Source organism: Copadichromis virginalis, unplaced genomic scaffold, assembly GCF_057382275.1.
Source record: "Copadichromis virginalis isolate Kocher_CV1m ecotype Utaka unplaced genomic scaffold, C_Virginalis_male_GT1.1 unmapped_scaffold_1, whole genome shotgun sequence".
NCBI classification, from domain to species: domain Eukaryota; kingdom Metazoa; phylum Chordata; class Actinopteri; order Cichliformes; family Cichlidae; genus Copadichromis; species Copadichromis virginalis.
Window position 1 is genome coordinate 4,043,988 of NW_028188589.1, and position 69,584 is coordinate 4,113,571.

Below are 69,584 nucleotides of genomic sequence, written 5' to 3' on the forward strand. Positions count from 1 at the left end.
TTTCAGAGTAAAGACTGAAGTGACAAATGGAAGCATGTTTAAAAAACACAATGTGAGAGACGTTGAGGTCCTTAGAAGTTACCCTGGGTTTTTCTGTCACCCTGCTAGATGTTACACACCTTGTTATTGGACTGATTTCTACTGCTGGACTACTCCTGCGGAGAGTAACAATACTCTTACTAATTAGCTCCCTTTCACAGCTTTGGGGATATTTATTTTTGTGTTTGCAGCGCTGTGAGCCAGAACAGCGAGAGAAAAATCTGCAACAGCGACGAGCCGAATGCTTACGTGAATCGCAGCAGCTGCACATGTGCTACGCTGAATTAGAGGATATCTTTGCTCTGGATTTCTATTTCTACTTTTTCATTTCTATATGATTCTTCTTGCATCTAAACAAAGATGATTCAATTTGCTAAATGTTGATGGCTCTTCGTGCTCAGGTGTAAATGAGGCGTAATATTTGCTCTTGGTTTGGTTCTCCTGTACAGAACCTTGCAGTACAACAGAAACCTAAAAACATTATTTGTAGTTGTTATTCTTAGTTGTTCTGCTGCCTAAATACCACAGGGTCTGATTATGAAGTTATTGAGCTGCACATACGTTACGACCTGCTTAAGTTCGAGGTCACAGCGTCTGTAGAGCAGCTGGAACATAATGAAGTCTACAAGGTTAAAGTTTTCTCTTCAGTTATTGTTCTTTCTGCTGCTTGGTTTGATGGATCTGAGAGCTTTTGTTTTTATTATTGTTATTATAATTATCATTAATATTTTACTCTCTAGAAGCTTTAAAATAGTGTTTGTGTTTGAAAAAATTGATTTAAGAATTGAACAGAAACATCTGTCCTTCTTGTGGGGATAGGTTAATTGGATAATCCAAATTGTCACTAGGGTCACAGGGTCTTACATAAAATTAGTGATGCAGCTGTGCACTGAGCACCTTTCCAATGTTCCTTCCTCAGATGAGTCCAGCTGCTGAACACATTAACATCTGTATGTAAATGTAGCCGAGAACCAACCTGAGCACTGCTGGGAAAATACAAAGGCAACCATCAAAGTGCTGTATTATCTTATTTATGTTGAATGTTGACTTAGATCCACACCACGATTTATGAAACTATAGAACTAAAATAACAACAATCGTCTGCTTCTTTAAAATTTCTTTCATTACATCAAACCAGTGAAAACTGAAAAAAACAAAGAGCTGTTAGCATGTTTAGACCAACTTTGAGACAGAGACTGTAAAGTTCTGCACTTTAAATCCTGCCTGTGTTCCTGCAAATGATTCACACTGAAAGTATCTTAGTTTAGTATTGAGTGAGCCACAAAGCAGCCTGATAGCTTTAAAACAGTAAAAGTAAATGAAATTGACAGTTTCAGTGTAGCTGGATCTATTATTGGGGGGTCATGACCCCCGTAACCCCGCCTGGTCCTGAGGTCAAATCCACCATCTTTGTTTCAGTGCTTCATGTTCTCCCGTGTTTGTGTGCGTCCTCTCCGGTACTCCGGCTTCCTCCCACAGTCCAAACACATGCAGTTAGTGGGGTCAGGTTAGCTGTGAGTGGTTGTGTCTCTGTGTTATTCCACCTTAATAAATGACTTCCTGTTAGCATGAAGTGCTTCTGTAGGACTGATGTCATTTTCATGGTTGGATCATTTAAATGAAGCTGGACTCAGATGCAGTAAATAAGCTGATTGATCATTAATGAATAAAGCTGGTCAAACACATCACGTGGACACATGTGATTGTGTGTTGTAGTATTGATCCCAATGCTGGTATCAGTCCTGGATCAATAACACTGGATGGATGCGTTCAGCATGGAGCCCTGAGCTGTGTTACAGACAAACATGGAAACTGACAGGTCTGTGTCATTCACAGTCTGTGATACTTCTAAACAACAGAGGCTGACCCAAGTGCCTCAGAGCCAGGCACGCTCACATCACAGCTCTCTAAATAAGCCAGTTTCAAAATAAGAGCTGAAAGCTGTGTTTGCTTGTGTTAGCTTATTATTGTGGAGACTAACATTCAGTGATCATGTGTTCAGACTCATAATGATTACTCTCAGAAATCCTGATCTTTGTATTTACTGTGTGTTGGATCAATAACTGAGATTCATGGTATCACACAGCTGTGCTGCTGCTGATGTCAGCACATCTGGAACAATACGAGGTATCTGCTACCAGACTGAGCAGGACGTGAGACCTGTGGACTGTTTAAAGCTGTCCCTCCACAGCTCACTCAGACCTGATCCACACCTCAGTGATATTCTCTGACTTCCTCAGTAGAGACAGAAACCATTCAGATCTGGGACATCAGCTGACTGATGATGTCACACAGACTGTGTTTTTCAGGAACAGTGATTCTGATGTGAGCCTGCTAGCTGACAGCAGACCTGATGAAAGCACATGTTCACATCTGTGAGGACAGACTGGACTCTTTGACTGCACCTTGGTTCTCCTCAGAGGTCTGTACAGGAGCATGTCCACCCCCACTGAAGATCTCAGTCACTGTGAAACATAGAAAGCTGCTTGTGTGGCCTCTGCCTCACATGTAGATACAGCTACAGGTTTCTCTGTCAGTCAGACTGAAACAGTGTCCTGATGCTGCATCATTCAGCTCTGTGCCCCAGTCAGCATCACTGGGAGCTACCAGTGTTTCTGCCCTTTTCCTGTAACACTACACTCAGCACAGGCTCAGCTGGTATCCAGTGTTGGACTTTGGCTTCAGCTGCTGTGATAGATCCTCTAACATAGATCAGCTCTGCTACATGTTGTTAGATAAGTGCAGCTGCTGTCATGTCCTGATGTTTCTCTGGCTCAGCAGCTTCTCCATCAGAGGTTCACATGGAGCTGATCCAGTATCTCCAGTAACTGTGTTCTGTGCCTCACTGGTTCATCCTTCTGTCTGTGTGACGTCAGTCAGATGTTGAAGTTAAACTCTGTAATCTTCACTGTGTCACAGAGTTCAGTGAGTCCCGTTATTCACAGTATCAATCAGATCATCAGAGAACAGCTGATCAGCAATCAGTGGTGCAAACATCAACTGATTGAATCCATGAATCTGAAAACGTGTTTGTGAGTGAAATCAGAATCAAAATCAGAATACTTTATTAATCCCGAAGGAAATTAGTGTTACAGCAGGCAGCACGCTAATGGCGCATGCGCACTTACAAAGGAACCTTCTGACCAACTTTACAGAAACATCACATTAGGGAGACATGTCAGAGAGGTAGGCTGATAGGAAAAAAACAACGAAAATACATAACATGAGGTAAGAGGAGGAGAGAAAAAAAACTCCACTCAGACTGAGCTCCTAGTGGGAGAACATTTTGATAACAGAAAAAAAAACCTCAGCACAAAAATCACATGACTATCAATATGTGGGATTCTTACTCTTTATCTGAATAAGTACGCGGGACCACTGTGTGCAGTAAGACCATCTCTTTCTTTACTTCCTGTCATGCCAACACTGGCATGCATTGCCAGTGCGTAACACGTAATTACACAATCAAACAATGAACACATACTGCCCATACAACAAATGTACCAGAGACAATTATGAATACACCACATCTCCCCTTTTAAACAAAAACAGAATATTACTTTTCTCAGGACAGAACTTCCAACCAGACTACCTCTTGATTCTTTTTTTTCTCTTTTTCCAAGCCATACAAGAACATCTGGCAAACAATCTGCATTGCATTTTTAACCTTGAGTTTTTCTTTTTTTTTTTGACAACTCTCTTTAGATTTATTTTACTGTGTTCTACAAAACCATTATGACACAGTTATATAACAACCCTTTTTTTTTTCTTACAGATCTAACTTTTTAGGTTTAACTATTGGCCTCCCCGACTTGGTTCTGACCACATCAGTGTTAACAGGTGTAGCAGGGATCACACAGGTTGCTTGAGGCTTCTGCAACACAGGCACATTAGCAGGTTCATGCACAGGTGAACTTAAAGGAATCAAATGCACACGATTACGCCTCACAGTCCCTTGTGGTAACTCCACTGTGTATGATCGGGGTGTAGAGTGATTTTGGATAACGGTGCCTGTAGTTTTGGCATCAGTCACCCAAACTTGCTCTCCTGGGGACAGGCTGCATAAGGGTTTTGCGCGGTGGCGCCTGTTGAAGTTTGCCATGTCCATCATCCTCTTCTCCCTTTCCTTTTGAGCGAGCAGTGCGTCGTCCGGCAGTGTGGGCTCCAGCTGCGATGGAAGCATCGGCAGTGTGGTTCGGAGACGTCTGCCCATTAAAAGCTCTGCAGGGCTGTATCCGGACTGCAGTGGTGTAGCTCTATAGGCAAGAAGAGCTAGATAAGGATCAGCTGCTTTTTTCAGAAGATTTTTCACAGTCTGCACAGCACGTTCTGCTTCTCCATTACTTTGCGGAAACTTGGGACTGCTTGTGATGTGTTTAAAGCCGTATGCTGCTGCAAAGTCTGTAAAGATTTGACCTGAATACTGTGGCCCATTATCAGACATGAGGACCTCTGGGATGCCATGACGGGCAAAGAAAGATTTCAGGTGAGTAATGACGTCGTTTGATTTTGTCCTGTTTAACAAAGCAATCTCAACAAATCTAGAGTGATAGTCAACAGCAAGAAGGTAAGTTTTCCCTCCCAGCTCGAAAAGATCTGTGCCCACCCTCTGCCATGGGCGGGCAGGGTATTCTGTTGGCATGAGTGGCTCACTGTTATTGTGTCTTTCTTGCACACACGTTCTGCACTTGAGCACCATCTCAGAGATTTGTTGACTCAGCCCGGGCCACCACACTGTTTGGCGTGCACGAGCTTTACATTTTACAACACCTTGGTGTCCTTCGTGTAGTTTTTCCAGCACCTCGTTTCTCATTGCTGAGGGAATGACAAGCCGTGTGTCTTTTAACAAAAGGCCGTCTTCAACAGTGAGCGTGGCTCGGTCAGGCCAGTAATTTCGCAGTAAAGGCTCTTGTTTTGCATGTTCTGGCCAGCCTTCGGTGCACATGTCCATGACGCGAGCACACACACTGTCGCTTTTCAGTTGCTCCTTCAGTGTTTGCATATATGATGAACTGACAGGCATGTTTGCTACAATACTGTCCACATATATGTCTGTGCTTTCCATTAGCTCTTTGTCTGGCAGGTTCATTGGTTTTTTCAGAGGTGAGCGGGACAAAGTATCTGCTGTCCAGAGCGATTTCCCGGGGGCGTACTGCACAGTGTACGAGTAACGCATGAGTCTCATTCTGAATCGCTGGATCCTGGGTGGCAAGAGATCCAGAGCTTGTCCTCCCAGTAAGGAAACGAGAGGTTTGTGGTCCGTTTCAAGACAAAAATGTTTACCAATCAGGAAATCACGAAAACGCTCACACGCCCATGTAGATGCCAGTGCCTCTTTTTCCACTTGTGCGTATCGTTGTTCTGTAGGAGAAAGGGACCTCGATGCATACGCCACTGGTCGCCATCCTTCTTCCCACAGCTGCAAAAGAACACCTCCGAGACCATAGGATGAAGCATCTGCTGATACTTTAATGTCTCTGTTGGGGTCATACATTGCGAGCACTGGGGGTGAGGTCAGGGCATCACGTAATGTTTTGAAAGCTCTCGCTTGGTCAGTTCCCCAATACCATGCGTTCTTTTTGGAAAGAAGATCTCGCAGGGCTTTGTCTTTTTCAGCTAAATGGGGGATGAACTTGCCCACTTGATTCACCATGCCCAGAAAACTACGCAACTCTGACACATTAGTTGGCTCTGTCATTTCTGTAATTGCCTCCGTTTTCTTCGGGTCAGGACTGATTCCTGCATCCTCTATGATGTGACCCAAGAAAGCAACCTTGCTCTGGGAGAGCTCGCATTTTTCAACATTCAGCGTTATGCCTGCTTTTTCCAGTCTTTGCAGTGTAGCATGGAGACGGGAATCATGCTCCTGATGGTTACGTCCCCACACCAACACATCATCAATGTGACACACCACTCCTTCGAGACCCTCGATGACCTCCGCCATCATGTGCTGGAAGTGTTCGGGCGCTGAGTTGATCCCAAACGGTAGGCGGTTAAAGTGGAACCGCCCAAAGGGTGTGATGAAGGTGGTGAGTTTGGCAGACTCATCGGACAGGGGAATCTGCCAGAAGCCCATGTTGGCAACCAGTTTGCTAAACACTTTGGCTCCTGCGAGCATTCCGAGACTTTGTTCAACCGATGGCAGCACATATTTTTCCCTGCACACATACTCATTTAGTCCGGTAAAGTCTACGCAAAGTCTTAGCCTAGGGCTGTTTTTCTTTGGAACAACAACCATGCCGGCACACCAATCCGTTGGTTCCTCAACTCGGGTAATGACACCAAGCTCTTCCATTCGTTGGAGTTCCTCCTTTACCCTTCCCATTAGAGGCAGAGGAAGCCTTCGCGGAGTTTTGAGAGAGTACGGCACAGCGTTCGGTTTGAGTTTAATGTGGTAGGCCTGCTGCACTTTCCCTAGACCATTGCAAAGTTTAGGGTAAGTAGTCTTCAGAGTGTCCATTGAAACCGCGTCAATTCGCACCAGCAGGCCAAGAGCTGTAATGGCGGGCAGGCCTAGCAGTGGAGTGCTCAGGTTTCTTACAACATAGACCTTCTCTGTTGTCTGTTTCGCTCCGTAGTTTAGCTGTAGCTTTGTAAAACCTGCAACGTCCAGTGGTGTTTTTCCAGGGCCTAACAAAGGTTTTTCTGGCTGCTGGAGAACTGGTCTGTGTTCGTTAGCAAAAATCTTTGATAAGTCCGAGTCAGCTATTACAGTCACATCTGCTCCAGTATCCAATTTGAAAGTGATTTTTGCATCTTTCACTTGTATGATGGCTGTCCACGCCTGGCCGTCACTGGAAACTGAGCCTAGGAAGAAACCTTGCTCCTCTTCCTCCTCAATACTTTGCACTGTTTTGCTTTGTCTGCAGACTCGCTGGTAGTGACCTTTTTTTCCACATAAATGACATTTTGCATCATTTGCTGGGCACTCAGGTTTCGGATGTGGAGAGCCTCCGCACTTGTAGCATTTATTACTTTGTCTCTTCCTATATTGCTGTTGTGTTTTGACAGTTTTATTTTTGAACATGTTGAACTTTGTTTTGTCGTGCTTTTGTATCACTCTGTCAACTGTTTTCGCATTTACTTGCATTACATTTGTTTCACTTCTCAAAGCCGACTGTTGCTTTTTGATTTCTTCTGACTGCCTGGCCATATTTATAGCTTTATCCAAGTCCAAGTCTTTTTCCATCTGCATGCGCTCAGACAGCCTCGTGTCGGCCAAGCCCACTACTATTCTGTCTCTTATCAGCTCATCGTGGAGCGGTCCGTAGTTACAGTGCTCCGCTAATGCATGCAAAGCAGTCACGAATGCATCAACAGTCTCATTCGGCTCTTGTTTGCGCATATTAAAACGTGCGCGCTCATAAACAACATTTTTCCTGACAATGAAAAAGTTGTGGAAGCTATCTCTCACTTTAGTATAGTCCCGTTGGTCTACATCACTTAACTTTAGTCCTCTCAGGACGTCATCCGCTTCGTCTCCCATACAATATATGAGAGTGTTCACTTGATTTTCCACCGAGCTCGCAGACAGATTACTTGCCTGACGGAATCTCTCGAAGCGACGGACCCATCTTGTCCATTCGTGTGGTTTGGAAAAATCAAAGGGCTCCGGTGGTTGGATGCTAAACGTAGCGTTGGGAGTGCTAGCCGCGGTGCTAACTCCTGCCCTCGGACGATCGTCTACGCCGTCATTCTGCATTTTGTTTCCACCTTCCCCTTACACTGGCAGATGTATGGAGTCTTACAAGTCACACAGCACTTCTGACACCATGTAGGATTCTTACTCTTTATCTGAATAAGTACGCGGGACCACTGTGTGCAGTAAGACCATCTCTTTCTTTACTTCCTGTCATGCCAACTCCCGGCATGCATTGCCAGTGCGTAACACGTAATTACACAATCAAACAATGAACACATACTGCCCATACAACAAATGTACCAGAGACAATTATGAATACACCACACAATACACCATAGAAACACAAGACAAGCAACAGGGGCAGGTAAAGGGTAAGAGAGAGCCAGTGTAGACAGCGCATCCGGTCCTGCAGCATCTGTGCTGGTCCAGTCGACCGCCATCTTCCCCGGTAGGGCACAAGCATCGAAGGCGTTTGGAAAGGGAGGGGGGATCAGTGTGTGCATATCAGTGTATGTGTGTGTGTGTGTGTGTGTGTGTGTGTGTGTCTAGAGTTCAGCTGAGACAGTGTCCTTCGCCCCGCCAGGCAAAGTAAACAGTCTTCCAGCCAACCCAGGTGGCCTTGCATGGAATGGGGGGGAACAGTCTAAACACAGTCGTTATCAGGGTGTTTTGTTCAGCTCCAGCCTTGAGGCCGCAGCTGGCGCCAAAGGGGTATCCGCATGAAGTGATGGTGGTTTTTACTTTAGTGTGAACAACTCATATGAATTTCAAAGCTGTTCTAACAGTCCAACACTGGTCTCTCAATCTCCCGTTGGAGAGCCGTGAGCTTTCTATGATGTTATCCAAACTTATGTTCCGTGATGTTGTCATTCTTTTTGCTCAAAGAGCCGATTCTGAGAACTCACGACCGCAGTGCACTTCCCCAAGATGTGGTCGAATTTGCGCTCAAAGGTGTTATTCGAGCTAGCTAGATGCAATCCAGTTTTTCACTCAGAGGTCTTGTTCTGAGTATTTACAGCAGCTGTAGCCTCTCCAAGATCTTCTCCGTGCTGCACTCAATGAGCCCATTTTAAGAAACTCACGCCTCGTTCCATCATTTCAATCCCAGCGGGCAGCCTTGTGGGGGTTCCGCTTTCTTAATTCTTCGATAAGCCAGGGCCAAGCCAGCTCCGATCAGCAAGAACCCTGTTACAATGGTTCTGAATAGGTAGATATCTTCAGCAGTCAGGCTCACCCGAGCCCAGACTTCTCGTTGACAAGGGGTGTCAATTGCATTCAGAGACCAGTTGAACAAATCCATAATTCCTATTTTAGGTTTTAGAGAACAGACTGTGAGAGAGTGTTCCAGGGAAAAGTAAGTAAAAACACAAGACAAGACAAGGACATAAGAAGCTAAGCAGGGAAGTTAAGGGCAGGAGAGGAGAAAAGTGCGACCGTCTTAGCTGAGAACCAAGAGACAAAAAAAAAAAAAAGAGACAGACATGTACAGACTGAACTATCTGTTCAACAGTCAGAGTGTTTATCTAACAGGAGACACTCTTTACACTCCACTCAGCACAGGGACACCGAGGAACCTCGGTAGACTGTAAACCCAGGATAAAGAGTTTGAGTGAATGTGGTGTTGAAGGTGTGGAGGTGGATCAGAGTGTCAGAGGAGACTCTGTAGAAGGACAGAGTGCCAGCAGGACAGTCCACATACACTGCTGCTCTGTTAGAGACAGAGGAGGAGGAGGAGGAGGAGGAGATGGATGTTTGTCTTTTATTATGCCAGACATAGCAAGGACCATCATCAGAGAACTCAAGACTCCAGGACTGATCATTGAGTCCAAAAACAAAATCGTTACTGTCTCCTTTCCTTCTGATGCTTCTGTAACTCACTGATATACAAATGTCTCCTCTCCACTCGACCTCCCAGTAACAGCGACCAGTCAGACCATTTCTACACAGCAGCTGAGGATGAAAACCAAATCTGTCTGGATGATCAGGATATGACTGAACCTCCTCCACATGTGTCACCTTTGTGTTGTTGTCAGACAGTTGGAGGTTTGTGTGCACTGTGTTTGTGTCGATTGTGAGTTGACAGGAATCTGATGGAGAGAACAAACACAATCCAGCTGCAGTTATTGATCCATCATCTGTTCATTGATTGACACTTTGATGATGACTCCTGACATGATGAAGATGGTTGAATGTGTGCTGCTTTGTTTTCATGAATCCCATTAAAAACACACTTACACTTCCTCAGACCTGGTCTCAACCATCGGACTCCAGCAGGCTCCACCCTGAAAGGAGGAGGGGGGTCAGAGCAGCACAGTCAGCATGCACACATGGACATTACATGGCTCTCATACACACACTGTTACACACTGATAAAGAAACAGGCCAATATTCTCACAATTTCACTTGAATCCGTATGTAGATCAAACTGCTCATGACTGATCCTGGATCTGTCAGCACACTCCATTGAATGAAATATGTCTTGATGAATGCTCAATCATCCAGGTAAATAGATCCCAAAAGGCTGATTCTGTTCATCTTGACGTAACATTTTCAGTAACAGTTGAGTAACGAGTAACAGTTTTGTCACTCATCCAAAGTGACTTCTTCAGTCTCAGCTGACTGCAGGTTTCCCAATCTTATAAACAGTACATTTGCACAATAACTGAAACCAACCCAATGAATGAACAATGGACTGTGAGGTCAGTTCCTTGATAATTAATATAAAAATTGTCATGACCATTGATCAACAACTACTGAACAAAGCACACTGATTAATTCAATTCAATTTATTTATATAGCGCCAAATCACAACAAAAGTCACCTCAAGGCGCTTCATAGATACAGAGAAAAACCCAACAATCATATGACCCCCTATGAGCAAGCCCTTTAGCATCAGTGGGAAGGAAAAACTCCCTTTTAACAGGAAGAAACCTCAGACAGAACCAGGCTAAGGGAGGGGCGGGGCCATCTGCAGTGATTGGTTGGGGTGAGAGAAGGAAGAAAGGATAAAAACATGCTGTGAAAGAGAGACAGAGATAATAACAGGTATGACTCAATTCAGAGAGGTCTGTTAATACATAGTAAGTGAGAAAGGTGACTGGAAAGGAAAAACTCAATGCATCATGGGAATCCCCGGCAGCCTACGTCTATTGCAGCATAACGAAGGGAGGATTCAGGGTCACCTGGTCCAGCCCTAACTATATGCTTTAGCAAAAAGGAAAGTTTGAAGCCTAATCTTACAAGTAGAGACAGCGTCTGTCTCCCGAATCCAAACTGGAAGCTGGTTCCACAGAAGAGGGGCCTGAAAACTGAAGACTCTTCCTGCCATTCTACTTTTAAATACTCTAGGAACAACAAGTAGGCCTGCAGTGTGAGAGCGAAGTGCTCTAATAGGGTGATATGGTACTACAAGGTCATTAAGATAAGATGGGGCCTGATTATTTAAGACCTTGTATGTGAGGAGCAGGATTTTGAATTCAATTCTGGATTTAACAGGAAGCCAATGAAGGGAAGCCAAAACAGGAGAAATCTGCTCTCTCTTTCTAGTCCCTGTCAGGACTCTTGCTGCAGAATTTTGGATTAACTGAAGGCTTTTCAGGGAGTCTTTAGGACTTCCTGATAATAATGAATTACAGTAGTCCAGCCTGGAAGTAATAAATGCATGAACTAGTTTTTCAGCGTCACTCTGAGACAGGATATTTCTAACTTTAGAGATGTTGCACAAATGGAAGAACGCAGTCTTTCATACACTCAACAAAAATATAAACGCAACACTTTTGTTTTTGCTCCCATTCCCCATGGGATGGACGTAGAGACCTAAAATTCATTCCAGATACACAATATAACCATCCCTCCCAAACAGTGGTCACAAATCAGTCCAAATGTGTGGTAGTGGGCACATCTGCCATATTGAGATAATCCATCCCACCTCACAGGTGTGCCACATCAGGATGCTGATCTGACATCATGAGTAGTGCACAGGTGTACCTCAGACTGCCCACAACAAAAGGCCACCCTGGAATGTGCAGTTTTGTCTCACAGCAAAATGCCACAGATGCCACAAGCAATGAGGGAGCGTGCAATTGGCATGCTGACAGCAGGAATGTCAACCAGATCTGTCGCCCGTGCATTGAATGTTCATTTCTCAACCATAAGCCGTCTCCACAGGCGTTTCAGAGAATATGGCAGCACATCCAACCGGCCTCACAACCGCAGACCTCGTGTAACCACACCAGCCCAGGACCTCCACATCCAGCAGGTTCACCTCCAAGATCGTCTGAGACCAGCCACCCAGACAGCTGCTGGAACAATTGGTTTGCACAACCAAACAATTTCTGCACAAACTGTCAGAAACCGTCTCAGGGACGCTCAACTGCATGCCCGTCGTCCTCATCGGGGTCTTGACCTGACTCCAGCTCGTCGCCGTAACAGACTTGTGTGGGCAAATGCTCACATTCGATGGCGTCTGGCACGTTGGAGAGGTGTGCGCTTCACAGATGAATCATGGTTCACATTGTTCAGGGCAGATGGCAGCTGAGAATGTCCCAGTTCTTGCATGGCCAGCATACTCACCGGACATGTCACCCATTGAGCATGTTCGGGATGTGCTTGACCGGCGTATACGACAGCGTGTACCAGTTCCCACGAACATCCAACAACCTCGCACAGCCATTGAAGTGGAGTGGACCAACATTCCACAGGCCACAATTGACAATCTGATAGACTCCATGCGACGATGTGTTGCACTGCATGAGGCAAATGGTGGTCACACCAGATACTGACCGGTTCTGGGTCCCCAGACCCCCAATAGCGCAAAAAACTGCACATTCCAGGGTGGCCTTTTGTTGTGGGCAGTCTGAGGTACACCTGTGCACTACTCATGATGTCAGATCAGCATCCTGATGTGGCACACCTGTGAGGTGGGATGGATTATCTCAATATAGCAGATGTGCCCACTACCACACATTTGGACTGATTTGTGACCACTGTTTGGGAGGGATGGTTATATTGTGTATCTGGAATGAATTTTAGGTCTCTACGTCCATCCCATGGGGAATGGGAGCAGTAACAAAGGTGTTGCGTTTATATTTTTGTTGAGTGTATTTGCTTAATATGTGCGTTGAAGGACATGTCCTGGTCAAAAATGACTCCAAGGTTCCTCACAGTGTTACTGGAGGCCAAGGTAATGCCATCCAGAGTAAGAATCTGGTTAGATACCATATTTCCAAGATTTTCAGGGCCGAGTACAATAACCTCAGTTTGATCTGAATTAAGAAGCAGAAAGTTAGCGGCCATCCAGGTCTTTATGTCTTTAAGACATTCCTGCAGTTTAACTCATTGGTGTGTGTTATATGGCTTCATGGACAGATAGAGCTGGGTGTCATCAGCATAGCAGTGTAAATGTATGCTGTGTCTTCTATTGATGCTGCCTAAGGGAAGCATGTATAATGTAAACAGAATTGGTCCTAGCACTGAACCCTGTGGAACTCCATAATTAACCTCAGTGTGTGAAGAGGACTCTCCATTTACATGAACAAACTGGAGTCTATTAGATAGATATGATACAAACCACTGCAGCACAGTACCTGTAATACCTACAGCATGTTCTAATCGCTCTAATAGGACATTATGGTCGACAGTATCGGATGCTGCACTAAGGTCTAGAAGGACAAGCACAGAGATGAGTCCACTGTCAGAGGCCATAAGAAGATCATTTGTAACCTTCACTAAAGCTGTTTCTGTGCTGTGATGAGCTCTGAAACCTGACTGAAACTCTTCAAATAAGCCATTCCTCTGCAGATGATCAGTTAGCTGTTTGATAACTACTCTTGATATGATATGAAAGGAAGGTTGGAGATTGGCCTATAATTAGCTAACACTGCTGGGTCTCGAGATGCTTTTTGAGTAAAGGTTTAACTACAGCCAGCTTGAAGGCCTGTGGTACATAGCTGATTATTAGAGATAGGTTGATCATATTTAAGATTGAAGAATTAATTAATGGCAGGACTTTGAGCAGTTTTGTAGGAATGGGGTCTAGAAGACGTGTTGATGGCTTGGAGGAGGTAATTATTGAAGTTAACTCAGAAAGATCAATTGGAGAAAAAGAGTCTAACTTAACATCAATGGTACTAAGAGTAGCTGTAGATAATATTACATCTGTGGGATGATTATTGGTAATTTTTTCTCTAATGATTAAAATTTTATTTGTGAAGATGTTCATGAAATCATTACTAGTTAACGTTAAAGGGATGGTTGGCTCAACAGAGCTCTGACTGTTTGTCAGCCTGGCTACAGAGCTGAAGAGAAACCTGGGGTTGTTCTTGTTTTCGTCAATCAGTGACAAATAGTAAGATGTTCTGGCTTTGCGGAGGGCTTTCTTATAAAGCAACAAACTATTTCTCCAGGGTAAATGATGATCTTCTAAATTTGTGACATGCCATTTCCTCTCCAGATTACGAGTCATCTGCTTTAGGCCACGTGTTTGAGAATTATACCACGGAGTCAGGTACTTCTGATTTGAGACCTTAGTTTTCACTGGAGCTACAGTATCCAGAGTTGTACGTAGTGAGGAGGTAAAATTATTATTAACAAGATGATCGACCTCTGTTGGAGTAGCGTTCAGATAGCTGCTCTGCTCTGTGTTGGTACAGGGCATTGAAGATGATAACAGTGGGTGGATTATATTCTTAAACTTAGTTACAGCACTTTCAGAAAGACATCTACTTTGATAAAGTCCACTCGCCACTGCTGTGTAATCAATTATTGTAAATGTAAATGTTGTCAGGAAATGATCAGACAGGAAAGGGTTTTCAGGAAACACTGTTAAATGTTCAGTTTCTATGCCATATGTTAAAACAAGATCTAGATTGTGATTAAAGTGGTGGGTGGGTTCTTTTACATTTTGAGAGAAGCCAATTGAGTCTAATAACAGATTAAATGCCATGTTGAGGCCTTCATTTTTAGCATCTACATGGATGTTAAAATCACCCACAATAATTATTTTATCTGAGCTGAGAACTAAATCAGACTTAGAAATCAGAGAGAAACTCTGTGTAAGGCCCAGGTGGACGGTAGATGATAAAAAGTAAGGCTGGTTTCTGAGTTTTACAGCTGGGGTGGAGAAGGCTAAGCATCAGGCTTTCAAATGAATTAAAAGTCTGTCTTGGTCTTTTGTTAATGTGAGGCTGGTGTGAAAAATTGCTGCCAAAAGCATGGATAAGTTTCTCAAGGTCCTTGCGTGGTATGTGATGCTTGGCCTTGGAGATTTGACGCAGTTGGTAGATAGATATTAACTAGATATTTAACTAGAGAGGATACTGGTTTGTCGAACTTAAAGGAGCTGTCAAAAATATACCAAAGTTGTTAACAGTGCGAGGAAGAAAGGCGGCAAGGGGTCCAAGAGTGTCAGCAAATTGGCCCCGGGGAATACGGTTTTCAAACAACACGATTTCCATTTTCTTGTCATTTAATAAACAGCGTACTGACGGTGAAATATCATTATTCAGCTGAAAGTACATTTTTATATCATCAGCATAATAGTGAAAGGAGATATTATGCTTTTTGAAGATAGAGTCTAGGGGTAGCTTATACAATGAAAACAACATAGGGCCCAACACAGTTCCCTGGGGCACACCACACACTGTTCCAAAAAATAGTAATGCCAAAGTATTTTACTGTGTAGTTTACAGTTGTGTACTGTTTTTCTAGAATATCATTACATTTACATAAGTAGACTGTGATCTGACACGTCAAATGTAAAATAACATAACATCACTGTAAATGTAATAAAACACAATTTACTTGTTTGTTAAATATATTTTGTTGTACATATGCATATTTAGATCGTAAAAATACATCCAGGAATGTCTCCCATCATGCCTTGGGACATGTGCTGCTGTTTAGATGTTATTGTTCTATTGTTTATGGTTACGTTACTTTTAACTGTTATCTCGAATGTTGTGTTTACGCCGTGGTGCAGCATCACTGACAGTTGTTGTTTTGTAGAGAGAGTGCTGTACCATGAGTGACTTCTGTTGTGCTGTTGTTGAACCTTGAGGCACATTGTAGCACACTCAATAAGGAGCTCCCCCTATCAGCTTGGGGTTAAATAACAAGCTCAATCTCTCTCTGTGAGCTTATTTGTTAAGATTTCTCTGCATGCCACAATGTAAAACATTGCACGGACACGCTGTGCTAATTATATATTTTGAAAAAGAAATTTAGAGGTAGGAATTGCAATTAATATAAATAACATGACGCTAAGCATCGGCCAATGAATGTGAACTAACAACAAGGTCGCGGGTATGGCTGCGACCGTAGGAAAAAACCCCTAATATGAAGGTATTTTACTGTGCATTTTACAGTAATGTTCTGTTCTTCTAGAATATCATTAAAGTTACGTAAATAGACTTTGACTTCACATTTTGAATGTAAATTAACGTTAAATCACTGTAATGTAATACAACATAACTGTCATGATTATTAAATGTATCTGTCTGTACATATGCATATTTAGATTGTTAAAATACATTCACAAATGTATCATGATTTCACAAATATCTGTCCGTTATTTGAAAGATCGAATTCAAATGTAATGCTATGGAAAAGTATATAACATGATCCCTATAAGCTTGTGTTACATCAGATAAGTATTATTATCGCTGCTAGTTAGGCCGTTCGTGGCTCAAGAGTTAGCAGTTCGCCTTGTGATCAGAGAGTGTTCGAGCCCCGGCTCGGACACTCTCCGTCGTTGTGTCCGTGGTCAGGACTCTTCACCTACCGCCTACTAGTGATGGCCAAAGGGGCCAATGGTGCAATATGGCAGCCTCGCCTCTGTCAGTCTGTCCCAGGGCATGCAATCAATTATTATTCAAATCAACTGTTAACTGTATATTTCTGTACATTTACGTATTATGATTCATATTTCCACATTCAGTGACCTTGTTTATAGGTAATTTCATTGTTTGATTGCGTAAAAATGTACCTAATTTAATGTCTAAAAGCACTTGGAAAAGGCAGAATCCCATGTCAAATTAGCGCAACAAACTCTATTTTCATTACTGAAAATAACCATATTTTTATGGGACAGTTATTTTCTGTTATTTCACGGTCGTATTATGGCACCCCAGCTGCCGGAAGATTACCATTGTTTTACGATGTTTTTTGTAACAGTGCAGTAGAAGGAAGCAAGAAAAGATGAGCAGCCACCAATGGTGACGGAGTATGACCTATTCGAAAGATACCATCTAAACCAGTTAAAGGCACTACCCCTTATGCCAAGTGTATCTTCAAGCCTCGTTAAGAGCATATTATGGTCCACCATATCAAAAGAAGAAGCCAAGTCCAATAGAACTAAATCTGTAGAGCACCGAGTCGGCAAATAAAAAAAGGTCATTAAGGACTCTCAGCAGCGCTGATTCAGTGCTAGGGCATGGTTTAAAGCCAGACTGGAATATATTGCAGATATTATTTGCATCCAAATAGGCCTGCATCTGCAAGAGGACTATCTTCTCCAATGTTTTGACAAGAATGGAAGTTTGGAAATCGGCCTACAATTTGCAAGGTCCTTAATATCAAGGTTACTTTTTTTAGGATGGGCTGTAATACCGCTTGAAGCCAGCCAGAAGACAGTGATAAATTCATTAAGGATAAGATACTGCCCAATTACATCAAAACCATCCTTGACAAAGTGAGATGGGAGGATATCAAATGATTTTTCAGTTGATCAATTATTTGCTTAAGAGTGGGAATTAACACCAGCACAAACTGATGAAAAGTTGATGGGCACCCTAAGACTACGTCCACACTAGCCCAGACAGATTTTAAAATACCGTTTTTGTCTGAAAATGCTCCACGTCCCCACCAGCGTTTTCAGTCGTTTTCACAGAGTTGTGCGTCCACATTGAAATGGCCAAAAAAATTACGTTCCAGTACTGCGCATGTGTGAAATCCAAGATTTGACCTGCCTCATTTCTGTCTGCCGTTTATTTACTTTGCGGCTCATTGAAATGTCGCGGCAAAAGGTCGAGGAAGCACCCCAAGTTTTTTTAATGGACTAACAATGAGGTGGAGTTGTTGCTGCAAGTAACACAAATGTACAAAGTTGCCAAAGCAAGTGAGAATTAAATAATTTGAAGAAAATCTTTCCAGAGCATGTCAGAATTGAGAGCAAACAAAACAACTGCTGTATAATGCCCTTCGCTATCTTTGTTTAATTGGTCGCATGATTGCATCATATGACTAAAATGTGTCATCGTTTAAGAAAGTCTCCGTTTTCACTGTCCACACTGTGATGCAAATGCGTCTTCAAATGTATTCATTTTCGAGAGCGTTTTCAAAACACTGCGTTTCTCTTTTGGCAAAACGCCGTCTCAGTGTGGGCGGGAGGCCAAAACGGAGAGAAAACGATGCACTTTCGTTTGAAACCGCATTAGTGTGGACATAGCCTAAGATAGGGGCAGGGCTCCTCACTAAGTAGTGTATGGCTTTTAAAGATCTAATTTTGTCTGCGAAGTAATTTAAAAATTCTATACAGAGGGCTGGAGGGGACGCCCACAGGACTTCGGGACAGGGATTGACCAATGAATTAAATATTTTAAATAACATTCGGGGGATGTGAATGGCAACAATAATATCCAATAGAAAAGCCGCTTTAGCCATTTTAGCAGCATTTTGAAATTCCAAGGGGCTCATACGTAGTATATCAAGGGAAAACTGGAGCCTATCTTTCTTCCATCTCCTCTCAGCTTGGCGGCAAGCCTGACGTAAGACACATTTAGTGTCATTTGACCAAATTTGGGAGTGAGTTCTGGGACGTTTCCCTTTAACTGGGGCAACAGCATCAAGGATATGAGAGCATGTGGATATCAAAGAATTTGTGTAATCATCAGCCGTAAGAGATATAGAACAATCAGTAACAGATAATGCAGAGTAAATAAATGTTACAGAGAATTTAGCAACAGTTTCTGGGTTGATTATACGCGCCAGGTGTCGGGGGCAATCTGAATGCTGATTTAATTTGCATCACATGGAAAATTGTCAGAAATCCCAGTATTGTCAATATTCTTAATGCAAAATTCCAGGCCACATGAAATAAAGAAGTCAAGAGTATGGAATTTATAATGGGTAGGTACATTTGCCCACTGAGACAGGCTAAAAGAATCCATAAGAGCGAGAAAATCCTTGGCTAACAGATCATTTTTGGAGCAGATATGAATATTAAAATCACCAGTAATAAGAGCACAGTCGTAGTTTAACAGAGATCCTAAAAGATCAGAACTTCAAAACTGGGCTAGGTAAGGGAGGGCAGTTGCCGCACTCTAAATTTATGTTTAATGACCTCTACCTCTACCATTTGCCCTGGGTGAAAAAAAAAATCCTGATTGAGGTTATTATAATTCATGCATGAAAGGGTTAATGTTCCTGCAACTAGACTCCTTGGAGACCCCTACATAAATGTCCATGTACTATCCAGTTAGACTACTGTGTCTGTCCCTGAAAATGTTCCTGCATGTGTGATTGTTTATGTATCATCTGCAGGAAACAAACAGGAAGTGAGTGAAAGACACAGGAAATGTTTCCAGCTCTTCCTCCTCTATCAGACATTCTCTCCATACCTGAGAGTGTCCAGTCTCCAGCCTGGATCCGTCAGTCCAGACGACAGCAGCTTAATTCCTGAATCACCTGGATGATTGTAGCTCAGGTCCAGCTCTCTCAGATGGGAGGGGTTGAAGCTCAGAGCTGAGGCCAGAGAAGTACAACTTTCCTCTGTGATCAGACAGCCTGACAGACTGCAGACACACAAAACAACAATCCATCTGTCAACAATCATTTTCTCTTTGTCACAATAACATCTATCCATTTACATCCATTCAATGTAACTTTATTTAAAAATGACAATTCCCAACAGACAACAACAGTCATCTGAAGCTGTTTAACAGTGTAAGGTAACAGCCTCCAATATTAGAGAGAAAGCCCCAAACATCAGACAATCCACTGTGAGCAGCACTTGGTGATGGTGGGAAGAAGAACTCCCTTTGACACAAAGATCCTCCCAGTGAAAACAGGCTCCAGGAGGAGCATCTACCATGACTGGTTGCAGGGTGAGGGGAAAGAGAAGAGATAAGCTCAGAGAGACAAGAACAAAACACAAACTAAGGGGAGAGAAGACAAAAGTTAAGCACATGCAGTAGTGACATCAGGAGTGAAAAGAGGGGAGAAGAAAGCAGAGCATCATGGGAAGTCCACCAACAGCCTGAGCCTATAGCAGCGTAACTAAGGGATGGTTCGGGGTCACCCGATCCAGCTCCAACTTTAAGCTTTATCAAAAAGGAAAGTTAAAGGATGATCTTCAAAGTAGAGAGGGTGTCGGTCTCCTGAACTCACACTGGGAGCTGCTTCCACACCAAGTCCAGCATAGCCAGGCATTCTTTGTGTTAGCTGGTTTGACAAAATGAGCTAACACAAAGAAAGCTGGTTTCATATACTAAAGATAAAAAGCGTAGACAAGCAAAGCAGAAGAAGGTTTTGGAATCCAAGGTAAAACACACAGAAGGAGATAATCTTAAAAAAAAAAAAACATACTACACTCTACATTCAGCATTAGACTGTCTACTGACAAAAGATACAATAACTAAAATTAGATTTGCTAGGCAAAGGGTCTATGAACATGGTGACAAACCTGGGAAATACTTAGAATACCTGACTGAGAAGAAATTAGACTTTTAGAACATCACTTCAATTAAAGATGTAAATGGAAAACAGTTTTTTGACAACAGCAGTAGTAATATTATATTTAGAAAGTTCTATGCATCACAGATTCAGACAAATACAGCAGACCCATTGGATGTATTTTTCACCCCTCTTAACCTTCCCAAGTTGTCTGAAGACCAGAACCTCAAACTGGACTCTCCTATATCAAAACAGGAGGTATTAGATGCCATTACATAGCTGAAGGTTGGCAACATAGTGGGACCGGACTGCCAATTTTTATAAAGAATTTGGAGAAATTTTAGCTGGCCCCCTGTTGAACAATTACAATGACTCTTTTAACCCCTTCAAGACCTACCTTAAAACCAAGACCGCCAGAGCTTATCTTTCTATTTTTACGTGCTGCAGTGCTTTTTTTGGGAGCATTTCCAGTTGCTATACATCAGTACATCAAAACTGGATTGAGTTACTTTATAACAATCCCTGCTCCGCAGTTTTCACAAATGGGGTGCGGTACTCCAGATACTGAAGGGAACCAGACAAGGCTGTCCCTCTTTGCATAGAGCCACTGGCAGAGGCAGTACAAGCTCAGGCAGACACAAATGGTCTGTCCATAGGACAAAGATAGCATGAGATTACTCTGAATGCTGATGATTTACCTGTTGTGTTGACTCGGCCGAAAATGTCAATCCCCTCTCTGGTTGAAACTATTAACCTTTTAAGACCTACCATAGAACCAAGTCCGCCAGAGCTTATATTATACTTTTACATGCTGTAGTGCCATTTTTGGGAGAATTTCAAGTTGCTATTCATCAATACAACCATTATAGCCCAAATTTTAATAATATGTAGCCATTAAGTGAATGGTAATTACATAAATTGCAAAAAAGTGCAATAAACTACAAAAAATTGAAAATCATTTTTGTATTTTTAATATATATATTTCTAGTTAGAGAAATTTAAGAGGCTTATCCCTCAAAACTGTAAATACAAAAATGTTGCACAAAATAGTTTCCCACCACAGGAAATCTGTTTTGAGTGTCTTCCCAGTTTTATTTTTGAATAAAAAATAATAATTACAAATTTGCAAAAAACAGCATGTGCATTAAAATAAACTATTTCCAGCAGTGCAATTTGAGTTCTAAGCATCCCAGAAACAATACAGAAATTCATAAAATCCAACATAACTTTTAAAAACACCAGTATAGGCTTATAAGGCCTCGAAGGTAAAAGAAAACCAAAACATTTCAGCGAAAATTATGTCACTTCCGGTTTTGGGCACGTAATGGCGGATATAAGGAGGTATCAGCTGAGCCCATATGGGTATAGTTGCCAATTGGGTACAACAGCACGCTCCTGTCTGGTTGGATATTGAGAGCTCTATGTCCAATTTCCGTTTGAAAAATTTGCTTTTTGTGGGAAAAGTTAAGACCTTAAAGATGTTCTGTAACAACCCACTCACATTATCTACTTTCAGAGTTTGGCGAATGATTCAAAAACTAGAAGGAAGGTCTCACTTAACATCTCTTTTTACTCCCTCATCTGATTATCCTCCTTTTTTGACTGGGACCACTGACCCTGGCTTTCGGAACTGTGCTGCGAATCGTATTTCTATCTTTTCTGACTTAATTGACAGGGCCAACCTTATATCTTTTGTCCAGCTAATTAATAAATAAAACATTGATAGGCGCGAATTCTTTAGATATTTACAAGTAAGGGACCATAACCAAAGAGCTACAAAAATACTTAATAAACAAACGGTCTTTAACTATGAAAAGCAGATATTTCAGCCAAATCTTAGAACGTCTATGAAAATTTGTTGTGGCCTGTTAAAAGAATTTGGGCTCAAGGACACAACTTATTTAAAGAGGACTTGAGAAAAGGAATTACATATAGAGATTAGTGACGAGGCATGGAATGAAGTCTGAGAGAATGCTAAATCTCTGAGTGTCTGTAATAAAGTAAACTGTGCCCTAAATGTAAAATAGAAATGGGCAACCTCATGCACTGTCTATGGTCCTGCCGGAAAATGCAACAATTTTGGTTTGTCATAAAGCAGGGGTGGCCAACTCCAGGCCTCAAGAGCCGGCATCCTGCAGGTTTTTGATCTCACCCTGGATAAACACACTTGAATCAAATGATTAGTTCATTACCAGGCCTCTGGAGAACTTCAAGACATGTTGAGGAGATCATTTAGCCATTTGAATCAGCTGTGTTGGATCAAGGACACATCTAAAACCTAAAGGACACCGGCTGTCGAGGCCTGGAGTTGGCCACCCCTGTCATAAAGTGTGAACTGGATAAGATCTTCACCACTGACACTGAATGCAATCCATTGCGCATGCTACTTGGATTGGCAAATGACAAAATCGGGTGGTAGTTTGGAACGCAGCTCTATGTACTGTTAATGTTCTTTGCAAGAAAAGGTGTCCTTTTGAACTAGATCAAGAACACGGCCCCATCTAAGACTAAATTGCACCGGACAGTACTGAAATATGTGTCACTAATTTGCTAAAATGCAAGTTACATAGTAGGGACAAAAAGTTTCATAAAATATGGGGCCCATTTATGCCGGTTTGGATATTTCTGCTATTTTCTTACAGGCCCTGGTATAATACAAGCACGTCACTGCTATTTTACATACGTGTATCGTTAATTGTATCTCATAATCAAAGTGTCTGGATTTTCTATTCATTTATCTGTATTCTTGAGCCAGGTTGTTTGCTTTGTCTGCTTTGTTCTGTTCTGTTGGTTTTGTTTTGTTTAATGATGGTGTCCGTGTAAAGTATAAAACTCAATAAATACATGGAAGAAAAAAAAACGTACCAATACTAATGAGACCTGAAGGGACATCTTCCATGGAGGAAGCAGAGTCTGGTGATGAGGGGAATGATTCATCTCCGGGGGCGACTATGTGGACCATGCTTGGTCCACATAGTCGCCATTTTCAGTGGATGATGTTCAAGATGTTTATATTAAGTTACTGTTTATACAGTGATTAGGATCGGGTTTGAAATGATCATCAGTGGACAAACGTAAATCCTGACCTGAGAGTTTCCATTTTACAGTGTAGACTCTTGACTCCAGCAGACAGAAACTTCACTGAAACCTCCAGATCACAGTTACTCAGGTCCAGCTGTCTCAGACTACATGAGTGGGAGCTGAGAACTGAGAACAGAGCGTCATAGCCTCTCTCTGAGAACTTGCAGTGACTAAGTCTGAAAATGAAAGATAAACATTAAACAAACATTGTTGCTGAAGTGAACTGAGGGTGCACTGAATAGTTATTACATGTAACAATACTTAATTCTGTCTTTTCAGGAATCATTCATACCTTACTAAGATACAAGAAAAAATTAGGTTTATTAGCTAAAATACACTGCTAAAAAAAAGAAAAATATACACTTATCAAGATGGTATTCAGTACAGTGGTGGCTCAATTCTGGTAGTTTATGGCAAATGCAAATTGGATTTCACATGCCAGGCAGTGAGGGGCGGGCCCACTAAAGGATATCAGGCCCTCATACCACCATGATGAAGTCTTTTTTATGATTGTTTGCTCAGACTCATTAACACCAGTAGTCTGGTGGAAGTTATTTTGTAGCTCTGGTAATGCTCATTCTTGTTTGTAGAAAAGAGAAGATCAGTTTAAGCTGGTTTTGTCCAAATAAAATTAGCAGGTGCCTTGCCCAAAACAGGGATGGTTTTATGGGTGGAAACCAGTTATATTTTTCCCCTCCTTTCTGACTTTGTTAGTCCCGCTGATTGCTTAAGGATGGTCTACAGCCCTGTCCAACTCCCTGTCTCCCAGAATCTCCTACATGCTCTTGAGAATGTGCTGGGAGACACAGTAAACCTTCTGTCAATGCCACATATTGATGTGTCATCCTGGATGAGTTGGACCAACAGTGCAATGTCCGTGGTGTCCGGGTAGCCTTAGGCTACCAGTATTGACATGGACCCTAATAAACAAATAAAAACAAAAGTCAGAAAGGGTGTGTGTGTGTGTGTGTGTGTGTGTGTGTGTGTGTGTGTGTGTGTGTGTGTGTGTGTGTGTGTGTGTGTGTGTGTGTGTGTGTGTTTGGAGGGGGAGGCACCAGAAAATCCCCTCCTGCTTTGGGTGTTATTTCATTGCTGCCCATCTAAGGTATATGTTAGTAGCATAGTATATTCTTATTGGTTAAATCTGCCAACTGATGAAAACACAATATCCTTTGATCTGACCTCAAAGTATTCACTCTACAGTGTGGAGCCCTAAATCCAGCAGTCAGTAGCTTTACTGCTGAATCATGCAAGTTGTTGTTACTCAGGTCCAGCTCTATCAGACTGGAAGATTGGGAGCTGAGAATTGAGGACAGAGCTTCATCGCTTCTCTCTGAGAGGTTACAGAGATGCAGTCTGTGGAAAAAGAAGACATTTAAGAGTCTTTTTTGTCATATATTAAAGAGATGTTGCAACATGCTGTAAATTTGTCACACTAACAATGAAAAATATTCGAATACAACAACAAATCAAAAAAGATTACCTTGATTTTCTTAGAATTGTAATTGACTGTGTTTATTCTTAAAGAGTTCTGAATATTACTTAAACTTACCTGAGCATTTCCAGTGTACACCATGGACTCTCCACTGCAGCAGAGAGAAGCTTCATTCCTGAAGCTTGCAGGTCATTGAAACTCAGGTCTAGTTCTCTCAGACTTGAGGAGTGGCAGCTGAGAACTAAGGACAGAGCTTCACAGCCTCTCTCTGAGAGATCAGGAATACTCAGTCTAGAAAAAGAAAAGAAAAATATATTTTTCATGTTGCACCTCTTACAATTAAATCAAATGTCTGACCTGCTGGCAGAGGCTTACAGTGCTCTTTGTCATTTTCCCAATTTAAATAGCTACGATAATTCAAAATAATTCTTACTAGTGATGGTAATTTTGATTCGTTTTACTGAATCGAGTTTTAATAAGTCACTCACCAAAGTGAATCGGGTTTTTTGAGTCATTTGCATCACTGAGTCAGTTGACCAGAGAGTGCTAAAAATGTAGTTTCACTCAAACTTAATTTGCTTCTCTTTTCATGTATATCCTACTGCTAAGATGAGTGATTCTAAAAGAAAACAACTATTTTATGAAAAAAAAAAAAGTAGCAAAAAAAATTTCTAAAGGGAACATTTTTTTGTTTATTTTTGTATTATTTTTATATTATTAGAATTTTCCCTAAATGTGTCAAATATCTATTTTCTCATCTAAATGTCCACTAAGCTGTTAGCCAGGGGGTGGTAATGTGCCTTAACATTGGTTACCAACCAAGAAGAAGAAGAAGAAGCTGTGAACCAGGAGGGAGCGGGTGAGCGCGTGAGGGATTCGTTCGCGCTATGATTCAGCACAGGAAAGGAGGGGGTGAGTAGCTCAAATGTGCTGTTAGCATGTTAGCAAAGCGATGCTACTGTCTAGCTATTCTAGCTATTGTCTTGATGTGAGCTCCTACTCAGGGTTTTTTCTTCCAGTTCAGAGCAGAAATGTTTTTGTTAAGATACTGGATGTTGTGTTTTTCTCCACAATTTTTATTATAAGCTAAATATATCTCTACTAATGAAATTAGTTTGCTAACAGCAACAGGGACAAGTGAGTGAGTCAGTTGGGCTTTTGAATCATGATTCATGAGTCAGTAAAGTGATTCTCGAGTAGTGAACGATTCGTTCATGATTCGCGCATCACTAATTCTTACTGAATTCTTACTGCTCACATACTGGACCTTACTGCAGCCTCTCACAGTTCATCCATTTCATGTGCTCCTCACATACAAGGTCTTAAACAATCAGGGTCCATCTATTCAATTCAATTCAATTTTATTTATAGAAATCACAACAAATGTCACCTCAAGGCGCTTCATAGATACAGAGAAAAACCAGTGGCGACAGTGGGAAGGAAAAACTCCCTTTTAACAGGAAGAAACCTCCGGCAGAACCAGGCTCAGGGAGGGGCGGCCATCTGCTGCGACTGGTTGGGGTGAGAGAAGGAAAACAGGATAAAGATCTTAATGATCTTAAGTTCCATTTCACCCCATTCCCACATAGCAAAATTGGTATGGCCCAGATCTGGCCCACACAATGTTCTTACACATGGCCCACATACCACAAAGAATGACGGCCCTGTGGTGTACCAGTTCGGGTTTGCCAGAGGTGGCCCACACATGGGCGAGCACAAGGCCAGTTGCAGACCTGCTGGTGGTCCTTTGCTGGCCCATGTGTGGATTACCTCTGGCACACCCGATCTGGGCCACCAAAGGGCCGTCAATCTTTTTACTCTCCCAGATTACTCAAAGTGCTCTATACAAATCACCCTATTGGGTGTCACATTCACCCAAACACACTTTCACTAAACTAAGTACTTCCTAATTACATTCTAGTGACGAGATTTCCGGCTCTTTCGGCTCGGCTCACTAAAAAGAGCCAGCTCTTTCAGCTCCCAACTGGCTCTTCAGATTGTTTTGTTGATTTGTTTATTATTAACAATAATACAAAATTATTCACAAAAGGAATTACTGATGTAAAAACAAAGTGGTTTTATTTATATAAATATATGAGGTGGTCCCTAGAGACAAAGCACATAGAAACTCCAAAAAGCACGTACGAATTCCAAAGCACATTTCTAGCGTTAACTGAACTTCCGAAACATAGCAAACTAGATCACTTAAATTACACAATTGAAAGCATATGTGTACTGTTTGCGTATTTATACACAAGCACTCATCCATCCATCCATCTTCATCCGCTTTATCCGAGGCCGGGTTGCGGGGGCAGCAGCCTAAGCAAAGAGGCCCAGACCTCCCTCTACCCAGCCACCTCCTCCAGCTTATCCGGGGGAACTCCAAGGCGTTCCCAGGCCAGCCGAGAGATATAATCTCTCCAGCGTGTCCTGGATCTGCCCCGGGGCCTCCTCCCGATGGGACATGCCTGGAACACCTCACCCAGGAGGCGCCCAGGGGGCATCCTTGTCAGATGCCCGAACCACCTCAACTGGCTCCTTTCGATGTGGAGCAGCAGCAGCTCTACTCTGAGCCCCTCCCGGATGGCCGAACTTCTCACCCTATCTTTAATAATAATAATAATAATAATGGATTGGATTTATATAGCGCTTTTCAAGGCACCCAAAGCGCTTTACAATGCCACTATTCATTCACTCTCGCATTCATACACTGGTGGAGGCAAGCTACGGTTGTAGCCACAGCTGCCCTGGGGCAGACTGACAGAAGCGAGGCTGCCATATCGCGCCATCAGCCCCTCTGGCCAGCACCAGTAGGCAAGTAGGGTAAAGTGTCTTGCCCAAGGACACAACGACCAGGACAGAGAGCCCAGGGATCGAACCGGCGACCTTCCGGTTACAGATACGCTTCCCAACCCCCTGAGCCATGGTCGCCCTTTAAGGGAGAAGCCAGCCACCCTTCGGAGGAAGCTCATTTCTGCCGCTTGTACCCACAGCTCGTGGCCATAGGTGAGGGTAGGGACGTAGATCGACCGGTAAATTGAGAGCTTCGCTTTTACACTCAGCTCCCTCTTCACCACAATGGACCGATGCAGCGTCTGCATTACTGCAGCTGCAGCCCCAATCCGTCTGTCGATCTCCGGCTCCCTTCTCCCATCACTCGCGAACAAGACCCCGAGATACTTGAACTCCTCCACTTGGGGCAGGAACTCATCCCGACCCGGAGTGGGCACTCCACCCTTTTCCGGCTGAGAACCAGGGCCTCAGATTTGGAGGTGCTGATCCTCATTCCCACTGCTTCACACTGGGCTGCTAACCGTTCCAGTGCGAGCGGGAGGCCCTCACCCGATGAAGCCAACAGAACCACATCATCCGCAAAAATCAGAGATGAGATTCTGAGGCCACCAAAGCGAAAGCCCTCCGCCACTTGGCTGCGCCGAGAAATCCTGTCCATAAAAATTATGAACAGAACCGGAGACAAAGGGCAGCCCTGGCGGAGCCCAACACCCACCGGGAACGAGTCCGACTTATTGCCGGCAATGCGAACCAAGCTCTTGCAACGGTTGTATAGGGATCGAATGGCCCGTAGCAATGGGCCAGACACCCCATACTCCCGCAACACCTCCCACAGGACACCCCGAGGGACACGGTCGAATGCCTTCTCCAAGTCCACAAAACACATGTAGACTGGTTGGGCAAACTCCCATGCACCCTCAAGGATCCTCGAGAGGATAAAGAGCTGGTCCAGTGTTCCGCGACCAGGACGAAAACCGCATTGTTCCTCCTGTATCCGAGGTTCGACTAGCGGACGAACTCTCCTTTCCAGCACCCTGGCATAGACTTTCCCAGGGAGGCTGAGGAGTGTGATCCCCCTGTAGTTTGAACACACCCTCTGGTCCCCCTTCTTAAAGATGGGGACCACCACCCCGATCTGCCAGTCCACAGGTACTGCCCCTGATCTCCACGCAACATTGCAGAGGCGTGTCAACCAGGACAGCCCTACAATGTCCAGAGCCTTCAGGAACTCAGGGCGGACCTCATCAACACCAGGGGCTCTGCCACCAAGGAGTTGTTTAACTGCCTCAGTGACCTCGCCCCCGGAAATTGGCGGGTCATTCCCCTCATCCCCAGACTCTGCTTCCTCCTCGGAAGACGCGTCAGTGGGATTAAGGAGGTCCTCGAAGTATTCCTTCCACCGCCTGACAATTTTCTCAGTCGACGTCAGCAGCGCTCCGCCAGCACTATACACAGTGAGGGTAGAGCACTGCTTTCCCCTCCTGAGACGCCTGACGGTTTGCCAGAATCTCTTCGAGGCAGTCCGAAAGTCTTTTTCCATGGCCTCTCCGAACTCCTCCCACACCCGAGTTTTTGCTTCAGCCACTGCCCGAGCCGCATTCCGCTTGGCCTGTCGATACCTGTCGGCTGCCTCCGGAGTCCCACAGGCTAACCAAGCCCGGTAGGACTCCTTCTTCAGTCTGGTGGCTCCCTTCACCTCTGGTGTCCACCATTTGGTTCGGGGATTACCACCACGGCAGGCACCAACCACCTTGCGGCCGCAGCTCAATGCAGCAGCTTCGGCAATGGAGACGCTGAACATGGTCCATTCGGACTCAATGTCCCCAGTCTCCCTCGGAATGCTGTTGAAGCTCTGTCGGAGGTGTGCGTTGAAGATCTCGCGGACTGGGGCCTCTGCTAGACGTTCCCAGCACACCCTCACTACGCGTTTAGGTGCACCAGGTCTGTCCAGCGTCCTGCCCCGCCACCTGATCCAACTCACCACCAGGTGGTGATCAGTTGACAGCTCAGCCCCTCTCTTTACCCGAGTGTCCAGAACATATGGTCGCAGGTCTGGTGATACGATTACAAAATCGATCATCGACCTACGGCCTAGAGCGTCCTGGTGCCACGTGCACTTATGGACACTCTTATGTTCGAACAGGTTGTTCGTTATGGCCAAACTGTGATTAGCACAGAAGTCCAATAACAAAGCACCGCTCGGGTTCAGATCAGGGAGACCGTTCCTCCCAATCATGCCCCTCCAGGTCTCGCTGTCGTTACCCACGTGAGCATTGAAGTCCCCAAGCAGGACAACAGAGTCTCCAGGTGGAGCACCTTCCAGCACCCCCCCCAGGGACTCTAAGAAGGCTGGGTACTCCGAACTGCCACTCGGCGCATAAGCGCAGATGACAGTCAGGACCCGTTCCCCGACCCCAAGGTGCAGGGAACAAACCCTCTCATCCACCGGGAAAAACCCCAACGTACCGGCAGCAAGCCGAGGGGATATTAGAATACCCACCCCAGCCCGCCACCTCTCACCAGGGGCAACTCCAGACTGAGACATAGTCCAGCCCCTCTCCAGGAGACTGGTTCCAGAGCCCAAGCCATGCGTAGAGGTGAGCCCGACTATATCTAGCCGGTACCTCTCAACCTCACGCACTAACTCAGGCTCCTTCCCCACCAGAGAGGTGACATTCCTCTCTGTCGCCACTGGGGCGATCGTGGCTCAAGAGTTGGGCGTTCGCCTTGTAATCGGAAGGTTGCCGGTTCGAGCCCCGGCTTGGACAGTCTCGGTCGTTGTGTCCTTGGGCAAGACACTTCACCCGTTGCCTACTGGTGGTGGTCAGAGGGCCCGGTGGCGCCAGTGTCCGGCAGCCTCGCCTCTGTCAGTGCGCCCCAGGGTGGCTGTGGCTACAATGTAGCTTGCCATCACCAGTGTGTGAATGTGTGTGTGAATGGGTGGATGACTGGATATGTAAAGCGCTTTGGGGTCCTTAGGGACTAGTAAAGCGCTATATAAATACAGGCCATTTACCATTTATTTACCATTCCATGTCCCTATTGCCAGTCTTGGCAGCCGGGGGTCAGTCCGCCAGGGCCTCCGCTCCTTGCCGCCACCCGACACACAATGCACCCGACCCCTATGGCACCTCCTGCGGGTGGTGGGCCTGCGGGAGGATGGGCCCATGTCTCCTCTTCGGGCTGTGCCCGGCCGGGCCCCATAGACTAAGGCCCGGCCACCAGACGCTCGCCCTCGGGCAGGGTAAACTGTTCCCTCGGTGTTCTTTTCATAAGGGTCTTCTGAATTGCTCTTTGTCTGGTCCCTCACCCAGGACCAATTTGCCATGGGAGACCCTACCAGGGGGCGAAAGCCCCCAGACAACATAGCCCCTGGGATCCCTGGGACACACAAACAGCTCCATCACGATAAGGTAGCGATTCAAGGAGGAGCACAAGCACTCATATATATTCAAATCAAAGGGCGATCGTGGCTCAAGAGTTGGCAGTTTGTCTTATGATCGGAAGGTTGCCAGTTCGAGCCCCGGTTCGAACAGTCCCGGTCGTTGTATCCTTGGGCAAGACACTTCACCTCCCACCTACTGGTATTGGCCAGAGGGGCCGATGGCGCGATATAGTAGCCTTGCTTCTGTCAGTCTGCCCCAGAGCAGCTGTAGCATGCCTCCACCAGTGTGCGAATGTGAGCGTGAATGAATAGTGGTGCTGTAAAGTGCTTTGAGGTTCTTGAAAAGTGCTATATAAATGCAATCCATTATTATTAATTTTTTTTTTTAAAGTTCATTTACCTGTTACTACCACTCACCAAATCCGGTTGTTGGTACTTCCTGGCTTGTGTAGCCACTAGGTAACAAAAGCCCAACACTGCGCCTAGCATCCTGGAACACTTCTGTTGTGTTTTTACGTGTTTTGGAGTTTGAACGTGCTTCAGGGTTTGTACGTGCTTTGGAGTTATTATGTGTTTTGGAGTTTGTGCGCGCTTCTGGGTTTGTACGTGCTTCGGAGTTTGTACGTGTTTGGAGTTTGTACGTGTTTTGGAGTTTGTACATGCTTTGTCTCTAGCGGTCACCGGAAATATACTTTTATTCATTCAGTCCACATAAAATGTAATAAATAAATCATCCATCCATCCATCCATCTTCATCCGCTTTATCCGAGGCCGGGTCGCGGGGGCAGCAGCCTAAGCAAAGAGGCCCAGACCTCCCTCTCCCCAGCCACCTCCTCCAGCTTGTCCGGGGGAACACCAAGGCGTTCCCAGGCCAGCCGAGAGATATAATCTCTCCAGCGTGTCCTGGGTCTGCCCCGGGGCCTCCTCCCGGTGGGACATGCCTGGAACACCTCGCCCAGGAGGCGCCCAGGGGGCATCCTTGTCAGATGCCCGAACCACCTCAGCTGGCTCCTTTCGATGTGGAGCAGCAGCTGCTCTACTCTGAGCCCCTCCCGGATGGCCGAATAAATCATATAATACAAAAACCAACTATTCACATTTCAACTTTTAACTATTTAAACGTTCAGCTTTTTCCTTTTAAACAAATTTAAAGTGAAACAACACAAAACCCTGCAAACCACAACACAATTAAATATACATTTAAATACGAAAACAAAAAGAAGATGCATATTCTCTGTCATTTAGGCCTGCATTATTAAACTTTCTTAATCCTTTATTTTCTGCAACTGAAAATAGTTGTGGATGATTACTATACCTTTCTATACCTTACTATACCTTATGAGGACATTCAAGATGGCGCCGAGGACGGCAGCCTCGGTACTGCGCTCTCTCGCACCTTTCTTGTTTCTGTTTATTTTCTGTGCTTTTGGTCACTCAGACCACATCACTTTCTCCAGAGATAAACTGCTAAGTTTATCTCTGCTAAGTGACGGAAGAGGCAGGTAAGTAACGGAAGTGACGGACAAGGTAAGCGACCCATGTTGTAGGTGACGTCAGACGCCGGAGATTTTGGCGGAGAAAAAAAACGTAAATGGTAGCATAGAGTTTAACAAAGGTTTTTCAAGCTTCAGTATTACCAAATATACTAATCAATTGTCATATGTCATGACCCTGTGCCTTCTCGGCTGACTCTGTATGGCTACAAGTGTTTTTGTTGTGCTACATCTCCCTCTCTCCCCTCCCGCGCACTGCGCTCTACCGGGGTGGAGTCATGACGGCTCCAGCCCCTGGCTCGGACACCTGCAAACAATCATCTCACTCACTTCTTAAGACGGCTGCTGAGAGTGCTTCCTCGCTGGATTATTGTGTAACACTCATTTCTCGCCAGCCTGAGGACCGCCGTTCGGTGAGCTAAAGACCGGAGCCCGAGCTACCTGAGCTTCAGTGGATTGTGTATATAGCCGTTCCCTTCCCGTGCCTGTGTTCCCCGGAGACCCTCTTCCTGTGCCCCCTCACTTGTATATACCCGCACCTGGTGTCTATGTGTAAATAAAATTGTGAACCTTAGTGACGGTCTGCTTCCGAGTCTCTCCTGAGCCTGACATCATATAACTAACATCATCTGTTCTATCACCTTTAACACCCTGGATGACAACGGGGAGAGTTTAGATGCTCTCCAAGATTACATCGACCGCTGTTTTCAAGATTTAGTAATGAAGAAGGCTCAGGGTGCATCTTCCCCGGCCAAAACTGAGACGCCGTCATCGAAGAGATGTCGCCCGGCAGACTCCCCCGGTACAACATCGCCTGCCGGCAAAGACATCGCAGACATCCTGGAGTCAATCGACAAGCGATTGTCCAGTTTCGATGCGAGGCTGTCCCTGGTGGAGATTTTACACCGGGAATTTAAATCTCTGAGAGAATCCCTGGAATTCAGCCAGCAGCAGGTGGAAACGCTTGCCGCTGAAAATGCCACGCTACGGGAGTCGGTCAAATCTCTCACCGATAACGTGACCCAGCTAAACATTGAAAATAAAAAAATAAAAGAATCCATTATCGATCTACAAGCCCGTAGCATGAGAGATAATCTTGTGTTTTCTGGTATTCCAGAATCTGCCGGAGAGGACGCAGAGGCAACGGTGAAAAGCTTCATTAAAATCCACCTGAAGCTGCCGGAGGACACCGTAAAGAACATCGATTTCGATAGAGTGCATCGCTTGGGGGGCGTGCAGTCGCGGACCGGGAGACCACGGCCTATTGTGGCCAAATTCGGTCAATTCAAACAGAAGGAACAGGTGAAGAGTCGCGGCAGAGAGCTGAAAGGAACGGACTTCAGCATGAACGACCAGTTCCCCAAAGAGATCCTGGAACGACGCAAGGTCCTGTTCCCAGTTCGACGTAGTTTTATCCAGAAAGGCTCCCATGCTGTCATCGCCGTGGACCGGCTCTACGCGGACGGACAGCTCTACTGCGACCCCGGCACCACACCGTGGTTATATTGACTGCACTCCAGATAAGAACCCGCTACACTCTTTTCTTATTCATTCACACTCTCTCCTTTAACATGGGTTTAACCTAGTAATATCAATATGATGTCATAGCAGATATAACACCGTCACCCTCCGTCATTGCTTTAATTGGAATGTTTCCGTTTCGTTTCTTTTTTTTTGTTGTTGCTCACAGTTCATGTGGTTTCTTTCTTTCTCTTGTCTTTCACTGCTGTGATCACCTACTTCCCCACTCACCTACAAACAACACCCTCTATTTCTCCATATTTTCACACCACGATCACGCAAACACATCCACTCAACGGCAGCACATTCACAACAGCCTCACAGCACGCACAGACTTGCAGGACACATAAGCAAGCCACGCTTGTTCATATTAGTGAATATTCACACACATAGTCAGACTTATGGAGCCTCTCACCACACTTCTTTTTCTCTTTCTATTTACAAACAAGTGATGTTCCCACATCCTCTCCACCTGTCTAAACGAAACACCCAGCGTACATCATTAGACATACACACACAATTATGGGCATGCTGAGGTTTGTCACATGGAATGTAAATGGAGCTGGCTCCAGAGGAAAGAGGTTAAAGATATTTAACCAGCTTAAAAAACTACAGGCAGCTGTTGTTTTATTACAAGAAACTCACAAACCTGTCACAGGTTTAAACGAACTTAAAACACCTGAGTTTCCTAACGTGTTTGCAGCCTGTTATAATTCTAGACAACGGGGAGTAGCAATTTTAATACATAAAAATGTTAATTTTACAGTACTCGATACAGTTATAGATCCAGAGGGTAGATTTCAGCTGTGAGACGGGCGCTGCTCTTGTGGCAACCTGCAGCAGGTTATTGGCATTTTCTTTCTCTTTTTGTTTTTAACTTTGTTTTAACTCTGTTCTTAACTGTGGTTTTAACTTTTTGCCAAGATGGATCTTCTACACCTTAGTTTTATTGTTGTTGGCGATATTCACCTGGAGTCATTCACTCTCACTGACAATCACTTATACACGCGAGGAACTACTTGGATTACGGTGGTCCTGTTTGTCTATGTACGACTCTTCTAATGCTCGGACAGATGTGATTCTTGGTGAGGATTTATTTCCCCGGTCAAAGACTAATTTTGGAAAGCCCCGCCGCTTGAGAAAACGCGGAAAGAAAGGCGGCGTGCTTCAATTCAATTCAATTCAATTCAATTCAGTTTTATTTATATAGCGCCAAATCACAACAAAAGTCGCCTCAAGGCGCTTCATAGATACAGAGAAAAACCCAACAATCATATGACCCCCTATGAGCAAGCACTTTGGCGACAGTGGGAAGGAAAAACTCCCTTTTAACAGGAAGAAACCTCCGGCAGAACCAGGCTCAGGGAGGGGCGGCCATCTGCTGCGACCGGTTGGGGTGAGAGAAGGAAGACAGGATAAAGACATGCTGTGGAAGAGAGACAGAGATTAATAACAGATATGATTCAATGCAGACAGGTCTATTAATACATAGTGAGTGAGAAAGGTGACTGGAAAGGAAAAACTCAATGCATCATGGGAATCCCCCGGCAGCCTACATCTATTGCAGCATAACTAAGGGAGGATCCAGGGTCACCTGGTCCAGCCCTAACTATATGCTTTAGCAAAAAGGAAAGTTTTAAGCCTAATCTTAAAAGTAGAGATAGTGTCTGTCTCCCGAATCCAAACTGGAAGCTGGTTCCACAGAAGAGGGGCCTGAAAACTGAAGGCTCTCCCTCCCATTCTACTTTTAAATATTCTAGGAACAACAAGTAGGCCTGCAGAGCAAGAGCGGAGCGCTCTAATAGGGTGATATGGTACTACAAGGTCATTAAGATAAGATGGGGCCTGATTATTTAAGACCTTGTATGTGAGGAGCAGGATTTTGAATTCAATTCTGGATTTAACAGGAAGCCAATGAAGGGAAGCCAAAACAGGAGAAATATGCTCTCTCTTTCTAGTCCCTGTCAGGACTCTTGCTGCAGCACTTTGGATTAGCTGAAGGCTTTTTAGTGAGTTTTTTGGACATCCTGATAATAATGAATTACAGTAGTCCAGCCTGGAAGTAATAAATGCATGAACTAGTCTTTCAGCGTCACTCTGAGACAGGATATTTCTAACTTTAGAGATGTTGCGCAAATGGAAGAAAGCAGTCTTACATATTTGTTTAATATGTGCGTTGAAGGACATATCCTGGTCAAAAATGACTCCAAGGTTTCTCACAGCATTACTGGAGGCCAAGGTAATGCCATCCAGAGTAAGAATCTGGTTAGATACCATATTTCTAAGATTTTCAGGGCCGAGTACAATAACCTCAGTTTTATCTGAATTAAGAAGCAGAAAGTTAGCGGCCATCCAGGTCTTTATGTCTTTAAGACATTCCTGCAGTTTAACTAATTGGTGTGTGTTATATGGCTTCATGGACAGATAGAGCTGGGTGTCATCTGCATAGCAGTGAAAATGTATGCTATGTCTTCTAATGATACTGCCTAAGGGAAGCATGTATAATGTAAACAGAATTGGTCCTAGCACTGAACCCTGTGGAACTCCATAATTAACCTCAGTGTGTGAAGAGGACTCTCCATTTACATGCACAAATTGGAGTCTATTAGATAGATATGATACAAACCACTGCAGCGCAGTACCTGTAATACCTACAGCATGTTCTAATCGCTCTAATAGGATATTATGGTCGACAGTATCGAACGCTGCACTGAGGTCTAGCAGGACAAGCACAGAGATGAGTCCACTGTCACAGGCCATAAGAAGATCATTTGTAACCTTCACTAAAGCTGTTTCTGTGCTGTGCTGAGCTCTGAAACCTGACTGAAACTCTTCAAGCGTGTAAGAAAACTTCGGAGGAAGAATCGTGTTCCTCTGCCTTCTATGATTCTGGCCAATGTCCAATCTCTTAGGAACAAAACGGATGAATTACAAGGGAATGTGCTTCATCTACGGGAATACAGGGAGGCTTGTCTGATGGCGTTTACCGAGACATGGCTGACCGATATGGACAGTGACACTTCACTGCGAATCAGGGGCTTTAGGACCCCTGTCAGACTGGATCGGAACTGTGGAGTAACACGCAAATCTCACGGAGGAGGGGTTTGTTTATATATCAACCAGGGCTGGTGTAATAATTTTACTGTGCGGTTGTGTCTTTCTGACATCGAGCTCCTTTCAGTATCTGTCAGGCCTTTTTACTTACCGAGGGAGTTCCCTCAAATTTTTGTCACTGTTGTTTACATTCATCCTAAGGTTGACGTTAAAGTTGCTGCCGATGCCATTTTTAAAGTGGTACACAATCTGCAGACTCTCTCACCGGATGCTCCTAATTTTATTCTCGGTGATTTTAACAATTGTAATCTTAAGAAATCACTGAACAATTTCTTTCAATATGTCACTTGTCCTACAAGGAATAACAAAACGCTGGATTTGTGTTATGGACCAATTAAGGGGGCATACAAGTCTGTGGCCGGACCTGCGCTAGGTTCTTCGGATCACAATGTTATTCACCTCCTCCCTGCTTACAGATCTGTGATTAGGAGGGAGAAGGCCTGTGTGAAGCGGACTAATGTCTGGACAAAAGACAGTTGTGTTGCCCTTCAGGGGTGTTTTGATTGCACTGACTGGTCCTTGTTTCAAGAGAGCACTTTTGATTTGGATGAACTCACCGATGTGGTGTGTAGCTACATCTCTTTTTGCAAAGACTCTGTGGTTCCAGTCAGAGAATTTAAGACTTTCCCTAATAACAAACCGTGGCTCTCTAAAGATATTAAGGATCTGATTCTTAAAAGGAAAATTGCTTTTAACGAGGGAGACGTTCCCACTGTGAGAATATTGAGGAAGGAGGTGAGGGCTGCAATAAAGATTGCCAAGATGAGGTATAGAAATAAGATTGAGGCAGAACTCAGCAGTAACAACCTCAAAAGAGCTTGGCTTGGTATGAAAACAATGGCAGGGCTACAGACGAAAGGTAAAAGCAGCATTACCCTAGAAGGGTTTACCTCTGACAAACATCTGGCAGACGATCTTAACAGTTTTTACCTTCGTTTTGAGAACTATGACTGCTCTAGGCAGACCAGCACACTGAGGGAAAGGACTATCACTCCCCCATCTATTTGTATTGATGAGACAGGGGTAGCTAATCTTTTCAGACACACCAAAAGCAAGAGTCCTGGACCTGATAACATCTGTGGACAGGTACTGAGAACTTGTGCTGATCAGCTGAGTGGGGTTTTTCACTATATCTTCTCACTTTCTTTAGAGCTACAGACAATACCTAAGATTTGGAAACATGCGATCATTGTTCCTGTTGCTAAGGGCAGTTCTCCTAAGGCACTGAATGATTTTAGGCCTGTGGCTCTGACTTCTTTAGTGATGAAGACATTTGAGAAGATAATTAAGAAGGAGATTTTAATGCAGGTTGAACACCATCTTGACCCCTTCCAGTTTGCTTATAGAGCAGGGAGAGGTGTGGAGGATGCTGCTGTCACACTCCTGCATCTCTTGTATAAGCATCTTGAGGCCCCCCACACCCATGCAAGATTATTATTTGCTGACTTTTCATCTGCATTCAATACAATTCAACCCCTCTTACTTGCTGACAGGCTTTACAATCATTTTAAGCTTGACACTAGTCTGGTCGGCTGGGTGACAGACTTTCTGACTAATAGGTCACAATGTGTGAGGGTGAATCATGTCTTTTCTGATGTGCTCTCCTCCTCTACTGGATCTCCCCAGGGTTGCTGCCTCTCCCCCCCTTCTGTTCATTCTGTACACAAATGAGTGTCGCAGCAATTTCACAAACAGACACATCCTGAAGTTTGCTGACGACACAGTAATCGTCAGTCTTCTAGTGGGGGACGAGTCAGGCCATGGACAGGTTGTAGATGATTTTGTGAATTGGTGTGATGAGTCCTTCCTCTCACTTAACGTGTCAAAAACTAAAGACATGATTATTGATTTTAGGAAGTCCTCTTATAGCTCATCACCCACTATCATTAAAACTGCCGATATTGGGATCGTTGAGAGTTATAAATATCTAGGTGTGGTACTTGACCATAATCTGTGTTTTGAATCTCATGCTGATGCCACTACTAAAAAAGTTCAACAAAGACTGTTCTTTTTAAGGAAAATGAGATCTTTTAATGTCTCATCTGAGATGTTGTCTTTGTTTTATATAAGTTTTATCGAATCTGTGATGTCTTTTTGTATCGCTGCCTGCTTTGGTAACCTGACGGTGAAGAATAAGAATCGGTTGGGACTTCTGGTAAAAACCGCTAGCAAAATTTCAGGGCGCTGGCAAGATGGACTTTTTGCCATTTACAATAGAAACGTGCTTAGAAAGGCTCATTCTATTATTAATTGTGTGAACCATCCACTTCACAGTGAGTTTGAGTTGTTGCCTTCCAGCCGCCGTTTTAGAGTACCTCAGAGGAGGACTAAAAGACTCCAGGTCTCTTTTATCCCTACTGCGTCTTGTCTCCTTAATGGCAAATAATTGTCCTTGAATTTTCTATCATTATTATTGTTATTATTGTTTTATAGTATTGTTCTGTTGTTCTTATCCTCCTGCTGCTAAACTAATTTCCCCTTGTGGGACAATAAAGAAAATTGAATTGAATTGAATTGAATAATTATTAAACTATCAATATTGAACAAAAAACTATGTATTGTAAGTATATATGGTCCAAATGTTGATGAACCCTCATTCTTCCACGGATTTTTTAGTGCACTCTCTGAACACCTTGATTGCACACTCATTCTTGGCGGTGACCTCAACCTTGGACTAAATGAAGACATGGATAGGCTCAACACAACAGGAACTCAGCGCAATTGGCAGTCCACAAATATAATAAATCAGCGACCGCGGCTCAGGGGGTTGGGAATCGCATCTGTAACCGGAAGGTCGCCGGTTCGATCCCTGGGCTCTCTGTCCTGGTCGTTATGTCCCTGGGCAAGACACTTTACCCTACTTGCCTACTGGTGTTGGCCAGAGGGGCCGATGGCGCGATATGGCAGCCTCGCTTCTGTCAGTCTGCCCCAGGGCAGCTGTGGCTACAACTGTAGCTTGCCTCCACCAGTGTATGAATGTGAGAGTGAATGAATAGTGGTATTGTAAAGCGCTGTGGGTGCCTTGAAAAGCGCTATATAAATCCAATCCATTATTATTAGTATATGAGCGACTTTGGTCTTTGCAATGCATGGCGCTCTCTTCACCCCACCAGTAAGGAATATACTTTTTTCTCGCATGTTCATCACTCTTACTCTCGTCTGGATTATTTTTTGATCAGCAGCTCACTGCTGTGTGACATTTCAGACACTGAGATTCATCCTATAGCTGTCAGCGATCATGCTCCTGTATCTTTAACACTAATGCACAAGAATAACACTACGCCAAGAAAAAACTGGAGATTTAATATATCACTACTTAAAGATGAAGACTTTATTAAATATCTTAAAAAGGAATGGACTTCATATTTAGACTTTAATGACACTCCCGGAATATCTGCTTCTGTTCTATGGGAAGCAGGGAAAGCTGTGATGAGAGGTAAAATAATTTCTTTCTCATCACACAAAAAGAAAGAAGAAAACAAAAATATTCAGGAATTAGAAAAAACCATCAAATCACTAGATGAAGCCTACGCGTGCAACCAAGATCAGGAAACATTGAACAAAATATGCAAAACAAAACTAGAATTAAATGAAATTATTAATAAAAAAACACAATTCCTTATACAAAGACTATGCTTGCAGAATTTTGAACACAGTAACAAATCAGGTCGATTTCTAGCTAACCAGCTAAAAATAAATAAAGAAAAAACAACTATATGTGCTGCTAAAGATTTATCGGGGAACACAATATATGATCCTGGAAGAATAAACAACATCTTTAGGGATTTCTATGAAACTTTATACTCACCACAAATAAACCCATCTAAAAATGAAATTGATCTGTTTCTTGACAATAGAATAGAATAGAATAGAATAGAATAGAATAGAAATCAACTTTATTGTCATTGCACATGCACAGGTACAGGGCAACGAAATGCAGTTTGCATCCATCCAGAAGTGCTTTAGTGATATAGGTATATTGCAATATATATTAGCAATAGTATAGATATGTAAGTATATTACAGAAATGGGTCTATTATGATATGTTATAATGTACACGGTATGAAGTATGTTGTGAATATTCTATAACTAAGTATGTACAGGCTATGAACAGGATATAAATATGAAAAACTATACAGAATATGAAATAAATAACTTTACAGAAATCTGAGATATACAGCTATACAGAAATGGGAACTATGCAAGTTGTAAACAGTTGTAGGATTAAAGATTATTGAATGTACAGAATGATTCTTTACACAGAGCTATACAGTAGTGCAGTTAAGATAAGTGAGGGTGTAGATAGTTTCTACAGAGGCTATATAAAGTGCTAGTGGTTGTGAGTGGTGGTTCACTACATGTTATTATTGTGTGTTTGAGGGTACAGTTGTCCATTGTGGGGGTGTGTATGTTCAGTCCATGAGTTTAACGTGGGTCAGATGTCAGGAGGCAGAGTTCAGGAGTCTGACAGCTGTGGGGAAGAAGCTGTTCCGGTACCTGGTGGTCTTAGTCCGGAGGCTCCTGTGGCGCCTCCCAGAGGGCAGGAGGGTGAAGAGTCCATGTGATGGGTGACTGGGGTCTTTGATGATTTTCCCAGCCCTTTTCAGACACCGCTTCCTGTAGATGTCTTTTATGGCAGGAAGTGGTGCTCCGGTGATGCGCTGGGCAGTTTTCACGACCCTCTGCAACGCCTTCCGGTCCGAGGCAGAGCAGTTCCCGTACCAGACTGTTATACAGTTGGTCAGGATGCTCTCGATGGTGCAACGATAGAAGTTCACCAGGATGTCTGAGGACAGGTGGTTCTTCCTCAGAGTCCTCAAGAAGAAGAGGCGCTGGTGAGCCTTCTTGACCAGCTTGGAGCAGTTGGTCGTCCAGGTGAGATCCTCGGAGATGTGGACTCCCAGGAACTTGAAGCTGCTCACACGCTCCACAGCCGTCCCCTTAATGTGGATGGGTGGATGTGGGTCAGCATTCCTCCTGTAGTCCACGATGAGCTCCTTGGTCTTCTCGGTGTTAAGCAGCAGGTTGTTTGTGTCGCACCACTCAGCCAGACGATCCACCTCCTCCCTGTAGGCGGCCTCATCGTTGTCACTGATGAGGCCAATCACCGTGGTGTCATCTGCAAACTTAATGATGGTGTTGGAACCATCAGCAGGTCTGCAGTCGTGGGTGAAGAGGGAGTAGAGGAAAGGGCTCATCACACAGCCTTGTGGTACACCGGTGTTCATTGTGATTGTAGATGAGCAGTGGTTATCCAGCCGGACATGTTGGGGGCGGTTGGTCAGGAAGTCCAGTAACCATTTGCAGATGAGGGAACTGATGCCCAGGTCTGTCAGTTTCCTGATGAGTTGTGAGGGGTGGATTGTATTGAATGCTGAACTGAAGTCTATAAACAGCATTCTGGCGTAGGTGTTGTTGTTGTCCAGGTGTGAGAGGACAGAGTGCAGTGCGATGGAGACTGCATCCTCTGTGCTCCTGTTTTGGCGGTATGCGAATTGGTGAGGGTCCAGGGTGGGGGGGAGACAGGATTTGAAGTGTGCTAGGACCAGCTGCTCTAAGCACTTAGTGATGATGGGGGTGAGTGCTACTGGGCGGTAGTCATTGAGGCAAGATGGGTTGGAGTTTTTGGGTATCGGGACGATGGAGGTGGATTTGAAGCAGGCCGGTACCACAGCGTGGGCCAAGGACAGATTGAATATGTCTGTGAGCACTCCTGCAAGCTCCCCAGAACACGCTCTGTGAACACGCCCGGGGATGCCATCAGGACCTGCAGCCTTGTGGATATTGATCCTGCTCAGCACCGCTCCTACATCGGTGGGGAAGAGAGTCAGAGGTTGGTGGTCTGGCGTCATTCTGCTTTGGTTGTGGTTGTGGGGTTCCCTCGCTCAAAACGAGCATAAAAGTTGTTGAGCTCGTTGAGGAAGGAGACATCAGAGGATGCGGGGGAGGGTTTGGTGGTCCTGTAGTCTGTAATGGTCTGGAGTCCTTGCCACATGCGTCGGGGGTTGGAGTTGGAGAAGTGTTCTTCTACCTTCTTTTTGTAATGGTGTTTGGCTTTTTTGATGCCCTTCTTTAGATTAGCCCTGGCTGTGCTGTAGGCGTGTGCATCTCCTGACCTAAAGGCGGTGTTGCGGGCCTTCAGGAGGAGACGAACATCCCGGTTCATCCAAGGCTTCTGGTTGGGGTACAATGTAACTCTTCCAAAATTACTAGACAGTCAAGCAATGGAACTGGATTCGCCACTGACGCCAAGTGAACTCCAGGAAGCCCTGATAAGTATGCCCAATAATAAGGCTCCAGGTCCAGACGGCTTCCCTGCAGAATTCTACAAAGAATTCTGGACAATTTTGGCACCAGTATTCCACGGCATGTTGCAGGAAATCGAGGAAAATGGCAGACTACCACCAAATATGAATTCTGCCAACATTAGTCTCCTGCTAAAACCAGGCAAAGACCCTTTATTTCCCTCAAGCTATCGTCCAATTTCTCTTTTAAATGTAGACCTTAAAATAATCTGCAAAGCTCTCTCAAAGAGATTAGAGAAAATGACCCCCCTCTTAATTCATCCTGACCAAACTGGTTTCATAAAAGGTCGGCACTCCTCAACAAACACTCGTAGATTACTTAATTTAATAGACTACTCATACGATAAAAACATCGAAACCATAATATTATCTCTAGATGCAGAAAAAGCATTTGACAGAGTTAACTGGAAATTTTTATTCGCAACTTTACACAAATTTGGTTTTGGAAACTCTTTCATAAACTGGATAAGAATATTATACAATTCCCCAACAGCTCGTATCAGAACAAATGACCAGACATCCTCCAGCTTCTGTCTCCTGAGGGGCACCAGACAGGGATGCCCACTCTCCCCTTCACTTTTTGCAATTTTTATCGAACCTCTAGCAGCAACATTTAGACAGGCTACAACAATTAAGGGCATAAAATGTAAGAACATAGAACATAAAATCAGTCTCTATGCGGATGATGTGTTGCTTTTTCTGCAAAACACACAAACCAACCTCTCTGAGGTAATTACTTTAATAAACTGGTCTTCAAGAGTTTCAGATTATTCAATTAACTGGCCAAAATCTACAGTTCTCCCCATTAACTGCTCCTTCCATAATTCTTCCTCTTCCCCACTGCAATCCGGAAATATTAAATATTTAGGTATTAATGTCTCTCCTAAGCTTTCAGACTTAACTAAATTAAACCACATCCCACTTCTAAAGAAAGTAGAAGGCGATCTGACTAGATGGAAATCTTTACCCATATCACTCATGGGAAGGGTCGCCACTATAAAAATTATGATCTTGCCAAAAATAAATTACTTATTTTTGATGATCCCTAACAAACCATCACAAGATTGGTTCAGATCTCTGGATTCATATATTTCCAAATTCCTTTGGAAAGATAAACCCCCGCGTATCAGCTTAAAAATGCTACAAAGAACCAAGGATAGAGGAGGATTAGATCTGCCTAATTTTTACCAATACTTCTTAGCCAACAGGCTTCAGTTCATCTCAGAATGGTTAAAACATACCTTCTTAGTTGAGCCCTGGCTAGATGTTGAACAGGCACTATGCAAGGATCTAGAGATTTCAGACCTACCATTTATTAGCTCAAACATCAAAAGACATGAATGCTTTAAAAGTATCAACATCAGCTTTTCTCTGACAGCATGGTGGGAGTTTCTAAAAATAACGGAGTCTTCATTAATCCCATGCAAACGTACACCTATCTGGAATAACCCTGACATATTACAAAACAATAATATGATTAATTTCCCAGAATGGAGTTGTAAAGGAATTAAATACTTAGAACATATATTAGAGGGAACAGAATTTATTTCATTTGACAGACTAGTTGCACAATATGGGATCAACAAGAAAAGATTTTTAGAATATCAACAAATTAAATCCATAGTAAAAAAGAAATTTAAACCGGGTCAAGTTGAATTACAAACACCACCAAGTGCGGCACATTTACTTTCTCTTAAATCCCCCAAATTATTATCTAAAATATACAGAACACTTTCTAAATTAGATGAATCAATATCCCTTCCTATTGCAAAGTGGGAAGCAGATTTATCAGTCAGTTTAGACCAAAACTTCTGGTCTCTGGTATGCTTAAAAACCTTTAAATTAATTAAAAATCCCAGTCTGCAATTAATACAATACAAAATATTACATAGAGTGCACTATACAGGTCATCGGATGTTCAAGATGGGCTTTACATCTTCCAACAACTGCTCACACTGTCAAGGCAATACACCAGACAATTACATCCACGCTCTTTGGTTCTGTCCACCAGTGCAAAAGTTTTGGCGCGAGATATGTGAAGACTTATCAAAATGTCTGAAATGTAACATTCCAACTTCCCCCTTAGTGTGTTTACTGGGCAGCTTAGATAATGTCACTTCAGAAAAGAATATAGCCCATATGAGTTTCACTGCCCTATGCATAGCCAAGAAAACAGTCCTCATGAACTGGAAAAATAAAAATAATCTTAATTCTAACCAATATAGAAATTATCTATTAGATTACATTAGTCTTGATACAGCCTCTGCCACCAAATCAGATCAGTTGCTCTGGGCTCCTTTTATCAGCTCCATCACCTAGTGGGGGTGGGGGGTCATAGTTTGGTCCCGCCTTCACTGTTGTGATTGGTGTGGGGGTAGGGACAGGCTTAGGGCGTCGGAGGGTTCCCCGGAGGCATCTTCCTTGGGGGGCTCAACCCGGGGTAGCGGTCATGTCCGGTTGGGGGCTCTGTTGGCTCTCAGGTGACTGTTTCCTCGCGGCTGCGTGCAGCGGGGCTAGGAGGGTCTGTGCTGACGGACGTGGGTTACTGACCTGGTAGCCTGGCTGCCCCTGGGTGGGTCCGGGATGGGCGTGAGGTTCTGGGGGCGCTCGATCTCTGGGCTGGGGCCCGAGCCGGGCCTCAGGGGCTTGGGTCCTGGTTGGTGTGTTGCCGGGGTTGTGGGCGGGTGGGTGCATGGGGGCCCAGCCCTGGAGCAGGGTGCCGCCGGTGCGTTGAGCCACCTGGGGGGCTCTTCAACTGGTGGGGGAGATGGTCACATCTTGCAGGAGCTTTCCTCTCTTCAGGGACTCTCTCTGCAGGAGGGGGAGATACAGGAGAGGTGGAGGAAGATCTCAGCCTGGGCGTTTACTGTCTTATGTAGTCTGGAAGATGAGTGGATGGTGGGGTGGGTGCAGTTTTCTCTGTGGTGGGGTTGGGTGAACTGTCCCGGGCTCTGTGGGGCCGAGAGGCGCTGCTGCACTGGGCCCCGGTCTGGATGGGCCTGGGCCCCCTTTCCCTGGCGGGTCGCGGAGTGTGGGAGTGCCTACTGGGGTCAGCGGGGGAGCTGGCCACAGGGAGGGGTTACCTGCCCCTTCCTTCCTTCCCTCCCCATCTCCAGCTGCCTCCCTCTTCCCCCTCTGTCCCCTTCTGGCTGCCTCTGCCTCAATTTTATCCCACAACTTAGACATTCACATTATTCACACTCTCATTACACATACATATAGGATCTTGGGGGTGGGCACAATCACGGAGTCCAAATTACCATCAGGGTGTACACCTCACCCCTGGCGTCGTTGCCCACCTCTCAATTTTAAATACATTTAGACATTGAGGGCTATCAGGAGGGACTATGCGCTTACCTGCTGCTCCTTGGCAGGTAGCTCCATGCCCTCCTGGGTTTTAATTGCACCTTAGAACACACATGCATCAACACTACAATGAGCGGGTGGAGGGAGGTTTGGAGTCTTCTCCCACCCCCATTCTCTGCTGCCTGCTGGAGCGGGAGGGCTAGGAGGAGTTGGCCGTCCGACTGCGGTCTGGAGTGTGGGGCCTCCCTGCTGCTACGGAGTCGGGGTGGTCTGCCTCTCCCCACCGCAGGGAAAAGGGTAACACCACCTGGGTCTGGGTGCAGCTCCCCCCTCCAGGGGCAAGGGTACCTAGACCCAGTTTGTAGAGTACGCTTGGGGAGTGTGATCGTGTGTACAGCGTCTCTTTATGTCTGTCTTCACATTGGTTGAGTGTGGAGTGAGTGCATATGAGAGCATGAGGGTGGGAATGGATGTTTGTGTCTGTGTGTGCCTGTATGTCTGTGTCTATATGTCAGGTTGGGTATCAGACACCACCTCTCTGGGGACACCTCAGGCCCTCCAAGGTTTGGAGGCCTATCTCCACCCACCACCACTTCCCCTGCCAGTGGCGGACTCCCTCAGGTGTCGGTGCGTTGGTGCTTCTTTGTATCTGGGGGTGGGCGTCCAGGTACACACCGGCTCACTCCTTGGCGGCCGCTTATCGGGGCCTGGAACCTGGGGCTCGCTCGGACCACTTCGGAGGTGGGGTGCCCCCGGCCTCTCGGCCTGGGGCTCAGTCACTCAGGTACAGCTGGCTGCCGGCGGAGCTCACGGGCGCGTCACTGCAACTCCCCCTGGCTTCTGCTCCACGGCTGCTGAGTGAACCCTCATCTGGGACTCTCCTCAGCTCTTTCTGGGACAGTGGCGCGGCTGCCCCTCTGTTGGTCTTCCATGGTCTCTTGTGTTCTGGGGGCCTCTGGATGTCTGGAGTTTTGATCTCCTCCATACCTGCTTCATACCCTGGAGGACGGGGCTGTGGCCCCCCCACACCCTCTAGCAGATCGTTACATGGAGAAACCTTTGGAATACAAGCGCGCTGATCCAAACAGGTATGCACACGGGTGTTCACTGCTCGTAGACTTAAATTACACCTTTCTTGGCTGCTACTTCGAAGCACATCTGTCCTGCGTGCTGCACAACAACATTGAATATTTAGTATTTACTGCTGTTTACACTAAGCTAGATTAATGTGATGGTGTTGTGTTTAGTATGTTGCTTTGTTTTTTTTGTTTTTTTGCTTGTTTTCTATTCTTCTCTCAACAGGTGATCCAGGAGATTTTTATTTTTTTTTCTTCCCCCCTTTCTCACTGTCCCTCTCCCCTTCTGTTTTTCCTTTCCTTCCTCTTTCTTTCTCCCTTTCCTATCCCTCACTCATGTCTGTCCCGTCTGTAACATCTGAAAATAAAATATAATAAATAATAAAAACAAAGATCGACCAAATGGACCAATACGGCAATGCCACGATGATCCATTTGGCAAAGTAAATCCATTGGGTATCCTTGTTGGTCTTCAGACAACAATTCTGATGGCTAAAGAACCAAATGGGACAGGCAAAAAAACCCAAAAACTGCTAAGTTTTTTGGAGATTTTATTTGGAGGCGCAGCAGCTCTCTGTGGCTCCTGGAGGAGACGTAGACGGGGGACTCGCACTGGTGCGCTGGTGAAACTACATCGGCCAGGATTCCGCACGGCACTCCCCTCCATTCACCTCGCAAATCTCCGCTCTCTTCCAAACAAAGTCGACAAATTACTGCTCTTAAACCGGACTAACAAGGACTTTGCACGCTCTGCTGCCCTCTGCTTCACTGAAACCTGGCTCAGTGTGCGAGTCCCAAACGCTGTCTTAAATCTGCCGGGCTTCCAACTTCACCGGGCGGACCGCGAAATGGAGCTCTCAGGGAAAACAAAAGGTGGTGGAGTCTGCTTCAACGTTAATGAAGGTTGGTGTACTAATGTCACAATGTTACAGAAACACTGCAGCCCACACTTGCAAAGTCTTTTCATCAATTGTAAACCGTTTTATTCACCGTGGTAGTTTTCTTCCTTCATGCTGGTCAGAGTTTACATCTCTCCTCAGGCCAACGCAAACAACGCACTGTGCGAGCTGGCTGACCAGATCACCACCCTGGAAAGAAAATTCCTGGATTCCTTTACAATTATCCTTGAGGATTTTAACAGAGCAAACCTCAAGCACGAACTCCCTAAATACAGACAGCATATAGACTGCCCCACCAGGGACAACATCATACTGGATCACTGTTACACCACTCTAAAAGATGCCTATCGCTATGTGCCCCGGGCAGCTTTGGGACATTCTGATCTCTGCATGGTCCATCTTATTCCAGTTTATAGGCAAAAACTCAAACATGCCAAGCCTGTAGTCAAAACTGTGAAGAAGTGGACTAACGCAGCAAAGCGGGAACTGCAGGACTGTTTTGACTGCACTGATTGGACTTTTTTTGAAGCTGCATCTGATAACCTGGATGAGCTGACGGACAATGTGACATCATACATCAGTGATGACGTGTGTGTGCCAACAAAGACCTTTTGCACATACAACAACAATAAACCATGGTTCACTTCTAAACTCCAACATCTTTGTAAGGCCTACAGAAGTGGTGACAGGGCCTAACCCTAACCCTAACCCTGTACAAGCAAGCCAGGAACACACTGACCAAGGAGATCAAAGCAGCTAAAAGGATCTACTCCCAGAAGCTGGAAGAACAGCTCTCAGCCAACGACCCTGCGTCAGTGTGGAGGGGCCAGCAGGAAATCACCAGCTACAGATGCCCTCCACCCACTGTTGAAGCAAACAAAGACCTGGTCAATGAGTTAAACACATTCTAACTAATTTCCCCTTGTGGGACAATAAAGAAAATTGAATTGAATTTGAATTGAATCTACTGCAAGTTTGAGACGGACAGACTCCCACGCCTCACCCTCCCCTCCCCAGAGACATTGCTTCAGACACTGACCCCCAACACACCTTCACCTCTCCCCCCTTCACCCTCACCCTCCCCAATCCAGTCTCAACGACCACCCCAACCCTCCCCAATCCAGACCCAACGACCACCACCACCCTCTCCAATCCAGACTCAACGACCTCCATCACACCTCTGACCCTCCTGCCTCAAAACCTGTGCTGAACAGCTGGCTCCCATCTTTACTCGTATCTTCAACAGATCCCTGGAGCTGTGTGAAGTTCCATCCTGCTTCAAACGCTCCACCATCATCCCTGTTCCCAAGAAACCCACCATCACAGGACTGAATGACTACAGACCTGTCGCCTTGACGTCTGTGGTCATGAAATCCTTCGAACGACTGGTGTTAGCCCATCTGAAAGACATTACAGGCCACCAGCTGGACCCTCTGCAGTTTGCCTACCGGGCAAACAGGTCGGTGGATGATGCAGTGAATATGGGGCTGCACTACATCCTGCAACACCTCGACCGCCCGGGAACTTATGCCAGGGTCCTGTTTGTGGACTTAAGTTCGGCTTTTAACACCATCGTGCCTGAACTTCTCTCTTCCAAACTCTCCCAGCTCAGCGTGTCACCAGCCACCTGTCAGTGGATCACCAGCTTCCTGACAGACAGAAAGCAACAAGTGAGGCTGGGGGAGATCACCTCTGAAACCCGGTCCCTCAGTATTGGTGCCCCTCAAGGATGTGTCCTCTCACCACTACTGTTCTCCCTCTACACTAACGACTGCACCTCCAAGAACTCGGCTGTTAAACTCCTAAAGTTTGCAGATGACACCACCGTCATTGGCCTCATTCAGGATGGTGACGTCTCTGCATACCGGCAGGAAGTTGAGCGGCTGGTACTCTGGTGCAGTCAGCACAATCTGGAGCTGAACACTCTTGAAACTGTAGAGATGACAGTGTACTTCAGGAGACATCCCTCAACTCTGCTCCCCCTCACCATATCAGACAGCCCTGTGTCAACTGTGAAGATCTTCAAGTTCCTGGGTACCACCATCTCCCAGGACCTGAAGTGGGAGATCAATATCAACTCCATCCTCAAAAAGACCCAGAAGAGGATGTACTTCCTGAGACAACTGGGGAAGTACAGTCTTCCACAGGAGCTGCTGATCCAGTTCTACACTGCGGTCATTGAGTCTGTCCTGTGCTCCTCCATCACAGTCTGGTATGGAGCAGCCACTAAACAGGACAGGAGCAGACTGCAGCGGACTGTACGGGCAGCAGAAAGGATCATCGGCGCCCCCCTGCCCTCCATCCAGGATCTGTACCTCTCAAGAACCAGGAAACGGGCAGGGAAAATCATCGCAGACCCCTCACACCCTGCACACAGACTTTTTGATCTGCTGCCCTCTGGCAGACGGTACAGAAGCCTGGAGACCAGGACCACCCGACACAGGAACAGTTTCTTTCCCCTCGCCATCTCCCTTCTTAACAGTTGACCTGTCACACTGCTCCCACTGCCAGACTGCAGCTGCACCTTATGTACATTTTGTAGTATTCATTCCACCTCATTCATTTCTGTATTTTATGTATATAAGTTTAGATTCGTTATTTATAGTTGGTTTACACAGCTTTGTGTATGCATGTGTAATGTATATATAGACACGTGTGTGTGTGTGTGTGTGTGTGTGTGGGTGTGTGTGTGTGTGTGTGTGTGTGATTTACATTGCTGTGCTTGAGAGCCACCATCTACCGGAACCAAATTCCTTGTATGTGTCTGCACATATACTTGGCCAATAAACACGATTCTGATTCTGATTTCTAATGTGACATTGTTGTCCCTGGCTCTCTTTCTCTGTCTCTCCCTCCCGCTCTGTTCCTGTGCTACTGTGCCCCTCCCCCCTCTTCCCAGCGCAAGCACAAGGCTCGTGTGCGGAGTGAAGTGGAAAAAAGTGCGAGAGAGAGTGTGAGAGAAAGAAAAAAAAAAACCACGGCTCCCAAAAAGTGTCGTTCACTTCAAAGATTCGGCTCTACGAGCCATTTCGTTCGCGACCAACACATCACTATTACATTCATACACATTAACACTCTTGACATGCAGAAAAGAGAAGCTATGGATTGAACCACTAACCTTCCGATCAGTAGGTGACCTGCTCTACCTCCTGAGCTACAGCGACTCAGTGGCAAACATGAGTAAACCCTCACTAGGTGTTGGATAAAGCATTCACTGATAAACCTGTCAAACCTACATTTGAAACGTTGGCTACCATAGCAGTATAGTATTGGATTCCTATGATGGGTGTTCCTTCTTTAGTCACCTTTTTCACTCAACATGTTTCAATAGGCCTCTCTACATTGATTCATACTTGTTATTAATCTCTGGCTCTCTTCAACAGCATGTCTTTCATCCTGTCTTCCTTCTCTCACCCCAACTGGTTGAGGCAGATGGCCACCCCTCCCTGAGCCTAGTTCTGCTGGCAGTTTCTTCCTGTTAAAAGGGAGTTTTTCCTTCCCACTGTTTTTCAGGGTGAATGCTCATAGGGGTCATATAATTGTTGCATTTTTCAACCATCCCATATTTGCACCTTATGGTGTTTTGCCTAATATTTTAATAGTTTTCAAGATGCATTAACTACTTTCTGAAAATAGTCCATCAACCTGCATATTATTTTCGAAACAGGAGTGTTCCCGGGTTCAAATCCATGATCATGCAAGCTTCATCTCAGAATCCAAAGACATGCAATTAATGAGGTTAGAAAAATCGATAGATCTCAAAAGGGAATTTTTTGTGTTGAACCAGAAAAGTTTTCATGGAAATCATTTCTGCAAAAGTAGATATAGTGATTAGTCATGTCCTTACATAAAAGTCCTCCACAAAGCAGTGAGAAGAAGTCAAAGATCTCATGCCTCTTTCTCCACAGTGTAAATGTCAGGGTCCCCTGACATTTGCTTACTAGCAATTGCATTCTGTCACATTTTTAAAGGTTCTGAGACTGTGTAAATTCAAACACTAAGAGCACGACATACAAGAGAGTGACGAAAATGCATAACGAAGATATGGCAAGAGGAAGAAACACGAGAAATATGATTGAATCTGCAAGCAGCTGCAGAACTGTACTAGTGAGGCTGAAATGAACTCATGCAGAGCAATAAGCTCACAGGACATGTCACATGTCACAGATTTTTATTTTCATTGTTTTTGTATTTACTTTGAAAGGAGTTGATGGTGGACCTCTGGGTACATCACAGGATGATTCTAGATGGTTCTTTGATAAAAGGTGACACCCAGAAATGTTTAATACACTCTGACATTTACTGCTGCTATTAAACACTAAATGTGATATACTTTAGTTAGTGCTGATAATCATTTTGTTATTATTTGAAGTTTTATATTATTATATTAAAATGTAAAAAGGTTTTACATTTTAATCTTTTATAAATAAAAGACTGATCACACATTTACTTACACAGCTTTGTTGGAGGCTTTGACCACTGGTAGCAGCCTCAGAAGAGCCTCCTCTGAAGCAAAATATTTCTTCAGGTCAAACACATCCAGATCTTCTTCTGATGACAGTAAGATGAAAACCAGAGCTGACCACTGAACAGCAGACAGTGAGGAGAATAGTCCTGACCTCAGTGACCGTTGGATCTCCTCCACTAGAGAACGATCATTCAGTTCATTCAGACAGTGGAACAGATTGATGTTTTTCTCTGCAGACAAATTCTCACTGAGCTTCTCCTTGATGTACTGAACGGTCTCCTGATTTGACTGTGAGCTACTTCCTGTCTGCGTCAGCAGACCTCGTAGGAGAGTCTGATTGGTCTGCAGTGAAAGACCCAGGAGGAAGCGGAGGAACAAGTCCAGGTGTCCATTTGGACTCTGTAAGGCCTTGTTCACAGCACTCTGGTAGAAGTGTTTCTCTGCAGATTCTCTTGTTTCAGACTTCTTGGAGGTTGTTTGTTGTTGTTCCAGCAGATTGAGTCCAGAGTTGATGAAGGTCAGATGGACATGAAGAGCAGCCAGAAACTCCTGAACACTCAGATGGATGAAGCAGAACACCTTGTCCTGGTACAGTCCTCTCTCCTCTTTAAAGATCTGTGTGAACACTCCTGAGTACACTGAGGCTGCTCTGATATCGATGCCACACTCTGTCAGGTCTGATTCATAGAAGATCAGGTTTCCTTTCTGCAGCTGATCAAAAGCCAGTTTTCCCAGAGACTCCATCATCTTCCTGCTCTCTGGACTCCAGTGTGGATCTGTCTCAGCTCCTCCATCATACTTGACCTTCTTCACTTTGGCCTGAACCACCAGGAAGTGGATGTACATCTCAGTCAGGGTCTGGGGCAGCTGTCCTCCCTCTCTGGTTTCCAGCACATCCTCCAGAACTGTAGCAGTGATCCAGCAGAAGACTGGGATGTGGCACATGATGTGGAGGCTTCGTGATGTCTTGATGTGGGAGATGATCCTACTGGCCTGCTCCTCATCTCTGAATCTCTTCCTGAAGTACTCCTCCTTCTGTGGGTCAGTAAACCCTCTTATCTCTGTTACCTTGGCAACACATTGTGGAGGGATCTGATTGGCTGCTGCAGGTCGTGTCGTTATCCAGAGATGAGAGAATGGAAGCAGTTTCCTCCTGATGAGGTTTATCAGCAGCACATCCACTGAGGTGGACTTTCTAGGGTCAGTTAGGATTGTAGTTTTGTGGAAGTCCAGAGGAAGTCGATACTCATCCAGACCATCAAAGATGAACACAACCTGGAAGTCTTCAAAGCTGCAGATTCCTGCTTCTTTGGTTTCAGTAAAGAAGTGATGAACAAGTCCCACCAAGCTGAACTTTTCCTCTTTCAGCACATTCAGCTCTCTGAAAGTGAATGGAAATATGAACTGGATGTGCTGGTTGGCTTTGTCTTCAGCCCAGTCCAGGCTGTATTTCTGTGTTAAGACTGTTTTCCCAATGCCAGCCACTCCCTTTGTCAGCACTGTTCTGATTGGTTTATTTCCTCCAGGTGAGGCTTTAAAGATGTCTTCTTGTCTGATTCTTGTTTCTGGTCTGTGTGGTTTCCTGGATGCTGTTTCAATCTGTCTGACCTCATGTTCATCGTTGACCTCTGCAGTCCCTCCCTCTGTGATGTAGAGCTCTGTGTAGATCTGATTCAGAAGGGTTGGGTTTCCTGCTTTAGCGATGCCCTCAAACACACACTGGAACTTCTCTTTCATGTTATACTTGAGTTTAAGCTGACATTGTTGAAGAGCATCTGAATTTAAAAGAGGAGATTAGATGATTAGTCTATTGCGGTTTTTGTGGTGCGAAGATCTATATGTATTCACTTGTTTGCCTCTTGATGACTTTTCTAATACCTCACCACCTCCGATTTCCATAAAAAAGCTTGTCACAAAGCCTGGACAGGTTTGAAATTTTAGATATATCAAATACTTTCAAAAATGATTTTCTGAAAAGCCCTATTAGAGCACTTTAATCTCACACTGCAGGCCTGCTTGTTGTTACTAGAGTATTTAAAAGTAGAATGGCAGGCCAAAAATGACCCCAGGGGTTGCTTTTCTTCAAAATCTTTAAAATGCAAAGTTGTAATATATTCATATTCCAGGTATTCCCCATAAAATGTGTTTGTAACATGAGGCCATTTGCATTTTATTTATTTTTTCATTAATTTTAAGAAAATGCAGTTTTTGTATCACTACCCCACTCTTCCATAAGTGGGGTCATAAATGACCCCAAGCAGTTGCTGTGGAATCTTCCATGAAACTTTCATTCTTAGCAACTCTGACTGACCCACTTATACTTCTGATGGATCAAGAATTAATTTTTACACAGTAACATACACGATTTATAGTCAGGGCTGCACATAAGTGGTCTGCAGATGTGCATTCGGTGTCAAAATAAAAGTATTCCCGGAAATTCAGAGAATACACCCTTCTTTTGTGGTGGAGGAACACCAAAGTAATTGCTTACGGAGCTTGCTTCTTCGACATCTTTAAGAGTTCTGAACAAATGTCTGTCCTCCTCCAGAACATCTAATGTACGCAAACGAGCGTTCCAACTTCTTATCTAGTATGCGTCTTTTATTTTGACAGCAAATGCGCACCTGCGGACCATTTATGTGCAGCCCTGTTTATAGTTTTCTGTGCATTTCAAACATTGTCCTTTCTGATGGTTTTTTTAAAAAAATATTTAAAGTAACATGGCTGCTATGAGGCCAGCTAGGATCCCTGTGGACCTTGCCCTACAAATTATCCAGGACGGATGGGATGAAGAGCCCATTGGAGGCACTGACTCAGTATCTGACATCTAAGATATTAAGATATAGAGGACCCAGACTATTGTCTCCCCACTGAACAAGGCCAGTCAGATACAGAGGAGTCCTCTGATGAGTCCTCTGAAGAGGAAATGGATACTGAATCTAACAGAATGAGCCCCTCTTACTGCTCTAGCCACAATATTCTGAATTAGTCGGCCAGGGCTTGCACCTGGGTTTAGTACTGTCTCCCCAATAGATGGATGGAAGATGTTCATGTCTGACAATATAATAGAAGAGGTGCTGACATGCACAAACATGGAGGCACGAAGAGTAGCCACAGACAGGGGAAAAGAGTGGAAAAATGTAATCAAACTTAAGCTCCTGGCCTTTATTTGATTGACCATTCTTGCAGGAAGTGAGAAGAACTGGGATGTACCAGTCGGTGTGTTTTTTGGGAGTCCTCTGCATAACCCACTATAAGGCCACTATGTCAATTCAAAGATTTAAAGATATTCGCCGTTTCTTGCACTTTGAGGACAAGAGGACCAGAGCCTACCGACTGAAAACAAACCACATGGCAGCTTTCTGCTACATATGGGGCCTGTTCCTGGTCAACTGCAGGCAGAAATTCATCCTCAGTGTTACAGTGGATGAACAACTTGTGCCTTTCAGAGGGAAGACCCAGCTTCTGCAGTATAGGCCGAGCGAGCATACAAAAGTGATACAAAAACTGCGATTTCTTAAAATTAATGAAAAAATAAATAAAAATGCAAAGGGCCTCATGTCACAAACATGTTTTATGAGGAACAACTCAAATATGAAAACATTACAACTCTTTGTTTTAAAGATTTTGAAGAATAACAACCAAGTTTGTAGCAAAATGAATTGTTTCTATTTGGGGTCATTTTTGACCCCACTCGTGGAAGAGTGTGGGTACTGGTAGGTTGTGCATCCAAGGGTTAAAGCATGACTATTTCTGATTCCAAACATGTTAGGTGGTTTTCTAGTTTGTTTTTTAGGATCTGCTATGAACCATCCTTACATCTCATGTAAAGCTCTGTTGTCTTCTGTTTTAACTAGATGTGCTTCCAAAGCCTAAATATCAGGCTGTTATAGCCAGTGAACTGAAGTTAGATAATATTAAAATGATCAGCCATTCACGCATTAGAGCTCTGACCGCTGCGCTATGCTGAGGCAACAGAGATATCATATGAAAAAGCGTTCACATTGGTCAGCTCAGGTATGTGTTTCTGCCGTGTTACAGGAAAAATGATTCTATGTTTCTTTACCTTCTTTTAAATGTACAAAGATGCCTTTTGTCTGCCCTTTGCCTATGGTTAGATTAGTTTAGAATTATCCTTTAGACTTTCCCAGCAAAGACATCTTGTTTCTGGGACATATTGTTTTAGATTGTTTTATCTTCCCTAGCTCTCTGCTGACGAGACTAGTACCATATATGGAGTTGTTTTATTTTATCTGTTTATTATTTGTTATCCTGTTCTCACTGTCTCTGTGCTCTGTGCCTATAAAAATTACCAAGCCACTGTGCATGGTGTGAGTTGTTCTCTAGCAGCTCACCCGTGTACACGTTTGATAAAGAAAGTAACTTTGTCTCATTGTGTCTTTATTTCTCCTGGGTCTTTTGCAGAGTTTTCCCCCAACATGCCGTATCTATCTCTCTTCAGACAAACTGATGACGACTGATTCCTACCTTCTGATGTAATCGATGAAGCTTTCTTGACTGAGGGACTTCCTGTTGGAGTAAAATGTGACTTGAATCATGAACTGGTCTTTTTAAAACTGAAAACGTGCATGATTTCAAAATAATGTAAATATAATATTTGTATTCAAACATACTTTGAGGAGTAAAAACACTGAATTAAAAGGTAAGCCCATAACATCCTCAGTTTACATACATTTCATAATATAAATTTTGACAATTTTGTGTCTGCATATTGCTCTGAGTGTTTAATGTCTGTTTTTCTCTGACTGACCTTCATTCATCCTCTCTATAATCGACCTCGCCACCTCCATAACTCGGTCTGAATATGCCTGCACCATCAGATCTACTGTTTTTAGTCTGTCTGCATTCTCCAGCTGGGACTTGTAGATTGTGGGTAAATCACCTCCAGGTTCATACTGCAGGTAAAAGTGGAAATGCTTCACCTCCTCGTCTCCCAAGTTCTTCAACATTTCCAGCAGCTGCACTGGTAAGGCCTTCTCCATCCCTGATCTGTAAAACATGAGAGCACATGAATCATAGACAGTCCTACATCTCCTATTTACTTGTGTAGGGCATTGCACAACAGATTGCAACTTACATGTTTTAATCTGGACTAAGGTTTTTTGGGGGGGGTTTGTACTGTAATGGGAATACTATTACATGTCAAAGGAATCAGTAATAATTGTCATAGGTGTCCTGGAAATGAGGACCTAAATGCAGACACTCAAACTGAAGAAGCTAATAAAAAAAATAGGAAACTGAAAACTTCTGTTTGAGGTTACTGAAACCTAAAACTGAGAACACACACTAGGGTGAGAGAGCACTGTGGGAACCAAACACAAATGGGAACATAACTTCCCTGTTCATTTTCCTGATGTTGCTGTCATTCGGAACTGCTACATCTATCACTATGGCTTGTTTGTCTACTACCATTACATATATATATCGTTAGTCTTCACCATTTTATTTATCTGGAAGTCCCACAGGATCTTAGCTCAGCCAATCTCCACCACCCTTGAGGGTGTCTCCCATTTTGACCTGCCCTCTTACCTGGTGTGATAGACCCCAGCCTCTTTGGATCTTGTGCTCAGAACTTGTTCTTGTGCTGCCATGATTAGTGCCTCTGTGCTGTCTTTCAGTCCAGCTTTGTCCAGCCACTGGTAGGATTTCTGGATGTCAGCCACTTCCTCTATCTGCTGGTGGTAAATAACGTGCAGGTCCTTCACTGAGTACACAACTACTTTTTAAGTAAAGGTTTAATTACAGCCAGCTTAAAGGCCTTTGGTACATAACCGATCATTAGAGATAGGTCATATAGATCATATTTAAGATCGAAGCATTAATTAATGGCAGGACTTCTTTCAGCAGTTTTGTATGGGGTCTAAAAGACACGTTGATGGTTTGGAGGAAGTAATTATTGAAGTTAACTCAGAAAGGTCCATCAGAGAAAGAATCTAAACAATTATCTACTGTATTCAAAGTAGCTGCACGTGATTATATGTCTGTGACATGGTTTTAAATAATTTTCTCTAATGGTTAAAATTCAATTTTGAAAAAAATTTGTGCATTTATTACAGCTTTGATTGACAGAGCTCTGCCACTGTCAGTCTGGTTACAGTTTTAAAAAAGGGTGTAAAGTCCTTACTGTATGCGACTCTGAATACTGTAGCTCCTGTGAAAAAGAAAGCCTCAAATGAGAAGATATAACTCTCAAACACACACCTTAAAGCAGATAACGTGAAATGTGGAGAGGAAATTGTTTCTCAGTAATTTAGATAATCAAAATCCTGTGCTGTGGGAGTAGTTATTATTTTACTGATCGGTTTCTTTTTTCTTCCTTATTTACTTCCTTATTTACTCACTTTCAAGGTACCTTATAACCTCACTTCTCCATATTTATCTGATCTTCTCCAAACATACTCACCACATCGCACACTCCGCTCTTCTTAAGCTTCCCTTCTGTCTATTCCACCTGCTCGCCTGACTACCTTGGGACTCTAAGTGGTTCTGCCCCGAGACTTTGGATGCACTTCAACCAGATCTATTCAGAATTGCATACACCTGATTTGTCTTAGTCCATTTTTACCTTGCTCAGCTTTTATACTTGTGTTTTGTTTTTTTTACCCTATTTCTAAATTTTATTTTTCCATGTTTATTATATTTTATTGCTGCTATTGTTCTTGTGTTATTGTGAGGTGACCTTCAGGGTCTTAAAGGCATCTATAAATAAAATGTATTATTATTATATTATTATTATTTATTTATCAAATGAATTTTGATTTGATTCTAAGCAGAGGGACGTTCATTAGCTTAGACGTTTTTTATTTATGTAACTAGCATCTTTCTTCCTGTACTATCACCTGGTGCAGCTGTTATGATGGGCTGATAGAGAAGACAAAGACAAAGTCCCACATAAAGAGGTCAGTCCTGCCTGACAGTCAGTCAGATACTCTGAACTCCTTCACTTATGTGGGCTTAAAAAGAGCTGATGTGCTGCAGAAGGCAGAAGTCATCAAGTAATGCATATTAATATACCATAGGTGCCAATTTCCTCATTCAGTTGAGAGCCCGTTGTTCTGTTTTTGAGATAATTTTATATGAAATATTGATGTTTTCACTACTGATTGAGTGGCTCTTCTCTTTTGAGAGATATTAGTATTGTTGAGATTGATTACATCCCCGTGTCCACAAGAAGAAAACATGAGACTGAGAATATTAGGCAAGTTAAATTCATTTAAAAAGATATAACACAATCATTAGGCTTTAATTTCCAGACATGTTTAGGTGAAATTCCTAATTATTCTATAAATGTTACACTGACTGCAGCAATAAATAATAAATGAAGTTTTCATAGTCTGTGGGCCCACTGTGGGTCCTGAATAATTTCCATGAAATATTAAAAAAAAACATCAAAAACATGACAAAGCACCAACTGTATGATATATGTTTAACATGTCTGCTGGAATAAAATGTTTCTTTCTTCTTCGAGCTTTTGAGCTGTTTTTCAGCAGCTCTGATGTCACTTTGTGTTCAAACTGAAACACTGAAACAAAGATCCCGTGAGTCCTCATTATGACAGGATTTAGTGTCAATGTGTGTGATTGGAGCCTGAGCCTTAGACTTTTAACTCGTAATAAGGTGACAAAACATTTCAGGTCATCTTGTATATTAACACAAAACTGATGCAGTGATTAGTGGAACAAAATTATTTCCTTAAGGAGCAAATGATTCCTGTTATGTAATGAATAATGTTTAACACATTAATTTCGACGAAATTTCACTATTGCTTGCAGCTCACTTTGCCTTGATTTCCTTTTGTTTCCACATTCAGATCAATCATGGGAGTCACTCTTAAATTTTGATTTCTGTAGATAACTGACCTGTTCAAATGAATTAAGGCTTAATAAGGCCAGAGTTTTGCAGCCTACCAGCCAGTGGGAGTTAATGGTAGCATTTTATGAGACCCAAAAGTGCAACGAGTAACGCTGTAAAAACAACAATTAGTAACTGTTAAAGTTAGGACAAGTTTTCAATGTACCTGACTCAGAAATAAAAATCTGCCACTTGCTACAAGCAAAAGCTTGCCAGCCCAACAAACTCCACCCTGTAGTTTCTGTGATACATGTTTTCAAGCTGTTTAAAACCGACTAAAAAATAATCCCTGAGGAAAGCTGCAGATAATAGTAAAGTGCATGTGAGCTTTCTTGTGAGTGTTGTACTTGTCTGGGCAACACCCAGCAGAAACTGACTGTTAGTCAAACATGAGTGATTATACAAGTTTGAACTGGTCTAGTTCACTGTGGTTAGTGTCCGTGTGAAACTCAAGTCTATGGATTCACTTCGAAACACACTTTAATTTGTAGTTCACATGCCTTCTTTGCCTTTGGACATTAAATCTGTTGCAATAATTTGTACAGAGCTGTACAAGATATCAGAAATGTAACAGTTCTCCAAAATCACATTTTACGCCTCCATTACTGGGCAACAGTTTGTGTTGACTCCTCAGTTTTTCTTTAGAGAGAAGAAGTAACAAGAAAAAACAATCTTTTTTATCTCAGGCCTGATTAAAAACCTGCAAAGAACACAGCTATCATTTGGATAACATGCTTCAATGACTCATTAACAGCTCCAAGTATCACAATACGAGAAGATGGAACCATGACAGGATACTGCAAATGTTTCCTTTTCAGAGTAATTGAAAACCATGTGCACCCCACATAAACTGTTGTTTTCAGGGATTCATTTAATTTATGTTTTACTCAACAAGAATTTCTGTGTTTCTTGACATTAGCAATAAATGCCATTGAAGCAGGGATGTTATAGATTTTCTACTGTGGGTTTTCCTGAAATTTGGATCATGACTTTTGAGTTCTCTGAATTTTTGGGTTACTTTTTTATTAATCCTTCCTGCCTGTGAGTTCACATTTGGCTTATGGGCAGAACTTTGTACCATCAGAAACTGAATTTAAATGAGTTAAATTCAAATTCAAATAGCTCAGATTGAATCTCAATCTCAATTCACTTTTTGGTGACTTGTTATTATATGCCGATATGATGTTAAGACAACTGTGTATTTATCCTTCAATTGTTGAAGTGATTGACAGACTGATTCATGAGATATTAGCATGATATATTTTGTCAGTCTAATCCTGTCAGAGTAACAAATATTTACTTCCTGTTGTAGAAATTTCATTAGTTTGTGAAGCAGTATTTTGAATCAGAAGCCTACATGTTTAAAATTTATCTGAACTCCATCTACAGAAAAAAATCCACTGTGATCTGTGAGTCCAGCAGTGTTAATATAAAGACCCGGAGCTGAGAGTCTCTCCAACGGTTCTCTGGTCAGGCCACATTCAGTGCGTCAGTGAGTGGGAGAGCAGCCCCTCCTCTCTACCACACTGACTTTGATGGAGAAATTATTATTTTCTTCTTCAAAATAAAAAATATCAAACGTCATCTGTTCATTAAACAATTTGATTCCAGTCATCAATAAACTATAATATATGAAAGATATAAGTTTTAAAAAAAAGAGCGACTTACAGTTTGTTCAAACAGAGCAGAAGATGAAGAATCCCCAGTCCACACCCGAGGTTTGTCTCAACTTGTGCTGTCTGGCTCCAAATGCTCATTCGCTTTGCTTGTTTTTCATCTTTGTTTGTTTTCTCCACCCATTTGATTAAGGGTGCATTGGGAATATAAAATACCATACAGGCACAAGTAAGCCACATAGAAAAATAAATAAATAAAAAACAGCACAGAGTGAGGAAAACCTTTACATCTACTTTTTACATCTCTCTTTGAATGTCTCAGTGTGAGATTCTATTCAGAAGGAGGAAAACATGAGACTGAGAATATGGCGCACATGATTTCATTTAAAATTGTTTTAAATGATCTTAATTTTTTTAGATTAGATTTATAATTATTCTACAAATGTCACCCTGACTCCAGAAAATAATAATAATGATAAATGCTTCATAGTGGGAAAAGGGCATTAAAGCGAGGGCAGGAGGTAGACTGTCCAACTAAGAGCATGTCAGCACAAAGGCGTGACCACGGCAACCAAGAAAACAAAGGTTAAGTTTCAAGGTGGTGTCGGAGAGGCGGATGCTGTCCAAGATAAAGACAATGTTGGATAACACCTCCCACCCACTCCATGACATGCTGGTCAGTCACAGGAGCACGTTCAGTGAGAGACTGAGATTACCGAAAAGCACCACTGAACGACACAGGAAATCTTTCCTACCTGTGGCCATCTCCCTGTACAACGCATCCACTTAACACACTGTTTGCTGCTACAGCTACACATGTTTCTTTTCCAACTATTTATTTATGAGTGACTTATGTATGTATGTATGTATGTATGTATGTATATGTATATATTGTACTATTCTTAGTTAGTGTATTGTCTGTCTTGTCTTAATGTTGGTTAATAATGGAGCACTGTAACAAAAAATAATTTCCCCCAGGGATCAATAAAGTATTCTGATTCTGAACCTGAGACTTGTTTGTGCAACAAGGATTTCTGCTTCTTTGAGATGGAAACAAACTGAAGCTGGAATTTAAAAGTTATACCTCACAGGAAAATGAGCTGAAAATTGAAGTTCCTTGTTCCAAATATGTCAATCGTAGTAAGGTTAATAAATTCTAGAGGTCTATCATGTTGAACCCGCACTATGCAGAAGACGGAATAAAATTCAGCATCTTAATTCACCATTAACTGCTCTGACTGTTATTTTCTGCAGGTCATTTAAACCAGATGATCCTGTGAAAAATGCAACTTAATCATAAAGGTGGACTTTTAAAGAAAAAGGATTAGAATTTGAATTACAAAGTCTGTGACACAAAATTTTGTGAGATGTGTGTAATCAGCACTTTGCCTGGATGTGTTATGAATTAACGGAATGATGGACCCACTCGCAAGAAACCGAGAAGAGGTAGGGTGTCCAAAGGCACACACACAGAGCTCCAGAAACATGAAGAGGTCTTCACAGAAAGAGGCAGAAATTGACATAAAACATGACATGACTGAGACCTGACACATTACCCGATGACGCTGAAATCAGTGTGATGAGCTGACAGATGAGTAACAGACAAGAAGGTGGAGAAACCTGAGCCATCTCTGCGGGAAGGAAAACAGAAACACCCACATATCCACACACCCACTGACAGGGGAGAGAAAGAGAAAAAAGGCAAGCAAGCACAAGAGGACTCAGGGATGACAGAATCGCTCAAAGCTGTAATTGCAGTGTGAAAACTTTGGTTTTGTCCTAAAACTCTACACTCAGTGTGAAGAATTTTAGCACTGGATTTAATAAAACGCTGACTCTAAAAGAACAACACAGATGTGTCTGTCCCAACAAAAGAGCATTAACCAGGAAAGTCTTTACACAACCTTCTGCTGTTTGGTTTATAGATGCTGGATTTACGAGGTGGGCCTAAAGGCACCTGTAACCCAGTTCCTAAAATCATCATTAAAAAAGAAAGACTCAAACATGTCACGTTCATTGTTTCTGCTCTTACTCTCTTTCTTTAATGACAGTGAAACATAATCAATATATTTATTTAAACTTGAAACTGACACAGATTTATATATGATGTGTGTTTCGGTTAAACAAGAATTAAGTGTTTTTTCCAAGTGTTGATGAGCTCTGCTGAGACCGTATTATTTTATTCCACTGCTCTTGTGTCTGTCACGGCCGAGGCCGTCTCAAAAGGAAAAGGACTCAATTGCTGGGCGCCGAACAGCACGTAAGTAGTTTCAGTGACAACTTTTATTTTCACAACAAGTGTTCACAACTGGAATGTGAGTTTCACAAATGCTAAATACAACAACAAAACTTAAGGGGTTTCTGCAGCCTGAGCTAAGTCAGCTGCTCCGAGGATTGGGCTGGAGGGAGAGTAAACCTGGGTCCGGGGAAAGGGTCAGAGTCACTGAAAATAGAGTATAGACGTTCAGGTAGGGTTTGGGAGGAATATGGGCAAGCTGTGTGTTCTGAATCTTCCTGAATACTGCTTACTTGCCACGGGTGGTCTGTAAGGCAAGGCAAGGCAAGGCAAGGCAAGGCAAGGCAAGGCAAGGCAAGGCAAGGCAAGGCAAGGCAAGGCAAGGCAAGGCAAATTTATTTGTATAGCACAATTCAACAACAAGGTGATTCAAAGTGCTTTACAGAGACATTAGAAACAAAAACAAATAAAAAGCATGATTTAAAATGATTAAAACAAGCAAACAAACAAACTAACTAAACACACACATTTCACACCTGTTCGCGCGATCTGAACCCTTATCGTAAGGGGAGCTACCAGTCCTTCTGTGGACGAGCTACTTTCTATTTTAAATTCCCTGAATTTAAAACACTCTCTAGACCCAGTCTAGACCCAGTTGGGGAGCTACCCAGAGCTCTAATCCCACACCTGTTCGCGCGATCTGAACCCTTATCGTAAGGGGAGCTACCAGTCCTTCTGTGGACGAGCTACTTTCTATTTTAAATTCCCTGAATTTAAAACACTCTCTAGACCCAGTCTAGACCCAGTTGGGGAGCTACCCAGAGCTCTAATCCCACACCTGTTCGCGCGATCTGAACCCTTATCGTAAGGGGAGCTACCAGTCCTTCTGTGGACGAGCTACTTTCTATTTTAAATTCCCTGAATTTAAAATCCTCTCTAGACCCAGCTGGGGAGCTACCCAGAGCTCTAAACCCACTTAACAAACAAACAAACAAACAAACAAAACAGTATATAAAATCAAAACAGATAAAATCAGAACAAAACAGTATATAAAATCAAAACAGATCAGAACAGTAGATAAAATCAGTAGTTAAATGTAAGTTTTGAAATTTAAGCTTAAAGTGTGGATTTGGTGCTTTATTCAAATGCAGCTGAGAACAGGTGAGTCTTCAACCTGGATTTAAATAAACTGAGTGTTTCAGCTGATCTGAGGCTTTCTGGGAGTTTGTTCCAGATATAAGGAGCATAAAAGCTGAATGCAGCTTCTCCGTGTCTGGTTCTGACTCTGGGAATTGATAAAAGACCGGATCCAGATGACCTGAGGGATCTGGAAGGTTCATACTGGGTTAGGAGGTCACTGATGTATTTTGGTCCTAAACCATTCAGAGCTTTATAGGCCAGCATCAGAACTTTAAAGTCTATCCTCTGACGGACAGGCAGCCAGTGTAAGGACCTCAGAGCTGGACTGATGTGGTCCACTTTTTTCGTCTTAGTGAGGACTCGAGCAGCAGAGTTCTGAATGAGCTGTAGTTGTCTGACTGATTTTTTAGGTAGACCTGTAAAGATGCTGTTACAGTAATCAAGCCTACTAAAGATGAATGCATGGACTAGTTTTTCCAGGTCCTGTTGAGACATCAGATCTTTTATCCTTGATATATTCTTGAGGTGATAGTAAGCTGACTTTGTTATTGTCTTAATGTGTTTTTCTAAGTTTAGGTCTGCATCCATCACTACACCCAAATTTCTCGCCTGGTTTGTGGTTTTTAGATGTATAGATTGAAGTTCTCTGGTGACCTGTAATCGTTTTTCTTTGGCGCCAAAGACTATTACCTCAGTTTTGTTTTTGTTTAGCTGGAGAAAATTGTGGCACAACCAGTCATTGATTTCCTCAATGCATTTACCAAGAGCCTGTACAGGGCCTCGGTCTCCTGGTGACATTGTGATATATATTTGTGTGTCATCTGCATAGCTGTGGTAGTTTATTTTGTTGTTCTTTATAATCTGTGCCAGTGGGAGCATGTAAATGTTAAACAGAGGGGGTCCCAAGATGGAACCTTGGGGAACTCCACATGTGATACTTGTCTGCTCGGATGTGAAGTTACCTATTGATACAAAGTATTTCCTGTTTTCTAAGTATGTTTTGAACCAGTTTAGTACAGTTCCTGAAAGACCTGTCCAGTTCTCCAGTCGTTTGAGTAATATGTTGTGGTCAACTGTATCAAATGCTGCACTGAGATCCAGTAAAACTAGGACTGACATTTTTCCACTGTCTGTATTCAGACATATGTCATTAAACACTTTGGTCAGAGCGGTTTCAGTGCTGTGGTTCTGTCTAAAACCTGACTGGAAGGCATCGTAGCAATTATTCTGTTTTAAGAAGTAATTGAGCTGTTGAGAAACTGTTTTTTCAATGATCTTACTTAAAAATGGGAGATTTGAGATCGGCCTGTAGTTGTTCATTTGTGTCTTGTCAAGATTGTCCTTTTTCAGTATAGGTTCGATTACAGCAGTTTTTAGTGGTTCTGGAAACACACCTGACATTAAGGAAAAGTTGACGATCTGTAACAGGTCTGACTCTAAAGTCTTTGAGACCTTTTTGAAAAAACTTGTAGTGGCGTGGAGGGGTGAGTGGTCTGGGTGAGTGGTCCAAAATTCCTGGCGTTGAGGCAGGGAGGCAGGCAGGTGAACGGGATGAACAAGCCGTGGGACTGTCAGGTGGTCCAGCGTCTGGATGGGAGTCAGATGGGTGTAGACACGATTGAGCAGGTAGATGATGGCGTCCTCAGTTCCGAGACGAACTGAGGACACCGAGACGAGGCTGATAAGCGAACTGAAGGGGATCCAGATGTGGTCTTACTATGGGTCGCAGCTGGTCCAGGATGAGCCTTTCCAGGGTCTTCATGATGTGGGAGGTCAGTGCCACGGGCCTGTAATCCTGGGGGCCACTGGGACGTGGCGTCTTTGGTACAGGGACGAGGCATGATGTCTTCCACATCACCGGGACCCTCTGCAGACTCAGACTCAGCATAAACAGTTTATGAAAGACTCCACACAGCTGGGGGGCACAGGCCTTGAGGACGAGGGGACTCACTCCGTCTGGTCCAGCAGACTTGCCTGAGTGAAGTCTCCTCATTTGCATCTCAACCTGGTATTGAGTGAAGGTGATGGTTGGGGGAGGGGTGTCAGGAATCTCACAGGAGGCAACAGCGCCATGTGAAGAGAGAGGCTGGCACAGTGGTGTGGCTCTGGATTCTAGGCTGACTACAGGTGAGGTTGTGGGGGTGGGAGCAGACACTGTGGTGTCGAATCTATTGAAAAACAGATTCAACTCATTGGCTCTATTCTCACCTCCCCTCAGCTCCCCTGCTGTTGGTTGGCCTGAATCCAGTGATGGTCTTCATGCCCCTCCACACCTCTCTCATGCTGTTATGCTGGAGTTTCCACTCCAGCTTCCTGTAATTGTCCTTAGCCTCTCTGATCAGCAGAACACAGAGGCCCCTCCCAGGGGTGGAGATGGCGGCTCGGAGGGAGACACACTAGCACACACCCGGACCATGACAGTGTCAGCCAATCGGTGAAGCTCTAGGCAGCTCTTGCCCCACCCCAGCTCCCGTATTTCCGGGCTCTAACTTTCTACAGCCGAGCAGAGCAGGCGCGCTAAACTTTTTTTTTTATCGGTGAGCTGGAGAAAATAAGCTTTAAACGATTGAAAAACCATTTTAAACTAATATCGTTCACTAAGTGTGGGTTTGCACTTGTTGTCGTGGAGGACAGAGTGACACCAGAGGCTTTACTGAGCTGTGGCGTCACCACTGAGCATCCTGCTGACAGCGCTAAGCTAAAGGTGGCTAATTAGTCACGTGATGCACGGAGCGTGGGTACAGTTGTTTAGAGTCTCTGAAATGTACTATTGTTATGCTAATTAGATCGTTAACCGAGTCATTAACCTGTGAATATAAAAAATAAACCTGTGAAAGTTTTATGGGAGATAAGCAGGCTTGCTGATACTGATGTCAGCTGGTTATTTTAGATGCTCAGTAATGTTTGAGTGTATCTCCACCTGCACTATTGGGCCTGTGGTACAAAGAGGATTAAGCATTTTAATGCTCCTGTTCATAGACTGAGTTCTTGTGTTTACATGTTATTGAAACTGATTATTTGCACTTTGTTCAGTTTCTGAGGAGCATTTGTGATTACTCCAGTTCTTAAAAAGAGTAATACACTTATTTCTTTGTGATTATATATAAAGGGAGGGAAGGAAGGGAGGGGCAGGTGACCCCTCCCTTCCTTCCCTCCCCATCTCCAGCTGCCTCCCTCCTCCCGCTCCACCACAACCACCCACACATGCAGGGCCTTGGAGTAGGGGTATGTCACCGGAGGCAGCCGACAGGTATCGACAGGCCAAGCGGAATGCGGCTCGGGCAGTGGCTGAAGCAAAAACTCGGGTGTGGGAGGAGTTCGGAGAGGCCATGGAAAAAGACTTTCGGACTGCCTCGAAGAGATTCTGGCAAACCGTCAGGCGTCTCAGGAGGGGAAAGCGGTGCTCTACCTGCACTGTGTATAGTGCTGGCGGAGCGCTGTTGACGTCGACTGAGAAAATTGTCAGGCGGTGGAAGGAATACTTCGAGGACCTC

General features: G+C 43.8%; 1 protein-coding gene across 2 annotated transcripts; it reads right to left on the reverse strand.

The window, feature by feature from the left end:
• Positions 1 to 9,232: 9,232 nt before the first annotated feature.
• On the reverse strand, positions 9,233 to 58,229 carry LOC146679592 (protein NLRC3-like). 2 transcript variants are annotated; one of them, XM_085450218.1, is made up of 8 exons: positions 57,998 to 58,229; positions 53,213 to 55,001; positions 24,984 to 25,157; positions 24,614 to 24,787; positions 23,437 to 23,607; positions 19,297 to 19,470; positions 9,917 to 9,963; positions 9,233 to 9,768 (listed from the first exon to the last, which is right to left on the reverse strand). In XM_085450218.1, exons 1-8 carry the CDS (start codon positions 58,227 to 58,229, stop codon positions 9,233 to 9,235), a joined length of 3,297 nt encoding a protein of 1,098 aa, XP_085306344.1. The 2 variants fall into 2 exon arrangements, with proteins under 2 accessions (XP_085306344.1, XP_085306345.1); XM_085450219.1 differs by lacking the exons at positions 9,233 to 9,768; positions 9,917 to 9,963; positions 19,297 to 19,470; ... (1 more) ...; positions 24,614 to 24,787; positions 24,984 to 25,157 and adding an exon at positions 57,715 to 57,756 and having other exon boundaries at positions 53,209 to 55,001.
• Positions 58,230 to 69,584: the final 11,355 nt, after the last annotated feature.

What these genes read in the sequence shown, in the direction of transcription:
- LOC146679592 (XM_085450218.1), bottom strand. Translation starts at nt 58,229, where the DNA reads ATGGAGAAGGCCTTACCAGTGCAGCTGCTGGAAATGTTGAAGAACTTG. An exon ending in TATAGAGAGGATGAATGAAG is followed by an intron (nt 55,002 to 57,997) that starts GTCAGTCAGAGA and finishes TTTTAAATTCAG; the next exon opens with ATGCTCTTCAACAATGTCAG. An exon ending in GAGACCAGGTCTGAGGAAGT is followed by an intron (nt 9,769 to 9,916) that starts GTAAGTGTGTTT and finishes TCTCTCCATCAG; the next exon opens with ATTCCTGTCAACTCACAATC.